The following is a 51,304-nucleotide window of genomic DNA, read 5'->3' on the forward strand; positions in this document are numbered from 1 at the left end:
ACCAGGTACAAGATCGATAGTGAAATTAATCTCGCCTTGAGGAGGCAATCCGGGTTTAGACTCAAACACACCTTGAACTCACTTACTAACGGTGTCTCGGACAATGCCAGCTTAACCTAACTTAACTTTCTTTTTTACTAGCAAAGAACAATATACGACACCCATAACTGACCTTTACAGGAAATGTCAAGGGAGGATTTTCTTCATCTTATACCTTGACAGTTTTGGCGTCACAATCTATCTTTGCTTTCATCGGTGTCAGTCAATCCATGGCAATAATAACGTTGTAGTGATATATATTTCTACTGTCAGATGGATATGTATCACTTCACCACCCAACACAATGGAATATTCAAGCCAAAACTTATTGGACTCAGAAATTGTTCCTATGGCTGATATTATCGATCTACCAAGCGTAGGTATTGTGTGCAACTTCAGTCATTTCACAATGCCATTAGAAATGAAGTAAGATGTAGCTTCAGCTTCAACCAATAGACATATGGGTGTACCATTAATATACGCAATACCTTCAAAAGCTTCTAGGATGAAAGCAACTTCAGAAGGTGTCTCAGTTGTCAGTGTATAAACTCGAGCCTGTTGTGCTTGATTAACTATGGCGTAGTGGGCTTCTATAGAGGACGACCATCACAAATAGGAGGAGCTGCAATCACCTGATGTGGAGTACGATTCAACTAAAGAGGAGGCAAAATGCCTTCATCTCTCATCTTCTTATGACATTCATGAGTAAAGTGGCCTGACTTCCCATAATAACTGCAAACATGATTTGGTACATAGTCTGGCCTCTATGCTAGTGCTAACTGCGAGGTTAGTTGATGTTGTTTGTCGATAGGGTAAAGAGGACTCATGCTGATTCTTTTATTCATCTGAACATAGGCCTTCAAAATACATTTCCTATCTTGTTTTAACCTTAATGCCATGTCTCCCATGTCAACATACGAAATGATGCGCGGGCAACACATCTTAGTAAGAATATCGGGCCTTAACCTATCTTTAAATCATTTCATCTTTGATATGTCATCGGCTACAATGATCAATACATACTGAGATAGCTGAAAAATCAATTCTCATATTTGACTACAGACATACTTTCCTACTGCAGTCGATTAAACTAACTTTCCTTCTCCCTGTAGGTGAGGGGAAAATATTTTTCAAAAAACTTTGCTTCAAAGTCATCCCAAGTTCATTTGTATGTAGTTAGAGCATATCGCAACACATTATCACACAACAAGTCTGCCGCTTTCTCAAAGGCATAAGTTATGAGTTCCACCTGCTCAGCCTCTGAACATCGAAAGGGCTTAATCATCTTAGATTTTCTATGGAGCCAATGCTTAACATTTGTTGGGTCACATGTGCCAATAAATGTAGGTGGTTGCAATCACTGCAATTGATTGAATATATGATAATTTTTAGGCTTGAGACCAAAATAAGACAGATCTATTTATCATGTGGACCACCCTCTTCATCCAAACTGTCCAACCATTGAAATCCTTGGGACCTTATGATCAGGTTGAATGGGAAATAAATGTTATGGTGAGCCTTGAGAATTTTAATAGTGGTAATTATTATCACCACTTATATTGGGTGTGGCCCGGTTGTTATACATGGGGCCCATTGACATAGCCCATTTGATATACAAAAGGCCCATTGTTGAGGCCCACCTTAATTTGTATAAGGCCCATTGTTGAGGCCCACCTATATATATATATATATATATATATATATATATATATATGAGGCCCATGTTGTGAGGCCATTGTGATGTATGCAAGGCCCATTGGTGTGGCCCATTAATACAGCCCACTTGATGAATATAAGGCCCATATGATACGGCCCAATTGATGTACCTAAGGCCCAATGGGATGCAATTAGGTTCATTGCAATGTGCGATTCCTCCATGGTGTATATATAATGATGTTTATAACGGGTCGTGCCTTGGGAACAATGATGGTTTGACGTCCACATTGTAAGGATAATGTTGGTTAAATGTCTGCATTGTCACTCTCCTTAAGGCCCATTGATAGGCTCATACTTGTAGTGTGTAGGCCGTTTAGGCCCATCTTCGTTATGAACAGAGCCCATCACCATATAACATGTTTAGTATAGATCCATGATTCATGATCATACGCATCATATGTATGTCTGATATGAGGAGTGACTGATCATAGCATATGCCTACGGGCAGATTGTTTATGGGCTCCCTAATAGGCAGAGTTGCCCTACATGAGCGAGCGGTATGCGCATGATTATTGCATGTTTGGTTAGGGTAATTCATGCACTTGCATCGTGTGATTGTGATTATTATATTCCCTAGTGATATGAGAGCCACAGCCTCCATAGACACATCGTGGATGGCCGGATTGGATACCAAAAATACTGTTTTTAGCATCAGGGCGTCATAGATGTCCCTGGGTGAAAATTCTTAAATCCGATGGTACCAGAGGATGACTCCAACGTCGAGACCGAGTGGATATACGAGCGCGTGAGGGCCACATAGTAGTAGGCCGCGTCTCTCGCTGTGTCATGGTCGGTTAGAAAGGGGTGTGACCTTACCCGCCTAAGTGAGGGGGCAATTTCTAGGTTGAGTTTGACCAGCTTGAGAAATCGGTCCGTTATCGACGAGCTAGGCCCGATATTGGCAGGCGAATAGTGAGGTCTTTTCCACTCTCCCAGTTATGCGTTCGAATAGGGGCGGCAAGCTGGCGTAGAGTGTACTAGACCCCGGTGATTATCCAGACTGAAAACCGTACTGATTTGATGCTCTAATGAGGAGCTGCATTGATATGTGGATGTGGATTAGCATACTTGACTTGCATTGTGCATCGCATGGCCTTGATATGGTCGATAGCATTTATATTCTGCACCGCATAGCCTCGGTGCGGCTGATTGCATTCATATACCCATCAGCACGATTCCGCATTTCTCTGACCTTGCATTCTAAGCACACTTATATTGCGCACACACTTACACCACCCTCTAAGCTTTCTATAAGCTTATGCACGATTGATGCGTATAGGTGACGCTAAGATGCAGCCGTAGCCTTGTCGCAGTTGGAGTGTGCAGTCGAGCTTTTGGAGTTTCTGTTTTCAAGTTTAAGGCGTAATAGTTTTTTCCCGCAAGGGTTTTTCACGTTAAATCTTTGTGTTCTCTTGTGATTGCTTATTGCTCTTAGATTGCTATCCTAGATCTAAATCTGTGTGATTCTGCAGCACAAATCCTCAACACTTATCTACTGTTTTAAGTGGAAAAAGTAACTTATTTGGTGGTATCCAAATGGGACCTAAATGAGATTTCTAATAAATGTTAAAGGTATCTAGGGAATTTCAAAAATTCACTTGCTTATCCTCTTTCAATTTGGATTTTACCTTTATTGGTATGAAACAGTACTAATAGTTGATTTTACCTACTAAACATTATTATTATTATTATTATTATTATTATTATTTTTGTGAGTAGTCTGTTAAGACCTCTTCTCTTTTTGTGTAACCCTCACTAGGCATATTCCTAAGGAGCCCGTACAAGAAAGGCTCTATGAGCCCGCAGTACCGACTATGTTTGATATTCATTCTATACTTCTTTTTTAGCTCATTTAGGTTTACCATCCCAAAATGAGGCTGAGCTCAAACTTGAGTTGGCCACTGTACACAAAAAATGTAGGATGGTTGGCCAATTGGTAAAACCATGAGCAGGCAACCCTTTCCTATAATTTCTCCTTTTTTTTTACCCTCTTCAATTTCTTTCCCCCTTTTCTCTCTCTTATACTCGTGTGTTGCAGGTGTTACTTCCCTATGTAAGAGTAATGCTATGAAAATTTGATGGAGTGATTCTCTTATACAACAAAAATCTCCATGAGGCGACATTATATGTGCGACATCCATTCTATCCTATGGTTGCGTCGGCTCACTTTAGGATATGAGCATAAAACTCGATAATAATAAAAATTCTAGGGGCCATTTGAAAAAAAAAAGAAAAAAGAAAAAAAAAAGAAAGAAATAAAGAAAAGAAGAAGAAGAAGAAGAAGAAGAAGAAATGAAGAATAGAAATGAGGACATCAACAATGATACCTTTATGGGGCCATCATAATGTTTATATGCATCTTCATATAATGAGTGCAACCACAATGAAGGGAAGAACAAAATGTCAACATAACCCAAACTTTATTGGCTTAGGCCCATGGTGGGTGTTTGTCCTTAGTTTTCCTTGTTTTTAGGGACCATCATAATATTTATGGGACCAATTGTAATGTTTATATACCATCCAACTATATCGTATTACGAGTACAACTACTACGAAGGGAAGAACAAAATACCAACCTAATACAAACTTTAATGGGTCCATGAAGTTTTCAAGGGAGGGTTTCTCCATCCTTACCATTCCTTGTTGTGTATCCTACTTAAGTTTCGCATCTGATTTTTAGACTCACATACTCTTAGCACCTGACCTGCCACAACTTGATCCAACAAATGGGATGTCACCATGTGTCAGAACCCTTATACAGAATATTAGAAAAGGCACTCACAGAGCAACATATAGAGGTCACAAGGTTCATAATGACACTTTTGCCAGAGACACGAGTCATGCTAGAGGTCCTATATATAATGCCTGGAGACATACGCACGACCGAAACTCTAGACGCAGTCATTCTTCCCACAATACGTGGTTGAAAGATACATGCCACATATATGTTGAGCTTCTAAAAAGCACACATAAACTAGTGTAAAACAAAGGCAATGATACACATTGGTACATGGCCAAATATGATTATTTACTTGTTAGCGGTGCAGTGAGAAGGAAAAGCCATCATGAATTAGAAATATAAATAAATATGACATCATACGTGTTAGTTGGCCTCATCCTTACTTAGAATTGTAGTAGGCTAAGACCACTAACTAATTGACCGATCAAGCTCGTAAGCCAAGGAGAGCATACATAAGACCACCGCTTATCAAAGTTTATAAAAGCGACAGAGAATGAAGAACTCAGTGCCCTCGCCATCAAAACAAACAAATCTCTTAGTCATCTTAACATTGCAAATTTTATCTTTTTCATTCCACATGGATGCCTATCTTAGCTTAATTTAACATCTATACCTCTATTTATGTCACGCCCCGACATTCGGGTACTCGAATAGAGTATTCGAGGCCCGAATTTCAAGTTCGTGAGTTTTAATATATCGATATTTACTACAATCCACATGATTCCATCAAATTTAATAAATATTTAAAGTCATTTAAAAGTAAAATACTATTGAAATAACATAATGTCTACTAAATTCAACTCTCTTGATAGTTTTTTTATTTACATCGAAATTTGAAATTTAAACTAAACCTAAATAACAAAAATTGAATTGAAATTCAAACTAAACCAAATTTTCTATAAAAAGAAAAACTAATAGTAGAGGCCCGCCTGCTCATAGTATTTCAGCTCTGCACTTGTGCATTTTTTTATATCAGGGTGAGCATAACAGCATAGTAGGGTCATTTCTTATCCAAAATTTAAAATGTTCACATTATATCAAATTTTTATAAACAATAGAGAAAAATATAATACAAATAATAAAAGAACATGAATTTAAGTAATAAAATTGTAAAAATGTTATGCATGTGATACTTTCCATGAATATCAAAAACAATATATGTCATATGTTACAACGCGGTAGCCAAGTGGATGGCCACGTTGCATTAATGCTCATGCACCAGTACCTTGTGGTGAGGGACCCATTTATAAATTAGCTGATCAGACTACTACTCCAGTTGTACCTCTAACGTATGTTTGCGCACATAATTGTACTCATACATCGTACACAAATGAGACTCAAAAGGATTCAGCAGGTTCTAGGGTTTTTCACCCAAGGGACACAATCGTCCTACTTGCCGGCTTTATGGTATGTAACGCCCCGAAAATTGACTCCTGAATACATAGACTCCGATCTCAAGTTTTCAGGTGTTAACTTAACAAAATGCACATGCATCTTCATTCTAATTCACATTAAGTCTACACACGAATAATCAGAGTTATGCAATTCAACTTAGCGGAACCAAAGCGAGGCAGGTATAACAAAAATTAATAAATATAGAGAAAACAGTCAACATACAATTAAAAAGTTGTGTCCGCCCTAATGAGGATTATACAAGCTACAATATATATACTTAACATGGTTAAAGTGTAAAGTTTTCAGTTTATTTCAAATCTTCCAAAACATAATGATGGTAGTGCAAAACGATCTAAGCCTACCTGTTGGAGACCTCGATAGAACCTCCATCAATAATATGTCTGGTTAGTATTTTAAAACACCATCCCAGTTGGGAGTGAGTAGCTAACTCAATGGTTCCATTAGTTCTAAATTACACATGCTATCGACACAATCAGCGCAGTTAATGATAAACAAGAAATCAAACAACTCCTAAATACTCTTGTTAAATGTGGATATGAAGATATGACATGATGCATGCCCTTTCCAAACAACACTCCCTCACACGTGACTCCAACTACCTAGTTTACAAATGACAACACTTCCTCAACATGCGACTTCAACGCCTGTTTCGCCACATTCTAAACTAATGCGAGGTGAAGAATGATCATGTTAGCCAAGTAATTATTAAGTTCCATTCAACTAGTATATTGGCGAAAGTAGGATACTGGCATTTTATCACGAGTCCTTATTTGGATCACATGGCTCGTTGCTGCACATAGCGACTCCTTACCAGTGTCCCTTGATCCAACTTTAGGTCTTACCCGTTTATCTCACAAATCAACAACTCCAAATGTATGGTATAATACCTAAATATATGAGGATTAACCCAATATGAATCGTACCCAATACTGGGTATGATCACTCTGTTCTGCTGCTGGGGACCTCTCTGCTGCTGTTGCTGGGGGTGAGGACACTCTCACATATGGTGTCCTGCCGCACCGCACCTAAAACAAGTGCCGGTGAACTGCCTCGGAGGTGGTGCTGGAGGTGCTGCTGGCGCTCGGAAGGCTGGGCGACCTGTGCGCCTCTGCTGTGGTCGACCCTGCTGGGTATCACTGGAAGAAGCCTGCCTCTTCCAGTCTCTCCTCTGACCGCGATCAGACTGAGAACCGTCCCACTCAGCCTCAAAAATCTGGGCCTTCCGCACCACTTCCTCAAAGGTAGGGAGCTCATGCCCAATAACACGGTCTCGAAGACCGTAACGCAAGCCGCCCTCAAATCGACGGGCTCTCCGCTCCTCATCATCCACTAAATAAGGTGCAAATTGGGACATTGCTACAAAACTAGCAGCATACTGAGCCACTGTCATATCACCCTGCACTAAGGCCTCAAACTCCAACGCTCGCTGCCGTCGGATGTGATCAGGAAAATACTGTCGGTCAAACCGATCCACAAAATCCTCCCAAGTCCATACAAAATCAGCACCCGCTGCTCGGGAGACTGACGCCCACCAGTGCTCAGCCTCACCATGGAGAAGAAATACGGCTAATCGGACTCGCCGCTCAGTCGCGCATCCCATCGTCTCAAATATCTTCTCTACGTCGGCGCGCCATCTCTCAACCACGGTCGGGTCTGGCTCACCCTGGAAGTGAGGGGAATCGAGGCGTCGGAACTCTCGAAGGAGGGCACTCGAGCGCTCCTGCTCTGCCTGTGCTAGAGAAACGACTGGGGGTCTGCCCTGCCCCTGAAGTGCCGTCGTCACAGCCTGCAGCATCGTCCGCACCGGTCTCTGGTGGAGGAGCTGCACCCATAGGCTGGGCAGCATGAATCCCTGGTAGAGGAGCGGCATCCTCAGGCTGGGCAGCAGGAATCTCGGGTGGTGGAGCAGGAATCGTAGGTGGTAGTGCGGGAGCCGCAGGTGGTGGAGCCGGAGTCTCAGGTGGTGGTGCGGGAGTCGATCGGGTCACTCTCCTGCGTGCCATGTCCTACAGGAAAGAGCGAAGGTGCCTAATCAACTTGAAACTCTCGGAGGCACGCTCGTTAAGGGTCGGTAATAAAAGATCGCTAGGCTATCCGAACTTAGGACTTAAATCATTCATAGCAGACATGTAATGTTGTTCTTGGTTATTCCCGAGTTATGCTCTGATACCAACTTCTGTCACGCCCCAAACTCGGAAACCGGGCTCACAAAATTCTCGATCGCCGAATCCGGCGCCGACAGCCTCCATAGAATCCCATTCTCGGCTCCCAGCGCCCATTTGCCAGGTTTCGATCCTGGGATGCTACAAGGAGAATTTTCAACATCAGTTTGATTCGTAACAAGCATAACCAAAGGCATAACCCACAAACAACAACCAAAAACTCCATCACATTTCCACTATAATCAAAAACTTTACAAGTACAATGAGCATAAGGGAAATACAATGATGATAGACCAAAAGCTCCAAAAAGATCAGCTACGCGCCCAAGCCTCAGCGCTGCTGCGATCCAACGTCACCTGCACGCAACGGTCGTGCATAAGCTTATAGAAAGCTTAGAGGGTGGTGAAAGTGTATGCTCAAGGTAGTAATGCAGCTATGCAGTATCAGAGTAATGCGGAACATGCTGATGAATGCCAAGAATACCATTAGCCGCACCAAGGCCATGCGGTGCAAAGAATGATGTCGGCCATACCAAGGCCATGCAATGCGAAATGCAACTCAAGCATGCAAATCCTCATCTAAGTCCACATCTCAATACAGCTAAAAATCTGGAATATCACCGGGGTCTAGTACACTCCAAGCCAGATTGCCGCCCCATCGGGCGCAATAAGGTGAGTGGAAAAGACCTCACTATCCGCCTGCCAATATCGGGCTCTGCTCGTCAATAGCGGACCCATTCCTCGAGCTGGTCAGACTCAGCCTAGCATTGCCCCCTACTCTCGGGCGGGTAAGGCCGCACCCCCTTCCAACCGACCACGACACAGTGGAAAGCGCAACCGTCTGGTAATCGGCACTCAGCGCTCATGCATCCACTCGGTCTAGACGTTGGAGCAACCTCCTGGTACCATAAGGGTTTAGGGACTTTCATCCAGGGATATCTATCGCACCCCATGTGGAACAGTATTTCCGGTATCCAATCATGCCAACCACGATACGTCTGTGGAGGCTACGGCCCTGATGTCGCTAAGGCGTACAGTAACCATATCACACAATGCGAGTGCATGAATCACACTATCCAGTCATACAGCAATCATGCGCGTATCGTGCGCTCATGTAGGGCAACACCCTCTGCACGGGAGCCCCTAAACAATCTGCCCAAAGGCATATGCTATGATCAGTCATTTCTCATATCAAGCATACGTATGATGCATATGATCATGAATCATGGAATTAAACATGTTATATAGGATGGATGATGTGCATAACGAAGATGGGCCTAGACGGCCTACACATAACACGTACGAGCCTAACAATGGGCCCCAGGGAAAGTCATAATGAGGACATTTAACCATACTAGACTTGCAATGTGGACGTCAAACCGCCATTGCTCCTAAGGCATAGCCCAACGTAAACATCATTACATAACCCATGCTGGGATTGTACATTGCAATGGACCTTAGGTACATCCCATTGGGCCTAAAATACATCAAATGGCTATATCATATGCGTCTTATATTCATCAAGTAGGCCACATCAATGGCCGCACCAATGGGCCTTATGTGCATTGCAATGGACCATGACCTGTGGGCCTTAGAATGTATCAAATGGGCCTACTCGCATGGGCCTTATATGTATCAAATGGGCCTTGCCAATTGGGCCCCATACGTGCATCAAATGGGCCTCAACCCATAGGTCCCAATGCACCTTAATGGGCCTTAACCCATGGGCCCCTAATATATCAAATGGGCCTCGACCCATGGACCTTACATATAAGTCGAAGTGGGCCTCAACAATGGGTTAGAAGTAGGCTGAGATGGGCCTCCCATCATCATTAGATTATTTATAATATAATATATAATATATATATATAATACATATAATATTATATATAATATAATATTATATATATATATACACACACACACACACAACACACGCACGCACGCACACCACTCGCCCACCGTCCCTGGACGGTGGGGAAAACACAAACATCATAGCTGGCCCCACCGCCCGCCTGGAGGGTGACCAAAAACACATGCATCACTGTGGGCTCCATGTGGGGCCCACCATAATATTTATATGTCATCCAACCCCTTGACAAGGCCACGTGGGCCTAGATGAAGGGTAGAAACAAATTTCATTTTGATCCTAAACTTCTGTGGGCCTAAAAGAGGTTTCAATGGTAGAGGTTCAATCCCACTGTTTCATACGGTGTGAGCCACCTGAACCTTAGATCAGAATCATTTTTGGAGTGGGCCCACTTCAGTGGGTGGCCCACCCGATGAATGGGTCATATGGCAGATAAACTTCACGGTGGGGCCCACGGCTACAGCCGTGGGTGGCTGTACGCCAGCCCGTCCGCTGGACTCTGGGCGCAGGCAGCGCCTGCTGCCGTCCCTGACACAGCAGCATTGCTGCTGTGTTGGTTTAATATTTTTTTTTTGATTTTCTGTTTTCTTGAGGATTTTACTGGTGGGGTCCACATCCAAGCAATCCACTCCATCCAATGGCCCTCCATGGCTCTAAACAAACAAAACAAGCCCAATATTGGGCCTGTTTCGGCGTATAAAAGCAATAGGGGAGGTTTTAATGGTGAAGACCACCATTTGCTACGGTATGGCCCGCCCGAAGGTCTGATTGGTCCCATATTTCGGCTCAACGCCTAAAAGATGGTTGGGAAGGGAATGGATGGTATGGATTGAAAACATGCATCAAGGTGGGGCCTACATGAGTGGTCACCCCAAGGCTTATGATGAAGTTGATATTTGCATTTTCCTTTTTGTCCAGCGTCCAGAGACGCTGGACGGTTCGGGGCTAGCACAAATAGTGAGGTGGGCCCTGTTCAGGTGGGCCACCACATGCTTGAGTGGTGTGGGTACCATTCATAAAAGGTGGGCTCCACTTGAACATGGTTGGGATGGAACACATACCTTGTGATGGGGTCCATTCAAGTGGGCCACACAACTTCATTATCATCACCAAAAAATAAAAATAAAATAAAAGGGAGAGAGATAGAGAGTGAGACCGTGTGATGGAGGGACCCCAGCACTATGGGCCCTCCCTTGCACTAAATCATACATCAAGTGGGTCCCATTACATGTGGGTCCATTAAAATTAAATCCAACGGTGGAGATCCCTTCTCCACTAAATTAAACGGTCTAGATGACCCTAAATATGCAAGAAAATAAACATCATGATGGGGTCCATGGAGAATGGCCCTATCATGGAATGATCATGATAATCCAAGTGGGCCATCGGCCACATCTTAAGGTCCAAAGTGAGATCTAACCATTGATCGGTTGGTCTCACTTGGCCCATCTTTAAAATATGAAAATCTACCTTATCAAGGCACCCACCACTTGATCTTCTTGCTCCCTTGGCTTCCTTAGCTCCTTGTGCTCCTCTTTGATGGAGGAAGATAAAAAATGGATGGTTGAGATGAGAGATGAAGGGGTAGGAAATGGGCCACACTTGAAACTTGGGAGAAATGGGAGAGGGGCTCATACGTATGGAATTGCTTAAGGGAGAGTTGAAATGAGAGAGAGACTTGTAAGGGAGAGAGAGAGAGAGAATGATGGGTGATGGAGTGATGGATGGGAGAGAGGGATGGGAGTGTAAGAACTTTTTTGACTTTTTTGGCTAAATGTGTAAGAAAAGCATGGGTTGTGTAAGAGCTTTTTGACTTTGGGGGTTGCTTGGAAAAGGGTGAAAGTTGATGTGTACTTGACATGATGGGATTGATGGGATTGATTGATTGATGTGACACCTTGTAGAGATTTCCTCGAAATTCGCACGCGCGGCGTTTCCTCGCACCGAACGCTGGCCCACAACTCCCAACCAGGGTACGCCTCGGCGCGCAAGTCGCGGCATCGGAACCGCGGCGACGACGCGGTCGCTAAGGTACAAGCCCTGGGTTGAGTCGACTCGGGTTGTCGGCACGAGAATCCAGGTCGCGCGCAAATACCGGTTAAGGGTCGAAGGTTGCCGGAATTCGACCGGGAAGACCGCGGAAGCCTATGAAACGGTACGGTCTAGGATACGGGGCTTACATGTGAGCATCAATAGAAGCAACACACCTACTTAAGCATTTTATCAAACATGTCGGCATCAACAAAATAACACATTCAGTTGGGCATTCAATCAAGCATATGAGCATCCATAAAATAACATATTCAATCACCTAAACCTTTTATCAAACACGTAAGCATCCATATGCAACCAATAACATATATTATAGAAGAAATCAAAATGTCAATATATTAGCATGCACAAATTCATCTACAAGTATTTAATCATTAACTAAGACCCTCAAGGGTCGATAAATGATAACCTAGCGATAATGGTCTGCACCTAAAAAAGGAATATTCGATTTTGAGCTCGTAGGGTTAAGGATTTGGGGAAAATCACAAATTGTTATATAAACACCAAGAACTATATGAGATTTATGCAATTCATTTTAAAAATATATAGGTTAGGAAGTAGGAATTGTTTCTTACCTCCCAATCACAAGTAGGGTGGATTTGGTAGAGGAAAATGATTTAAGTTAGTGCCTTGGTTGGAGGAGACCGATGAAAGGTAGCACCAAAACCTCAAACTCCTATTCTCACTCTTCTTCTTCTTCTTCTTTCTCTCTCTTTCTCTCTTTCTCTCCTTTCAAAAATGTAAATTCGTATGGAGAGATGGGGTGCCCAAATGAAGCCCTTATATAGTGCCAGATTTGGTGTAAATGGCCCAAAGGGCTGGCTTTTTACTATACTAGCCCTATGGGAGGATTTTTCTAACCTCTAGGGCCCACTATGGGGTGTACATATTGATATACACTGTACGATAGTTAGCCCTAATGATGATCTACGTATGAATATGATCGGCCTGCCATTTGGATGCGCCAATCGACAGATATAATTAGAAGTCTGTTCAACGGTCACCGATAGTCGATCGGGCCCATGACTATACGAATATGTTTGGGAAAATATCTTTAGTCGGTACCCCGACTTTGGTCATAAATTGACAGTCTGAAAGCTACAACTTTGTGAAAGAACAAATGGACTTATTTCACTTAAGTTTCAGGCTTCAGCCTAGGGTATTTGCGCATTTCAAGTACTCAGCCTCTGGCCGAAGTTGTGCAGTTCTAGGTACTATCTTGATTCTCCACCCGCGATGGATGTCAAGCCCAGCAAGATGGACATTATTCTATTATTTTAGAACTAATGGCCCACTAACGAGCGGTCTAGGGCTTGTTCGAAAAATCGGGGCATTTCTTGAATGAACTAGTTATCAAGATTTCTTGTACGCAATTATTAGGTTTTGGATTATCTAAGTTCATAGTGTGGCCTATTCGTAACCAGTGGAAATATCGATTCAATTATAATCACTGTAAACCATCAGTTCTTAGGCTAAAAGGATACTGGCTCAGTTTGGTTTGTTAATTAAGATTCAACCCTAGTTATCTCGACTTTAGGTGGGTCTTCATTTAGTTGTAGTTGCCTTGATTAGTCAGTGATAGGTCAGCTAGATTTGGGCCCCATGTAAACAAATCATATGGCTAAACTCGGTGTTTAAGTGATCGGCAGGATTCGTTGGCTTCCTACGATTGATTAATCGGATTTGTGCGGTTCTTTAATGGTAACACCCATGTATAAACTAACATTGAGTGTTAATGGTCAGTAAGTAATAATATAAGTTAATTATATAAAAAAATTCAAGAGTTTTTTTAAAAATCCAAAACAGTGAAAATCCAGGACGTTACAATCTACCCCCTTTAAAAATAATTTCATCCCCAAAATTTTCTAATGTTATTAAGTAAAGATATTCTAATTTGTACAACTAAATTTTACTAATTTCGTGTACATATATGTGCTAAGGTGTAGGTTAAATATACTAGCGTAACTTATTGTAGTCTACCCCCCTTAAAAGTTTTCACCCTTAGTTCACTTCAATTTTTCAAAAGAATTGTATTCGTGACGACTGTTCCCCTCTATCTAGAGTAAAGTTTTCAGTTTTTGGTGTTCGCCCAACACGGAGAGACGGTTGTAGTGAGCTTGAAACCGATATGTAGATCATCTACCTGACCAGGGTAGAAAGCTCGTTATATCCCTTCTTAGTCCTGGTGGATCCTGGTCTTCTGCTCGGTCAAACCAGTGAGTCCGTTGGTAGTCACCTAGGATTGAGAATTGGGTAAAGCCGCGAATACTTCGTAAGTGTATGGTCCTATGATTCTGCAGTCCGATCAACCTAAATATTTAGGGAATATCACACATCATTAAAAATTTCAAATCTTCTATTTATAACATTGTTACTCGAGTCTTGGTTAAAGAGAGTTCTCATCTTAATTAATGTCCAAATTAGTGATTAATAAATCTTTCCCTATGCCTATGGTCAAATGATTATCCTAAAAATTTTCAATGGCCTAAGATTGTATGTATATGTTATCGTCTCGATCTTATGGCTGGTGGGTTATTAGCAAACCATTCTTCGATTTCGTTAATTTCAAGAGGAAATGAAGAATCGAGAGTTCTAAGGTATTTCAAAGGTTTGGAGGACTAATGACGCTAAGAAGGGCACGGAAAATGAAAGAGAAAGAATATCGTCTCCTCAATTTGGTATGAACCTTGAATTCACAAATGAATAAGGAAATCATATTATTTTAGTGAAGTTCGCCCCAAATACGAACTTACAGAGTATTAAACAATCAAACTCAATTATACTTTAGAGCCATAGTTTTATCGTACTATAAACTACTTGAAGTATAAAAATATACTAAAAATAATCTAATTTAATTATACAGGATGATCCCTGGCATGATTAGAAGTAATTTTGAAAAAGACACAAATTTCTAAAACTCAAATATAAAAAAGATATGTCCGGCCTATCGGTAACTCGAAGTTGTAGAAATTTTTAGTTTCAACCCATATATTGTTCATAACATCTTTGTGACGTTTAGTTAGTAAATTATTTTTATAATTTTTTTAATAATCTATAATTAAGTTAACATTTATCTCATAAAATTTTATTTCATTTTAAGCTCCAGAAAAATTATAAAAATTTCTAGAAGTAATGGTTGTCTAAAACCAATGAATTTTGTATGATTTCAAAATGTCTCTATTTCTTGTAACGTTTCTTATATATTTAGTAATTTAATTTTATAGTAGTTTATAATTGAGTTTAAACTCACTCTAAATTTTTTTTTATTTCATTTGGAGTTGTAGAAAAAATATTAAAATTCTAGAAGTGACATTTTTCTGAAACTAACAATTTTTTGTATGATTGAAAAATATGTTTATTTCTTGTAAGGTTTCTTATACTTTTGGTAACTTAATTATTTTTACAAATTTTATAATATTTCACCATTAATTTTAAAGTCATCTCATTTGGATTTGTAAATAAATTATTAAAATTCTAGGAGTAATAGCTATCCAAAATTAATAATTTTTAAACAGTTGGAAAAACATCCTAAAATTTTCTATATTAATATTTTTATTTTATTTTCATATAAATTACACTCATCAAGCTTCAATCTAGCTTTTGAATCACTTAAATCGGAGTTGTAGCGAAGGAGATATGAATTTTTGAAATCGACTAAAAAATGTAGAAACTTCTGGCAGTGGGGCCGCCGGAATTTCATCCGGAATCAGCGGCGGACCGCAGATCCGGTGGTGGCACCGCAGCCTGCTGGCCAAAATCGGTGGTGGTGCACCAATTTGGTGTGGTCCCGCCACTCATTTTTTGGAATTGATGTATCTCGCAATCTGGGATGAGTTAGTCGACGTGCCATGTATGAATTTGGGGTAAGAGGAGCTACTTTAGCCAAAAAAATAGTTATTTGGTAAGATTCCATCAGATCAATGGTCTAAAATCCATTTTATTTACATTTTTACTATTTATAGTAAGTTTTAGTTCAATTATAGCTCTTTATCCTTTAAGCTTTAGGAGTTGTGTCTAACATGAAAAGTACTTAGAAAAAATATACATGATATATTTAAAAGGGTTTGAATTTAATTACTAAATAAACTTTAATATCTCTAATTAGTGAACGTATGTAATGTTTGATGTAATAGTTGTAATAATCCCACTGAAATATATACTTTGCTCGAAAATGATGAAATTCTAAGTATTGGAGGGGCCACAGGCACAAGATCATGTCCGTGTGACTAATGAACAACTTTTAACCGTTTATTTACATGGACAATGTTTGGATGACACTAATCATTATATTAAAGTTATTATAGTGATGCAATTGATAATCCAGTTGTTTTAGGATATCATTAGTAGGTCATGTGCCCAATGGTTTAATAGTCTAGTGGCAAACATATTATTCACGCAACTCTTAGAAGCATTTTAGATGTAATCCAAGCTCTCACCAAGGATTTCGAATCCTTTCTTTAAATAGATTTGAAACTTCCACTTACTTTATGGTGCCAAACAACGAAGGGAATTGAAATCCCCTCAAATCCCTCCAAATCCATGGTACAAAACGACCCTTAACCATTACTTCGAGAAACAGAGACCCACTGTCCATATTTCATAAACTTTAACTTTATACTTGTTGGTCGAGTTTTTACTAAGCATGGATCACTCATCCTAACAAGTCTTTGAACCTTTACGTTAAATCTTACTGCCTAGAGGGGTTTACCGTATTTATTCATTTCAAGTCGGAATCATACATACATAAACACTTCATACACGACAAAATTAACTAGGGTGGTCCTAAGTTTATGATTTATAAGTTAAAGTTTGAAAGCATCATAAAATCGGGAATTTGATCCTATAGTTCATCATTTCTAAGTTCAAATTCAAAACCATCAACACAATAGGAAGTTAAATCCTAGACTCCAATTTTTGAGTTCTAAGTTTCAAACCATAGCAAATCGGAGAGTTTGGTCTTAGGGTTCATAATCTCTAATTTATTAAATTTTCTACATTAATGGATACTCGTAAAATCAGGAAGATCCCCTATAAGACCAAACTCTAATTATAAGTGTCTCAACCCTAGTTATTGTGGTTTGTATAGTCCGCATTCCCAAGGTCCTAGTTATCTCAATAATCCGCTCTGATACCAACTTGTAATGCCCTAAAAATCAGCTCCCGAGTACATAGCCTTCGATCCCGAGTTCCTAGGTGTTAACTTAACAAAATGCACATGCGTCTTCATTTTAATACACATTAAGTCCGCACATGAATAATCAGAGTTGCGCAATTCAACTTAACGGAACTAAAGCGAAGCAGAGATAATAAAAATTAATAAATATAGGGCAAACAGTCAATGTACAATTGAAAAGTGGTGTCCGCCCTAATGAGGATTATACAAGCCACAATATACATACCCAAAATGGTTAAAGTGTAAAGTTTTCAGTTTATTCCAAATCTTCCAGAACATAACGGTGGTTCTGCAAATCGATCTAAGCCTACCCACCGGAGGCCTCGATAGAACCTGCATCAATATTATATTTGGTTAGTGTTTTAAAACACTGTCCCAGGTGGGAGTGAGTAGCTAACTCAGTGGTTCCATTAGTTCTAAGTTACACATGCTATCGACACAATCAGTGCAATTAATGATAAACAAGAAATCAAACAACTCCTAAATACTCTTGTTAAATGTGGATATAAAGATATGACATAGTGCATGCCCTTTCCAAACAACCCTCCCTCATACGTGACTCCGACCACCTGCTTCGGAAATGACAATACTTCTTCAACATGCAACTTTAACGCCTGTTTTGCCACATTCTAAACTACTGTGATGCGATGAATGATCATATTAGCCAAGTAATTATTAAGTTTCATTCATCCAGTATATTGGTGAAGATAGGATAAGAGCGTTATATCACGAGTCCTTATCCATGGATCATTGCTACACGTAGTGACTCCTTACTGGTGTCCTTTAATCCAACTTTAGGTAGCACCCATTTATCTTATAAATCAATAATTTCAAAGGTATAGTATAATACCTAAATGCATGAGGATCAGCCCGGTATGAATCGTCACCTAATATAGGGTATGATCACTCAGTTCCGAGGTATAAGTTTATCACATAAAACCAAAACACATAAAGAAAAAGGGTTCGTCACCCAATTCCATTCACGCCTGAGTTGTTCGAACTATACTCTAGCACAGAACCATTGGTCGGGTAATTTGACGGGGGTCATTCGAACAATAATTTATCACCTCTATCAGTACTCACTGGTCACTATGGAGAGGCTCGTCACCCCAACATAGGCTGAAAGCTTGGACACGGTGTCCCATACCACCATGCCCGGCCAATTAGTGTTAGTTGCTCACTAGTCACTATGGGGAGGCTCGTCACCCCAGTGTAGGCCGACAGTTTGAACACGGTATCTCATACCACCATGCCTGGCTCATGAGTCTTAGTGGGATCATATCGCACTAACGGTTATGAATGGACATATCTATTGGGAACGGGGTATCCTAGATTCCATTTAGTCGTGTCATACATTGTGAACATACATGATCAGTCGACTAGTAGGCCAATTTGATTGACCTAGGAGAACCATGACACAACCGGCATTGGGTGCAAGCAGCTCATGTGGTCTAGCTACTATATGTCATCAATGTTTAACCCGGGTCGATCAAACAAGCCTAGGGTGGCCGCCTTAACTTGGGTCACTCCTTTAGTTCGGGCGATTAACCAACTGACCCAACATCATAGAAATCCTAAGTATCACTACGGGATAAACATTATATCATATAATTATAGCATGGATTCTACTACACAATCACTTGAGTGTTTCATCGAATATGTGAACATCAATAGAAGCACACACCTACTTAGGCATTTTATTAAACATGTGGGCATCAACAAAATAACACATTTAGTTGGGCATTCAATCAAGCACATGAGCATCCATAAAACAACACATTCAATCACCTAGACCTTTTATCAAACACATAAGCATCCATATGCAACCAATAACATATCTTATAGAAGAAATCAAAATGTCAACATATTATCATGCACAAATTCATTTACAAGCATTTAATCATTAACTAAGACCCTTAAGGGTCGATAAACAATAACATAGAGATAATGGTTCTCACCTTAAGAAGGAATATCCGATTTTGACCTCCTAGGGTTAGGGATTTGGGAAAAATAACAAATTCCTATATAAACACCAAGAACTATATGAGATTCATGCAATTCATTTTAAAAAAACCTAGGTTAGGAAGTAGGAATTGTTTCTTACCTCCTAATCGCAAGTAGGGTGGATTCGGTGGAGAAAAATGATCGCAGCCAAGGCCTTAGTTGGAGGAGACTGTTGAAAGGAAGCACCAAAACCTCCAACTCCTAGCCTTACTCTTCTTCTTCTTCTTCTTTCTCTTTCTCTCTTTCTCTCCTTTAGAAAATGCAAATTCGTATAGAGAGACGGGGTGCCCAAATGAAGCCCTTCTATAGTGCCAGATTTGGTGTAAATGGCCCAAAGGGCTGGATTTTTACTATACTAGCCCTATGGGAGGGTTTTTCTAACCTGTAGAGCCCAGTATAGGGTATACTTACTATTTGTAGACAGTCGTGACGTCTACTAGTGCGCAAGGTTTTCAGCCAAAAATAGTAAGTGTCCTATTTGGCTTCACCAAGCTGTCCTCTTAATTATTTTAAGCTCTTTTCATGTTGGACGCAACTCCTAAAGGCCAACAGATGAAGAGTTATAATCAAACTAAAACTTATTATTTATAGTAAAAATGGAATTAAAATAGGGAAACAACCATCTATCCGGGGGTATTTTGTAAATCTGGCTTGCGCAACCTGGCGTAGCAGGGTTGGGTAGCTAAAGTAGCTCGTTCTACTCTAAAATCATATATTTTACGCCCGATGACTCATTCCAGATTATGAGATACGCCCGATCTAAGATCTGATGGTCTGGATGACTTTTGTCGTCGACCAGGCCTTTTCTAATCCATCTTGGCCATAAAACTGTACGTGACCCGTTCTACATCAATAGCCTTAATGCCCACAAGGAATGGGCCTTAACTTGGACCCATATAAGATTTAATTGTTAATCTATAATCTAGTATTATGAGACCTAACAATATGTATAAGATACACATTTCATGTCATATCCATCACATATTAGCTGCATAACACATGTCCTAATCATTGTGTGTGAGCTACACATCACACATCATTATCCTTCACCACATATCACAATACACCATACTCAATTATGCATTATATGCCATTATGCCTTCACCATATATCACATCACATGCTATCACACATCTATCATACATCTCATGCCCTCATGGGCTTTACTTAACAATAGTGCCAATTGGCCAAGTAGATCAACAAACTAATAATAATCAAATACCCTTCCCATGACCATGGAAGTGGGCTCACTTGGCCTCTCATCCATCGGTTATTTATAATCAGTTTGCGTCCCAAGTTTCATGGGCAGGTGGGTTTTCACAAGGAAGGTTTGGGTTTAGTCGGGTAGTGAATAATAGTCCTGCACCAAGGAAGGCATTCATAGGATACATACATCTAAGGTGAATCTCATAACACAACTAGGCCCCACAAATCCAACATTAACTAGAGATAAATTACAATACCAAACATAAGATTCACATGCCAACATTATACATATTGCACATCACGTTGGGCCCACCAACCTCATGCACAAGCAGAATAAGAAAGCTCATGTATTACTAACTTATATAATCCAATTGTGCCCCATTAAGTGTGGCCTTAGTGACTAGTGGTAGTGTACAAGGCACGCTACCCACTAGACAATTGGCCTGCCTAACGGGCCTAAGAATGTTCCCAAAGTTACTCTTGCCACTCCCAACCATTTCCCTTAGTATTGGGCCCACTTGGGCCTTAAGTTTGCTTAATTTGGCTGGCTCAAGGCCATATATGGCCTAAGAGAGAAGGATGAGCAACAAGGGTTGTCTACCACTCAAATCACAAGGTTTAGCAACAATCATTTTATGACATACAGAAGGTGAGCCTAACTTGATGACGATACAATCAACAAGTAAATTGGCCCACTTAAGATTTTGGGTCCATCACCACTTGTGGATTCATTTTCAGGGTTTAGATACTCTATTAAATTTTAGGGAAGGTGGTGGACTCCATAGATCTGGCCTCGCATGAAATTTCTATTAAACAAATTTTTGGTCCAAGGTTAGTTTTAGCCATTTTCTTATCAAATTTAAGACCATGTGGGGCCCACTTCTGATAAAGGAAAAAGTTTATATGATAGTTCTAAGTGTGTGCATTAAAACCCACAAGTCAGGAGTTGAGTGTGAAATATAGCATATTTCTCTCTATTTATACCTTGGTTTTATAAAGATGATAGTGCTTAATCGATTTAATTATACATGTTTTCATGTGTGACGTGATTTCGAGAGCTTAAGGTGAAATTGATGTCAAAAGGAAGATTTATGCTGAAAAGATTACTAAATGAAGATTTGGATATTTGGAAGTCATTAATCAAATGCCAAAGATCTAAGAAAACCAAGTGAGGAATGAAGAGACTTAAAGATTTGAAGTGAAGAAAAGGAATCCTGAAATTGTCCTGAAAACAAACATATTCCTGAAATTGTCTTGAAAAAGCATATTCTGAAACTCCAAATCTATTTTGGGAAACTGCACAGAGTGCGTAAATTTGAGGCGATTTCTAGATTTTTCTAACTCAGTGCGAAAGTTGGAGTTCCACAACTATAAATAGGACTCCCTAGGATACTCTAAAGCATCTTCTAGGGTTTGGAAAGGTTTCAAGAAGCATACACAAGGGTGGACCAGCCGTCAAAGAGTTTTTCTTCTTTGCTAGTTTATTTTTCACGCTTTATTTAAGAGATTTGGTTTCAATCACGTCTATGGTTGGCTAACCTCTTAGCTAGGTTTAAGAGGTGAAGCTTGTACATGTTTAGATGTTTATTTTGTTTTGATTCTTATTCTTATTAAACTTTATTGATTTCTAGTTTGATATTAAGAGAATATTTTCAATTTTCTATGATTTATTATGACTCAAATTACAATAGATGTTGTGATGGCTTTGGATATCTTCTTTTTCTGTTTTGAGATAGTGAGATTGGTAAATCCCGTTGTTCAACATTGTCTCCTACGCATGGCAGGGTGATGGAATCCATTCCAATCATCACGATTCTCCTCCATTTAGAATTAGGTTAATGAAAAGTTTAGATTTGATTTAAATTGTTTTATCTTCCAATTGGATAGGATATGACTCCAATTCCAATTGTGTTCCTTGAATCAAGTAAGGTAGCATCTTGATAGCTACAAGTGGATCCTTGGCACCCTAGTTCCCACCTTTAAATTCATAAGTTTAATCAACATTATTCACCATTACTCTCAATTATTCAGATTTCAATTTAGATCCTTTTCTAGTTCTAGTTCTAGTTATTTTCAGAATACGTACAAGTTTAGTCCCTATGGATTCGACCTCGGTCTTACCGAGTTATTACTACATCGCGACCCTATACTTGGGGTTGTGAATAAGTTTTTGGCACTGTTGTCAGGGACTACAAGTGCATTTTTATGAGATTAATTAGTTTTGGAATTAGGTTAACATTAGAGTTAATTTCTACTTTGTTTTTAGGTTAGGATTTTTTTCTGAAATTATTTTTAGAAACTAACATTATTTTCTGTTTTGTAGGATCCTAAAATACCTACTCTAATCCGGTTTTCCAATTCTCTCTTTCTTTTCTAGATTTCTTATTTTTTGTAGGTTTTATTTTTATTTTTCTTAGGTTTAGTTTGTTTAGTTACTTGAGGGTTGCGAGTGTTTCATGCCCAAGTGGGTTCATGACAACACTCGACGTTTCTTAAGTGAATAAGGATTAGTCAAAGGATTGCCTATCCATCACAAGATTAGACACCACTTGAAACCCTCTGAGTCAATAGAAGTGATGGCCACAAATCAACATCAACCTCCAGTTGAGGAAGTTCAAGATGAAAATAAGGTGCAGAATGCACTCTCACCTTGTACTTTATGAGATTATTTACAAACAACAGGGGTGAGTACACCTTCCTGCATGATATTTCCATTGAATGCAGGAACTGTGGAGATTAAACTAGGGATAATTTAACTCCTCAGGATTAGACACCACTTGAGACCCTCTGAGTCAATAGAAGTGATGGCTACAAATCAACCTCAACTTCCAATTGAGGAAGTTCAAGATGAAAACGAGGTGCAGAATGCACCCCTACCTCGTACTCTACGAGATTATTTACAAATAGCAGGGGTGAGTACACCTTCATGCATGATATTTCCATTAAATGTAGGAACTGTGGATATTAAACTAGGGGTAATTTAACTCCTCCCTAAGTTTCATGGACTAGAATCTAAAAGTCCATACTTGCATATGAAAGAGTTTGATGAAATCATATCTATATTACACTTCCCTAACATGTTTGAGGACACAGTTAGACTAAAATTGTTTCCTTTCTCTTTAAAAGAAAAGGCTAAGTCGTGGTTACATTCCTCAAGACCAAGGTCCATTGGCACGTGGGCTGAGATGACAAGGAAATTCCTTTAAAAGTTCTTCCCCTATCATAAAACAAATACCTTAAGGAAAGCAATAATGAATTTTGCACAAAAAGAGGATGAGACCTTCTTCCAATGTTAGGAGCTATTTAAGGATCTCGTAAATTCATGTCCACAACATGGCTACAAAACATGGTGTATAACAAGCTTTTTCTATGAGGGATTAACCTCACCCGTGCGTCAATTTGTGTAGATGATGTGTAATGGAGAATTCGTAAATAAGGAAGCCGATGATGCTTGGGATTATTTTGATAAATTTGTTGAAAACGCGCAATCACGGAATACATCTTCAAAAATTACCCCTTTTAAGCCTACTCAATCAAAGGAAATGGGAAGAATTTATGTTCTAAAATAAGAAGATGATATAAATGCAAAAGTGGCCAAACTCACAAAAAAAAGTCGAGACCATGGAACTTAAGAAGGTAGAATCTAAAAAGACTGCGGAATTTGTTTGTGGCATTTGTGCTTGTAACATACATACAACTGAGAATTGCACAACAATTCCTGCTTTTCAAGAGATATTAAATGAGCAATCAAATGCCATAAATAACTACCAAAAACCTTTTAGTGGACCCACCTCAAATACATATAACTCAAGCTGGAGGATCCATCCAAACTCCAGTTGAAGGAACGAACAAACGGCAACTCCTCAAGGGATCCTTAACAAATTTCTGAATCAAAGGAAACCTCAAGAGGATCCGGTCTTAAAACATATACAAAACCAAGAGCTTTTTAATCAGGGTATGCTGCAAGCCTTTCAAGACCTTACAAAGGCCATACAAGGGCATGAAACAAAAAATTCGATTGGGGAGAAAGGGATCATTCCGGCATAGCCTCTCTCTAACCCAAAACAGTAATATGAAATCAGTGACACAAGCTCTTCAAAACAGATGGAGCAGGCTAAGTCTATCACCACTCTTAGAAGAGGGAAGACAATTGACAAATCTATTCCGGTAAGGGCTGAAAAGCCCAAGGACCTGAAAATAGATGAGAATGATAGACATAGCAATACTTCACATGGGTTAGAACAGGAACCTCAAAGTAAGCCGATTGCGTGTTGATTGCACCAAAATCTCTCTCTAACTTTTAGGATATTTTAGATGTGCTTAAGCAAGTAAAGGTCAACATCCCTCTACTAGATGCCGTTAAACAAATCCCTTCATATGCCAAATTTTTGAAAGATATATGTACGACCAAAAGACGGTAAAACATACAAAAGAAAATCTTTTTAACAGAAAAAGTGAGTGTCATTCTCAAGCAAGATGTGCCACAAAAATACAAAGATTCTGGTAGCCCAACCATCACTTGTGTAATTGGGAACCACCAGATTGAATACGCACTTCTTGACTTGGGGGTGAGTGTAAATTTGATCCCTTACTCGATTTATGAACAATTGGGTCTAGGTGAATTAAATCCCACTCGGACCATATTACAACTTACTGATCGCTCAGTTCATGTGTCGAGAGGGATGATTGAGGATGTGTTCGTCCAAGTTGATAAATTCTATTATCCAGTAGATTTTATTGTCCTGGATACTCAACCCATTATAGATGTGAGCACTCAAATACCCTTCATTCTTGGTCGCCCATTCCGTGTTACATCAAATGCTATCATTAATTGTAGGAATGGAATTATGAATTTATCTTTTGAAAAGATGACATTAGAGCTCAACATCCTTTTTAACATGAACAAACAGCCAGAGGATGATGACGACACCTATGACATTAACATGATCTATTCTTTATGGAAGATAGAGCACTGCTGACTCTATAATTTGACACTCTAGAGACGTGCTTGGCCCACTCTCCTGATTTAGATGACGACATAATTAGGGAGATAGATGTCTTGCTTGATGCTACACCAGTACTTGAAGTTAACCGGTGAAGGCCACAATTTAAAAAATTTCCCCAAACCAATGTAATGCCTCTACCGTTTAACCTCAAAGCACCAAAGCTTGACCTAAAATATTTGCCTGCCGATCTTAAATATGTCTACTTAGGTCAAGATGAGACATACCCGGTGGTGATCTCTTCCCACCTTGAGAAAGAACAAGAGAGTGTGATCATTTCTACTCTCATTGAGCATAAAGGAGTTCTTAGATGGTCGATTGCAGACCTCAAGGGAATTGACCATTTGATTTGTACTCACTGCATCCATCTTGAGAATAATACGAAAACCTCTCAATAACCACAATATCGACTCAATCTAAATACGAAAGAAGTAGTTAAGGCTAAGGTAATTAAGTTGTTGGATGTGGGTATCATATACCCTATATCCAATAGTCAATGAGTGAGTCTAACTCAGGTGGTTCCTAAGAAGTCCGGAATCACCATCGTAGCCAATGCCAACAATGAACTCATGCCAACTAGACTTCTACTGGTTGGAGAATGTGCATTGACTACAGAAAGTTGAATACTGTCATAAGGAATGACCACTTCCCTTTGCCCATCATTGATCAAATTTTAGAAAGGCTAGCCGGTCACTCTTACTATTGCTTCTTTGACAGATATTTGAGCTATAATCAAATAAAGATATACCTTAAAGATCAAGAGAAGACAACATTCACATGTCCCTTTGGCACCTTTGCTTACCGAAGGATGCCATTCAGACTATGTAATACCCCCACCACTTTTCAGCGATGCATGTTGAGTATTTTTTCTAACATTATGGGACAATATTTAGAGGTCATCATGGATGACCTCTCTATCTTTGGTTCATCCTTCAACGAGTATTTGGAAAATCTTAAATGTGTGCTAAAGCGATGCGAGGAAAAGAATTTGGTTTTGAATTGCGAGAAATGTCATTTCATGGTTCCCAAGGGAATTGTGCTTGGACACATAATTTCATCAAAGGGAATTGAGGTAGATAAGACAAAAATTGATCTTATCTCTAACCTACCTCTGCCAAAGAGCGTATGTGACATGCGATCCTTCCTAGGATACGCCGAATTCTATAGATGATTCATAAAGGACTTTAGTCATCTCTCTCATCCTTTATGCAATCTACTTCAAAAGGATGCACCATACAAGTGGACTGAACAATGCCAAGAAGCTTTCACTAAGTTCAAAGGCATGTTAACTACCGCACCTATCATGCAGTGAAAAAGGCGAGCTAATAGTCCTAGAGGGGGGTGAATAGGACTATCCCAAATAAGCTCAAGGGCATGTTAACTACCGCACCTATCATGTAGTGAAAAAGGCAAACAAATCACTTATCTTAATAGCAGTAGTATTGAGAAATTGTTTCAAACTTAGTTCGTAGGACAAACTTACACCAAAAAAAAGTTTTAGGTAGGAAACCTGATTTCACAAATGTTTATAAGGATAAAGATCACAAACTAAGCAAGTGATAAGAGAGCTATCTATTATAAGCATTCACCACATATGCATAAAAAAATTATAATCATTTACCACAGATAAAAAAACTTAACTCATTCACCACAAACACCAGGGGTTATAGTGGTTCGGTGTGTACAGCAACTTCTCAAACAGCCACACCTACTCCACTCCTAATAATCACAACCCATGTGATATTCGCATTCACTAATAAATAAGGTTTTCACAGGTTCACCTTAAAACCTATAACAGTTGTGATTTTAGAAGGGCTATCACAAACAAAACCCCACGGTGAGATTTTTTGACTATCTTAGTCAAAACCAATACAAGAGATTTTCTGGATATCTCAAAGAAACCAATATATATATATATATATGTAGAATGATACTTATCTTCTCTTTGAAGATGTTCTTGATGTAGCCAGTAGAACCGCTTCACTTGATGTAGAATGTTCAATGTCCAGTAACATAATCAAGGGTTCTACGTTCTAGATTAATTTTAAATTAATTCAAACCTCAGACTAGTTATTTGAATCCCTTAGATCTCAAAAGAAGAGTGATTACTCTCTTTAAAACATATGATTCATGAAAAGAGATCAAGGAATTAAAAACAAAAGCTATATAAACAAAATGTAAAAATACCGTGCAATAGCTTGATGATAGTGGAGACTTCTCTCTTTCTAAATGAAGGCTTTTCTTAGCTTGGATGAGTAATTTTGGATTGAAGAAGGCCTCTATTTATAGGATAAAATGTTGTTGCTTCGACTCATCTAAGTTCTAACCAAATTTCAAATTTTGGGCGCGATCGGATAAAACAGACTTTCGATTGGTCGAAGGCCCTACTCGACTAGTCGAGGGTGCCAAAAATTAGTTGCTGGACTTCGAGTCAAGCACCCCTCGACTGGTCGAAGGTGTCTCTTCGACTGGTCGAAAAACCACCAGAAATATCCATTTTTTGAGTTTAAAACTTAGACTGGTTGAAGATAATATTAAACTAGTCAAGCCACAACTTAGACTAGTCAAACCAAGGCTTAGACTAGTCGACCTAAATCCTAACCAAAGTATAAAAGCCCGTATAAGATTATCATTTGAAAGCACCTAAGTCTAAGGTCTTTCTAGGGTCAATTATACCTGAGCAAACTGGACATTGAAGTATAAAGCTTGAATCTTCAATAGTGTATAGTTGATCTTGTACTTGAAGTGCACTTGAAGGTGGAGCTTGTGCTTCTACTAAAAATGTAGTAGAACTTGAATATACTTTAGCTTGAACTATCCATCTTCATGACTTGTGCTTATGCTTATGCTTGCACTATCCAACTTCATGGTTTGTTCTTGAAGGTGAACTTTCCATCACATTGTGTGAACCACATCATAACTTTTCATCATATTGTGTGAACCACATCATAAGCTGTTTTGTCCCATCGAAATTTGATAAATAAGAGTGTTTATACATGAAACACTTACATGCAGCTACCTGATTGGAGCATCCCTTTTGAGATTATGTGTGATACATCTGACTATGTTACGGGGCGGTGATAGGCTAGAGAAAAAAAGAAAAGAAAAGGAAGCCCTACGTTATTCACTATGCAAGTAGAACTCTAAATTCTGCCTAAGTGAACTACTCATCTATGGAGAATGAACTTTTAGCCGTCGTGTTTGCTTTAGACAAATTTAGGTCCTACCTGATCAGATTTAAGATCATCATTTACACGGACCACGCAGCACTAAAGTATCTTCTTTCTAAGATGGATGCTAAGCCCCGCCTGATAAGATAAATCCTCTTACTCCAAGAATTTGATATTGAAATATGAGACAAAAAAGGAGTAGAAAACATAGTGGCTGACCACCTTTCTCGACTTGACCTCCTTGATTCCCTTGAGCCGACATTAATAAATGATATGTTCCCTAACAAACAATTGTTTAAAATCTTCTAACTACCTTGGTTTGCTGACATTGTAAATTATCTTGCTACAAGTTTCACTCCAACATATTGGACAACGTAAGTGTGAATACAGAAAATTGGCACCCACGCTGATTTAAATATTTTTGGTTTGAAAGGTGGGGGTTAGTAGGCCGATTTGTGAATGTTGGAGTCGCCACTAGCTAATTAATCTCAAAATCCCGCACCGACTAGAAACCGTAGAATACGTATGGTTGGAGAAATCCAAAGACTCTCCGACCTTAGATTGACTCTTGGTCTACAATCCGGTATTCTGAGTAAGGGACCTCGGTTACAAAGAGGGGAGGTGTTAGGCACCCTCTCTGCCCATATGAATGTACAGTCTCTACTTGTTGTGGTAAGAAAATCTCAAGATATGGATGCTATGGTCGGGATAGGACTAGCCACACACGGATTTCTGATGCAACAAGATCCAAAATTTCGACAAGCTACAGAGCATACGTCCGGGAATGTGTCTAGAAAGCGGATGTAATGATGCTTATGCCAAAAGGTGTAGAAAATGAACTAGATTACTAGGAATTTCTGATGTGACAGGATCCGATGTACAGCAAGTCACAGAGCATACGTTCACTAGAGATCTAGAGAAGCAGGGGGTTGAGAAGGGAATAGATGTCATGATGAATGCTTGTATGTAAAATAAATGAATCTTTGGCTTGATCTTGAGTAAGCTAAGACATGGACTGAGTCATGATCAATCCGACCTAGACTTAAGGATTAGGATGGTTGGGAAGGTAAGGAGTAGGCTAAGGGGATAGGTGAAAATCTGAACTAAGAGGCTTGGGAGTTCCTCCTTGCCCTCACTCTCTTCCTCCCTCTCTCCCTCTCTCTCTCTCTCACTTAGCTTTGAAAATGAGAAGTTGTTTCAAATGTGAAGAGGAGAGGGTTATTTATAGCCTTCTCCAATGGCAATATGTTTATTGTTGGGTTTGAGAGGGGTAAATGCTGACATGGTAGCTTGTGAGTGGTTGAGGAGAGAGAAAAGCCACGTGGTACACTCCCATTGGCTCTTGGAGTTGGTAGAACTGTAAATAAGGTAGGCTAGAGGGGTAGTTCTGAAAGAAATTTGACTTTCGGGCATTGTGACAGCTGTTGCTCGAAGGACATACGCGTCCGGCGAGCAGAGGTACAGATTATCGTCGGCGGTAGTCCAACTACCGCCTGGGCTAGGTTTGGTCCGAAACTCGTGTGGCTGGCTCCGCGCATGTTTTTTGAGAAGAAGCGGTAATTTGACTACCGTCGGAGGTAGTCAAACTACCACTCGGGTACAGTTTCTCCCGAAATTTGGCCAGTGGGCCTATTTCGGGCCCGGATAGTGGCCCAAAACTTGCTTTTGGATATTTTAGCTCAAAATGGCTCGAAAATGGCTCTATTGTGACCTAAAAAATGGCCCGAGAAATGGATTGGTTTTGGGCATGGTCTGGCTTGAATGATGGCTCGTAATGGCTCAAGTTTAGTTAAGGTTCGGATCAGGTTTGGGAAATGGCTACGGTTTTAGGTAGGGTGTGGAATTCAAGGGTAGGTTAGGGTTAGGATTTAGGGAATGAGTTTGGTTCGGATTAGGGTTTAGTTGGGATTTGGATATGATCATGGTTCTCGGATTATCTTTGGCCTTTTCAAGATATTAGCTTGGGTGAGGTGTCTACAGATGCCCCTCTTTGGCCGAGGTTGCAAGCAATTCAGCGTCAAAACGAGTGGACACCCCACCCTTTTGGTCAGAAAGGGTAGTGATTCGAATCTGTTGCCTACCATTGTATCATTATCAGTTGATTGTTTGGAAAAGAGATGACTTACACATATCATATGAGTTAAGAAAAACGTTATGATTGTCCCTACGCATTTGTACGGTATTATGGGTCACCAATCACAACCCTTTCACATCAGATTGTTAATAGCATTAGAGGATAAGTCTGAAAATTAGGGTCTCTGTGCATTGGTGCGGCTTTACGAGGATTTCCGTACTGTTTGGTCTATCGTTTCCTTTGTTACATAATCACCTTAGGAGTATTCGTTCCATTTGATCGTCAAAGTGGTTAGCTGTCATATGCGTTGGTGCGGCCTTACGAGGAACTCACTACGTCGACTTGGACTTGATCAAATTTTCTAAACATCCCGGACTAGGTATGTGTAGGTAATCTTTTGCCATGTAGTCTGCTGATTCTGATACTTTGGTCATAATGGATTGTCATCACTTTGAGTTTGATTATTCTGTCCAGAGATAGATCCAATCATTTCTTTACTTGATTCACTTCATACGACTGTCCAGATATAGTGATCGGGCTAATCATACTTATATCATGTACGGATTTGGTCATCCCCCGGAGAAACTGGAAGGAATTGAATCTTATTTTGTTGTTTGCACTGACCGCAACTGGAGAATATGAAAGATTCCTCAGTGTACTGCACGTCAAGTGTGATTTTTGAAAACTTTGTTTGAAAGCTAGTCCCTTTGAAACTAGACTCCTTGGGGATTTTATTTTAAAATATTTTTAGATTTTTTGAAAAATATCCGTTCAATCTCGCGAATAGGCGTCATCGTTCAGTTTTTATTTGCACAAGTTAAGTAAACAGTCGCGTTGCCTCCACTGATGAATTGGCGGGGCTAACGGTTTTTATTTGAGATATTTTTGGAATTTTTGAAAAATATCTATTCGATCTCGTGGGAGGGCGTCGTCATTTGGCTTTTATTGTATGGTCTAGATCGAAGAACTAAATGGCCTCCACTAATGAATTAATGAGGCAATTGGGAACATGGGCCTAATTTAGACATGTGGGCCTAGGACCATGGACCTTGAAATAAGGCTTGTAAAGCGGGCCTTACTTTGGATATGTGGGCCTAGGAAATGGGTTTGAAAATATGGGCTTTGAACCATCGGCCTTTGAACAATGAGCTTGGTGGCCTTTTGACATGTGGGCCTTGTGGACCTTGTGAGTTTTGAAATGTGGGCCTCTGGAGAGTTGAACTTGTGGACCTTGTGATCTTTGAGATGTGAGCCTCTGGGGCTTTGAACTTGTAGGCATTGTGAATCCCTGACTTTGTTTGCTGCTTGTCCTGTATATGCATATATGTTTTTATTTTTGTTCTTGTAAAGGAAGGAAAATAATGTATAGAAAGACTTTTTAAAAGGAATAAAAAATTTTGTTTGTGCCAAATTTGTCGGTGTTTGCTTGTGTTTGGATTTGGGCTTGGATGGTGGAATCATAACATTAAACTTAGCTCATGTCGAATCTGGTATTCTAAGTTGTTTACCAGGGATCTCGGTTCCCTGAGAGTAGCGCATACTAGGATCATGCCCGTTAGATTTGAGTAGAGTTTGACAGAATTCTGATCCAAGACTTATCTTTTTCTTGTGCTTATTTGCTTTGCTCGTTGCCTTGGCTTCTTCTGTACTTGCACGTTTTGTTTTCTTTTTCTTTTCTAGCCATTTTTGCCCATAGCGCCTTTTCAGGTTTTCACCACGACTGGCTTTCTCATCATTTTTGCCTATGGCGTCCTTTCGAATTTTCACCATGTCCTGAGTTTTTGCTCTTGCCTGCCCCTTGGCAACTGTGATCTTTTTACCTTTAGTGCCTTTTCAGGTTTTCACCAAGTCCGCTACATGCCCGCTGTTTTTACTCGAGGCGCCCTTTCAGGTTTTCACCTCGCCCGTTTCGCTTAAACATGTTATTTTTCTTTTGATTTTTCTTTTTCTTTTAAAGTAACAGAGGTGGGAGGCTAGACTCCATTTATTGCCGGCCGATTGGTGAGCTACCTGACTTTGTCTTCAATCACGACCATAAAGCTGTTGACATTGGGTTAAACTATCCTTAGGGAAAACGGGTTGGTAACTTGTGTTCTCACTTATTGGATTCGACTCTTCTTTTCTATTTTTTTTGGACTGCGCACTTTATTCATCCTTTTTTTATTTCTTTATCCTTTTTTTTCTTCTTTTTTTCAAACCCTTTATTTTTTGGAACACTTATTGGAGAGAATGAATGATGATGAAATGTACCTCAGGATGCTAATAATTTATCGTTTGACTTTAGCTTTACGTTTGTAGTTGTTGACATAGTCAGGTAGGATTACCCATATTGTCGGTGTTGATGGGCTCTAGAAGATCTTTGCCCCTAATGATGGTGAGACGAAGGGCACCTCCCGGAAGAACCTCGCGGATGATCAACGGACCATCTCAGGATGGCCTGGAGTTGCCCCCTGGATCTAATAGGCGCAATGATAAATGTGCATGATTACCATATTGTTAACCTTTCTTTCAGACTTGTTGTCATTGGTCCTAACGATCATTGTGTACTTTAAGTCTGCAAGAGGTAGTTGGTTGTATCGAGATTACTACCAATCATTTTCCTTGACTTCTCTTTTTCATTCATATCAATGATGTAGGATGGTGTCGGCGCTCGCTTTTGTCTTTCACGAGAATGTACTCATGACCATTGGATGCCTTTGGGCTCATTCTTTCGATGATGTCCACACCCCATAATGAAGAAGGGCTAGAGTGCTGTCAAGTTATAAAGACTTGAAGCATGCGCATGGATCCGTTATGCAAGCTTTGAATATTTGAAGCACCTCCTGACATGCTGCAATAGCTTATCTCCATCGTTCATCACAAGTTCTTCTTGGACATTGCATGTTCCTTTACACGCAAGTTGTGGACTCCATTGTAGACTTCAGACATGATCTTGACAGCTTTGCTTGATGGGCTTGACTTCAAGCTTCATAATAGATGGTGTATGATTAGTTCTTCATTTGATTTGAGTAAGGCTCCATAGGAGAACCCAAAGTTCGATAGCCCCAGGCCTCAGGAATTCTGTCATTGTCTGCTTGTATTCAGGAGGCGAGGATCTCTTGATGCATACTGTTCTAGCGAGCTCAAGGGATCCCAAGTTTACAATTTCAAAATCATCCATAACGATATTGGCTTTTCTTTCGAACTTTCTGAGAGAATTCTCTAGCTCGAGAGTTAGATCATCATTTTCTACATCCTGGGCTTCGTCCAAATCCATGAGTTTGAAGTCTTAACTCTAGATCAAAATCATGTGAGACGACTTTAAACTTGGGTGTTGTAACAGACGCATTTGGCACATTATTGCTTGTGAGTTTTGAAAGATTTTCTATTGTTTTTGTTTTTTGAGAAATTTCTGATTTTTTTTTGACAAGTATTTGAATTTTTTGGTATTTCAAAAATATCTAGTGTTTTTGGCTTTTAGGAATTTTTTGATTTTTTTTTTTGGATTTTGATAAGTATATGATTTTTTTAGTGTTTCGAAAATATCCAGTGATTTTGGCTTTTTTAGAATTTTCTGATTTTTTTTTGAAAAAGACAGCAATATGAACCAAGGATTGCCTGATTCGGCTCGGGGAGCGAAACACTATTTACCTGATCAGTAGGTGGGCCCTCATTGTCATGCCCAAATGTCGTAAAGAGTTTGGGATTGGGCTCTGAGTTGGTGTTGGATGTCACTTTCCTCAGCTCATCCCTGACACATTGTGACTCTTTGGATTCTTTCAGCTCAGGTGGGATCCACACTGTGGTCCAGTCAATCAGGGGCAATTCTTGCCCCTTGCCTGAGTCATTTTCAAATGGCTCAGTTAGGCTCGTTTCGCTTATTTGATCCTCCATAGTGGATCTCGGCCCACCTACCAGATAGATGATCCCTTCTTTGATGGATTTGATTGAAGTGTGGATGAAGGGATCATCATCCTCTTACCAACCTTCCTCTCCCTCAATACATCTGTGCTTTGCTATCTTACCCATAGGAGGCAGATATTCCAGTCCTCTCATGCCTACATTCTCTTGATATTCGATCTGATAATAAAAATGTCGGTGCTCGACTGGAGGGAAGACATAGTTTAATCCAATGGGACATGCAAGAGGCATGCAATTCATAGTCTCGAACTCGAGACTATGGTATGGGATATCCTCATTGGAGCATTATATGTCTATGATCAGGATATCTAGCTCTTGACGGTTGACTGCTTCTATTGGAAAGATTTGTTCAGGATCATCCAGAACGGTCAGCGCCTTGTCTCCGAAAATGTACTTGGCCTTTTGGTGAAGAATTGAAGAGAGAGCCTTAACTCTATGGATCTAAGACCGATCAGGGAGGAGATGAAATGAAGCTATGATGTCAAAGACCTGAAAAGTGATGGTTGATGCTTTGGCACTAATCGAGATCTTGACTTTAATCTCTTCCTCGATCTTTCTCCTAGAGGCGGGAACCACTCGTCCTAGACTCTTCTCTTGAAGGATTGTAGATTAAGTAGAGGTGGGTAAATCCTTTTGAGTGCCAAAATGTCCTTCCTGAAAATTTACTGCATGATTGAGGCTGGGCCCTGATTTTGCTAGGGCATGTGGTATGTTGATCGGGGAAAGAGGTTTTTCTTGGATCATGAGGGTTGGAGTAGGGGCCGGATAGGCAGGTGGTGCCCCTTGTGAGATAAAGGATGTATGGACTAGATTGATCGGTGGTGGCTCATATAGACTTTGGGGCATGGAGATTGGACTGGATGGAGATGCCCCTTGCATATTTAAGGGCGAAGAGATTGGACAGGCAGGGTGTACCCCTTGTAAACTTGGTGGTATTGTTGTTGGGCTGGCAGTGATTGAATGGATGCATTAGACTGGATTGACCGGGGGTGACTTTCCTAGACTGATATTGTTAGTAGGGGTTTCTGATGAGCTGGGGCATACTTAATAGGGTGGCAGAGAATTCTGGAGGATGTTGGCCTGAGCTGCATTGTTAGCCTGCGGGGCGATTGCAATCTTCTAACTTTCGATCAAATCTTGGACCGCGTGTTTCAAAGCGAAACAACGGTCATTAAGATGGCCAGGAGACTGATGAAATGTGCAGTACTGGTTTTCATTGTAGCTTGGGGGCAGGGGATTTGGTGAAGGTCAGGGTTGGAGAGGTGTTAGAAGTTGCTTTTGTACCAACATAGCCATGACCTTACTGCACGTTTGTGATAAAGGAGTGAACTTCCTGCCCAGTATTACCTACTTGTACGGGTTTTGTGCATTTCCCCTAAGTTGTTGCTATTGTTGTTGCCATTGTCCTTCTTGAGGGTCGAATTGAGTGACTTGGGTAGAGGCAATGAGATTGTCTTCTTCTGTTGGATGAGGGTCAGGAACATTCTTGTTACAGTTCTTGTATACAGTAGACCTTCCTTCCACTATCTGTTGTACTGGGGAGGCCTGATGAGGCCACCATGGGGAGATCATTCTAGCCCTTATTTCGGCTTCGACTTGTTCCCCAGCACGGATGAGTTGGGTAAAGTTGGCATATGGATAGGAGACGAGGTATCCAGAGATACTCGGGTTTGCCGAGTGGATTATCATGTAGATTTGCTCCTTGTCATCAATGGGTGTTTTCATTCTAGTGGCCATTGCCCGCCACCGTCCAACGTAAGCTGACAATGACTCATTATTCATCTGCCTTAAGGCAGCAAGATCCGCCCTTTTGGGTGCTACATTAAGATTGTACACAAAACGATCAATGAAAGCTTGGAAAATTTATTCCCAAGTTTTAATTCGATGGTAGTTTAATGATGTGTACCAATCTAATGCATCACCTTTCAAGGATTTTTGAAACAAACAGATCAATGCTCCGTCATTACCTGCCATAGTATTAAGCTCTCCACAGAATGCTCTTAAATGGTCCATAAGACACCCCATACCATCATACCTTTTGAATTTTGGTACCTCATTGCATCAGGGAAGGGACAAAGATACCTGAACTTGGTGGATGGGAGATCCACCCCCTGCTGCTTTCGTAGCTTCCTTTGCATATCTTGCAATTGCTCTCATAGCTCTTCAATTTCCAAGGGACTGGTTGAGAGGGATTTTGCCCCTTGGAATTGATTGGATCTCCTATTAAGAGGAAGATGTGCAGGAGGGTTGCTCCTGTTTGTATGTTGGGCTGATTCTACAGGAAGTGGGAGAATAGGATTTACTGGAGGAGGAAGAGAGGAAGCAAAGGGAGGTTGTGGGATTGAACTGTTTTTAGCACTAGGCTGTGCCGCCTGCATGCTCGGTATGGCGCTTGGCACTAGGCGAAGCAATAGCTCCTGCAATGCTGAGAAGATTTAGGCAATCTCATTCATGGCTACATTAACTGGTGGGTCTGTTGGAGCTGCCGGAGTTCTCAGCGCTGGCGCCAATGCTGATGCAGATGCTTCAGGAGCTGGCAGAGCTGCCGTCTCTTCCTCATGGGTGGCCATAGTTGCATGTGATTAAGTAGTCATGGCTAGGATTGATGCCCAAACAAGTGTAGCCAAAGATGTTTTTAAGTTTGTTTTATATGAATGCAATGACGGTTGTCCCTAGAGATTAGAATACCACACGCTTTCGAGTCGGGTCACAGCTAGGGCAGTCTATCAATTCCCCAATGGAGTCATCATTCTGTGAACACTGAACAATGACGCCCATGCTGATTTAAATGTTTTTGGTTTGAAAGGTGGGGGTTAGTAGGCTGATTTGTTAATGTTGGAGTCGCCACTAGCCAATTAATCTCAGAATCCCGCAGCTGGTTAGAAACCGCTAAATATGCAAAGTTGGAGAAATCTAATACTCTCCTACCTTAGATTGACTCCTGGTCTGCGATCCGGGATTCTGAGTAAGAGACCTCAGTTACAAAGAGGGAAGGTGTTAGGCACCCTCTTTACCCGTACGAATGTACAGTCTCTACTTGATGTGGTAAGGAAATCTCAAGAGATGTATGCTATGGTCGGGATAGGACTAGCCACACACGGATTTCTGATGCAGCAAGGTCTGAAATTTCGACAAGCTACAGAGCATACATCCGAGAATGTGTTTAGAAAGTAGATATAATGATGCTTATGTCAAAAGGTGAAGAAAAATGGACTAGATTGCTAGGAATTTTTGATGTGATAGGATCCGATGTATGGCAAGTCACAAATCATACGTTCACTAGAGATCTAGGGAAGCGGGGGGGTTGAGAAGGAAATAGATGTCATGATGAATGCTTGTATGTAAAATGAATAGATCTTTAGCTTAATCTTGAGTAGGCTAAGACATGGACTGAGCCATGATCAATCCAAGCTAGACTTGGAGATTATGATGGTTGGGAAGATAGGGAGTAGGCTAAGAGGATAGCTGAAAAATCTGAACTTGGAGGCTTGGGAGTTCCTCCTTACCCTCACTCTCTTCCTCCCTCTCTCCCTCTCTCTCTATCACTTAGCTTTGGAAATGAGAAGTTGTTTCAAATGTGAAGAGGAGAGGGCTATTTATAGCCTTCTCCAATGGCAATGTGGTTATTGTTGGGTTTGAGAGGGGTAAATGCTGATATGGCAGCTTGTGAGTAGTTAAGGAGAGATAAACGCCACGTGATGTGCTCCCATTGGCTCTTGGGATTGGTAGAACTGTAAATAAGGTAGGCCAGAGGGGTAGTTTTGAAAGAAAGTTGACTTTCGGGCGTTGTGACAGCTGTTGCTCGGAGGACACACGCGTCCGGCGAGAGGAGGTAATCGGATTACCGCCTGTGGTATTCCAACTACCGCCTAGGCTAGGTTTGGTCCAAAACTTATGTGGTTGGCTCCACGCATGTTTTTTTGAGAGGAAAAGGTAGTTTGACTACCGCCGGGTACAGGTTCTCTCGAAATTTGGCTGGTGGGCCTATTTTGGGCCCAGATAATGACTCAAAACCCACTTTTGGATATTTGGCTCAAAATGGCTCAAAAATGACTCGATTATGACCCGAAAATGGCCTGAAAAATAGATCAGTTTTGGGCATGGTCTAGCTTGAATGATTGCTCGTAATGGCTCAAGTTTAGTTAAGGTTCGGATCAAGTTTGGGAAATGGTTGCGGTTTTGGGTAGGGTGTGGAGTTCAGGGGTAGGTTAGGGTTAGGATTTAGGGAATGGGTTTGGTTCGGATTAGGGTTTAGTTGAGATTAGGATATGATCATGGTTCTTAGATTGTCTTTGCCATTTTCAAGATATTAGCTTGGGTGGGGTGTCTACAGCAAGATAAGAAAAAATTCTTCGCCGAGGACGTAAGTTTTTTTGGGATGATACTTATTTGTTTAAATAATTCCCAGACCAAATTCTAAGGAGATATGTGCCAAACAATGAATATTAGAGTATCATCTCCTTTTGTCATTCTCAGGCCTGTGATGGTCACTTTTCTGCTAAAAAGACCATGACCAAAATTCTGCAGTGCAGCTTTTACTGGCCCATGATGTTCAGAGATACTTATGATTTTTGCAAAGCTTGTGAGTATTGTCATAAATTGGGAGGCTTGTCCAGTCGAAATATGATACCTTTGAACCGCATTCTTATCATTAAAGCATTTGATTGGTGGGGCATCGATTTCATGGGACCATTCCCCCTATCCTTTGGGAATATTTACAATTTGTTAGTTATAAACTATGTCACTAAGTGGGTCGGAGCAATCCCGTGCCGGAATAATGATCATAAAACGGTCATTCAATTCTTAAAAGAAAATATCATTTCCCGGTTTGGAACGCCTCGGGCCATCATTAGTGATGGAGGTTCACACTTTTGTAATAGGCTATTTGAGAACTTAATGAAGAAATATAGCATCTCTCATAAAGTGAGCCGTCCATACCACCCATAGACAAGCGGGCAAGCCAAGATTTGGGAGGCTTGTCCAGTCGAAATATGATGCCTTTGAACCGCATTCTTATCATTAAAGCATTTGATTGGTGGGGCATCGATTTCATGAGACCATTCCCACAATCCTTTGGGAATATTTACATTTTGTTAGCAGTAGACTATATCACTAAGTGGGTCGAAGCAATCCCGTGCTAGAATAATGATCATAAAACGGCAATTCAATTCTTAAAAGAAAATATCATTTCCCGGTTTGGAATGCCTCAGGCCATCATTAGTGATGAAGGTTCACACTTTTGTAATAGGCCATTTAAGAACTTAATGAAGAAATATAGCATCTCTCATAAAGTGAGCCATCTATACCACCCATAGACAAGCGGGCAAGCCGAGATTTTCAACAGGAAAATTAAACAAATTTTTTTAAAAAATGGTTAATCATGACCATAAGGATTGGTCAATCCGTTTGACCAATGCTTTATGGGCTTATCATATAGCTTTTAAGACCCCTATTGGAATGTCTCTCTTTAGACTTGTCTATGGAAAAGCCTGCCACTTGCCCGTGGAGCTGGAGCATAAAGCCTACTGGGCTATCAAAAATCTGAACTTTAACTTGGACAATGTTGGCTCATTGCGCAAGCTCCAACTAAATGAACTTGAGGAAATCTGGCATGACGCTTATGAGAACTTAAGAATTTACAAGGACAGGATGAATGTGTTCCATGACAAGAACATCCTTATGAAAATCATTCATAACCGGTCAAAAAGTCCTTCTGTACAATTCTCGGTTACATCTTTTTCTGGGAAAACTTCGATTTTGTTGGACCGGCCCTTTCACTGTTACTATTGTCTATCCTCGTGGGGCCGTCGAGATAAAGAATCTAACAAATGGCAATGTTTTTAAAGTGAATGTACATCATCTCAAGCCATTTGTTGAGAAGTTTGATTCAGAGGACATGTCTATGCCTCTGACTGATCCTATATACCAGGATTGACCTCCTAGTCTGATGGAGGTGTAGTTAGGTTTATTACTTTCATAGGATTCAGAATTAAGATAGTTTGATTTCAGTTTGTTTAGTCTTCGTGCTAAGTCATTTACATGTGAAGAACTTTAGAAAAGCTTTAATTCTCCCTCTTCAGGTATTATCTTCCTATCACTTCCCATTTCTTTTCGTTGTCTCATGTGCATTGCATGCTCACATCTTTTACATTGAGGACAATGTAGGTTTTAGGTTAGGGGTGTGGATTAGGTAAAGTAATCAGTGTTTTCATAGTTTTGACCAAAAATTGTGCAATTTTCAAATTTTCAAGTTAAAAATATGTTTGGGAAATGATAATTTGTGAAATTAAGAATGTTTTGAGTATGATGATAAGATAGAGATTAAACTTTGAATTGTTGGAGTTTGATTAACCGAGTAGACTATCTTCTAAATTCTTACATTTAATTGATTTAGAGGATGTTTGAATATCATGTTAATCTAAGTCACAAGCCACATTCAACTTGCTTTCTGTGAATTGTACTAGAATTTCTCATTATTAGTATGTGTATCATTGATAGATATTGAGAATTAAGTGTGGAGAATTTTATCCACCTTAATAGGATGAAAAGAACCAGCTAAAAAACAGAGAGATCGACAAAAAGGTCATGTATGATGAAAAGACTAGAAAGAAATGAAAAGTTTGAAAAGAATGAATAAATAAAATGGACCATCGATATAAAATCGAAAACTGGAAAAAGAAAGAAAATGTGATAAGTTTGGAATCAATATATGATTATTCAATAAAACTTGAGGTGACGAGCATGGCTAACATTATGAAATAATAGTATGTTATGGATAGTAAATAGAATTCACTAAGCACATTGGAAATTTTTGATATATGAACTTATGATCCTAAATAAATGATAAAGAAACTTTTTGATTGATTGTTCGTGTGATTCGGCTCTAGGTTTCTAAAATTGCACTCTTGCTTCATTAGATTGTACTCATTCATACTTTATTGCACAAAAGATTGTTCTCTGAAAGTGATTTAAATATTGAAGATTGAAGATCACTTCACTTGTGTTTTGCTCGAGACGAGCAAAATGCTGGTTGGGGGGTGTGTTGAGTGTGAAATATTGCATATTTTTTCCTATTTATACCTCAGTTTTATAAACATGATACTGCGTAATAGATTTAATTATGCATGTTTTCATGTGCGATGTGATTTTGAGAGCTTAAGGTGAAATTGATGTCAAAATGAAGATTTATTATCAGAAGATTATTAAATAAAGATTTGGAGAATTGGAAGTCATTAATGAAGAATTCACATACCAAAGATCCAAGAAAACCAAGTGAAGAATAAAGAGAATCAAAGATTTGAAGTAAAGAAAATGAATCCTGAAATTGTCTTAAACACAAACATATTCCTGAGATTGTCCTAAAAAAGCATATTCTGAAACTCCGAGTATATTTTGGGAAACTACGCAGAGTACGTAAATTTGAGGCGATTTCTAGATTTTTCCAACTCAGTGTGAAAGTTGGAGTTCCACAACTATAAATAGGACTACCTAGGATGCTCCAAAGTATCTTATAGGGTTTGAAAAGGTCTCAAGGAGCATACACAAAGGTGGAGCAACCACCAAAGAGTTTTTCTTCTTCCCTAGTTTATTTTTTATGTTTTGTTTAAGAGATTTGGTTTCAATCATGTCTATGGTTGGCTAAACCTCTTAGCTAAGGCTAAGAGGTGAAGCTTGTAGTGTGTTAAGATGTTCATTTTAATTTGATTCTTGTTCTTATTAAACTTCATTGATTTCTAGTTTTGATATTAAGGGAATATTTTTAGTTTTCTATGATTTATTGTGACTCAAATTACAATAGATGTTGTAATAGCTCTGGATATCTTCTTTTCCGGTTTCGAGATAGTGAGATTGGTAAATCCCGTTGTTCAGCATCATCTCCTAGGCATAGTAGGATGATGGAATCCCTTCCAATCATCAAAATTCTCCTCCATTGAGAATTAGGTCAATGAAAAGTTTAAATTTAATTTAAATTGCTTTATCTTCTAATTGGATAGGATAGGGCTCCAATTCCAATTATGTTCCATGAATCAAGTAAGGTAGCATCTTGATAGCTATAAGTGGTTCCTTGGCACCCTAGTTCCCACCTTTAAATTCATCAGTTTTAATCAACATTATTCACCATTACTCTCAATTATTTAGATTTCAATTTAGATCTTTTTCTAACTCTAATTCTGGTTATTTTCAGAATACGTACAAGTTTAGTCCCTGTAGATTCGACCATGGTCTTGCCGAGTTATTAGTACATCGTGACCATACACTTGGGGTTGTGAACATCAGGCCTCGATCATGTATACACAACTTTTTGTGAAGGCCCAAACATGGGTGCTTGGGAGAGATGTGCAGAAAAAATATGCAAAAATGATTTTTGGCCATTTTCAGGCGTGTCCCATGATCAGGTGGGGCCACCTTTCGACATTCCCTCAGGTTGCCTTATTAGCCCTATGTGTGGCCTTCAAAACCCAAAATGTATGAAAAATTGTATGCGCACATACGATTTTTGGCACAAGGACAAACATGGGCATTTCAATTTTCTACGTAGAATTTTTTGTACAATTGTCTGGCCGCATTTTGAGATCCACTCCCAATTTGTATGGGGTCGGATTTGGACCAATTAAAATACTATATCTCCAATCATTAGTATATGTTAAAAGTTCCAGGTGGTGGCCCCCGCATATCTTGTACCTGGGGCCCACTAAGGAGGCCTAAAGAAGGCCAAAAAACTTGAAATTTAGACTTGTAGTTTTACAAAAATGGGTCCGATTCAAGTTGGTATCCCTTGATGGTTAACCAAATCACATCATTTAAGATAGTTCTCTACTTCAGCAGGCCCCACATAAGTCCACACCTCTTATGCACAAGTAAAGGAGTCCAAACACAAGAGTCGTTATATAGCTAGCCCACTATTTAGACATTTTTAGCATACGCATAAGAATAATGTAAATCATGGAAATCAATTGTGGAAGAGGCATACATCAAAGTAGATCCCATCCAGTTGGGCCATACAGGACCACTAGCTACCCCTCTTCGGGCACCCAAAAGCTCTGACATCCAAGCTCTTATGGTTGTCCAAAAGGATGACCTAATCAACACACACATCATGAGTGGGTTCCACATTGCTGGGCTGCACAAGAGAGGCCAAGGGGTCAAGAATCACCTAAATCAAGGGTTTCCATGCAATTAGTCCTGCCCTATTTGGGTACAAACTACACACAAATTGGGCGGGCTACAAATAAGGTAGACCCCACTATCCAGATGTGTCAGGACCTGATTTTCGAAACCCGAGTATAGTACTTCTTTTCGAAAACATGGGTGTTTACCTGGAGAGAAACTGTATGTATGATGCAAACCTAAAGAAAATCAGAGTGCGAGGAAGGGAAAACTACGCATGGTATAACATCACATATCAAATATCAACATGTAACGCCCTGAAATTCGGGGGTCGAGCATAACTCAGCTCCCGAGTTTCAAAACATCAAGACACGGCTACAGCGTGCAGTGTGTGACCATAACCCAGGTCCGGTTTAATCCAAATCATGCTCTGATACCAACTTGTAACTCCTTGAAATTCGGGGGTCGAGCATAACTCAGCTCCCGAGTTTCAAAACATCACTTATGCAACATATGTAATGATGGATTTATGTTGTCTGTATGAGTGCATAAAATATGGAATAAATTAAGTCAAACTGCAAACATAATCCAGGGATAAGTAAAAAACGCAAGCAGAAGACTTAAAGAAATATATGTGTACATGTGTAAGTCTCTGTGATATATATGCTCGCTAGGTCATAATTACAAGTGTTTATCTACAAAATACAAGTATCAAAATGAAATTCATCTATTCCTAAAAGAAAACCCATAATCCCCGTCGATCAGGACACGGCTCACATGAACCCGCCTGAAAACTGCATAGTGGAAAAGAGGCCTCATCATCCTCAAACTCCTGCTCTGCCTCAGGGGTCGCGTCATCATCTGTATCTAAGACAGAGTCTGGTTGGTGTTGAAACACCGTCCCAGAATGTGGGAGTGAGTGATCAACTCAGTGGAACTATACAGTAAAAGTTAACATGATATCAATTCAATCAAGCAGTAATGATAAGGCAATACAATTAAACACGTCTAAAGTACTCTTGTTAATGCAAGGATGTATGTAGTAATGATGCATGCCCTCGCCTGCACTCCCTCAGCGTCTTCATCTTACGGTACGCATGGCAACCTCCCGCAGTGCCAACGACTCCTACGCACATGCAATGCAGTGCATGAACATGATTACTAAGTTGATATTAGTCCTTTTCATACAGCAAGATTGGGAAGCTGAGGTACCTTCCTCAAATCAACTTCCACACAGGGATCCATTTTAGGGTCGTCAGTCCTAGGCTATCTCATACGATCATATGGTTCTAGGTCGCTACAAAGGGCTCATCACAAATTAATGCACACCTATCATACCTTAGTTACTACTCTAAGGCTCGTCACCTTAATGCAGTATCAAGGTATGCTCAAGGTCACTACAAAGTGCTCGTCACCAATCAATGTACACCGACAGCGCGAATATAGTGTCCCATACCACCATAATCGGCTCACGAGTCTGGTGTGCTCACTGGTCACTATGGGGAGGCTCGTCACCCCAGCGTCGGCCGACAGCTCGACCACGGTGTCCCATACCACCATGTCCGGCTCATGAGTCTTAGCAGATCAAGGTATAACGGTTAACGGGATTTCATCGGTAAGTTTGGTACCCTAGATTCAAACAATAGCGTCCATACATGATGAACATACATCGGGACAATCGGGTTACTTGATGGACTCGACTAGCACGAGTGCACGTTGAGTTGAACGACATAGAGTACGCAAACACTCTGTGTGGCCAAACCACTGCCGAAAACCCTAATATGACTCGGGTTCGTCAAGCATGTCCCTCGTGGCGAAAGCAACCTCGGCCACGAGCTCAAAGTCTGTTACCGATTTCCTGGACTATTCCATAGTCTCAAACATATTCCACTACAACAGATATTCATATCAACACTTTAGAACAGTAATGGAACAACAATTCAAATCATACAGTATGTGAGCATTTGAAGAATATCAACTTAACATGGATTTCTACATAAGTAGTGCTTGAACTTAAAGAACAAAGAATGTAAATTGAATGTAGGAAATCATACACACCAATAGGAGAGTTGAGAATCTCTTCTCAACGCCCGTAAATAGGAGAATATATCACACATTAGACCATTCAAACATTTCTACAAACTCTTAGACTACATATTCCAACATATATGACATATGTTGGTGATAACACACATTTCGACAATTCCTTTTGCCAAGGAGTTGACACACATACTACTAGCACAAGTATATGATAATTAATTATGGCAAACATATATTCGTATTTTATACGTATACGATACTTTTTACATACACATAGAATACACAACTCTCAACATAACTCATATATATCAGGAACGCAATATAAACATCGCAGTTGGCATGTGAAATTACACCCACAATAATAATAAATCATTATCTGACATTGAAAGCTTGAAAACCATAACCTATATGAATATAGTCCGCACCTTAAACCAGAAGGAACGCACAGAACTGATTCAGACGATATGTCTTCGTCAACGGCGACTAGATAACCTAAGGCAAGAATAGAAATGAGCTACATCAACACATAGACTATTCTAAGCTCTAAAACAGATTACAGTTTGATTAACTTACCCAAGAATGAACTTAGAATCACCGGAATCATGATGCAGAAGTGATGGTTTAAGGATACAGGGAAACAAGAAAGAATCTCAAGCTGATGCACCAACTTCTCTCTCACTTTCTCTCTCTTTTCCTTCTCTCACTTAGCTAGGGTTTAGGAAATTCGTATGGAATAGAGAGTGAGGGTTTTAAGGTCTTTATATAGGCCTAACATTGATGAAAATAGCCCCAGGGCCAAGGTATACTTAGGTTATAACCAAATCAGGCCTCTCTCGATCCAACGGAGCGCTTCCGGTGGTCCTCTTTTCACGTGTGGTCGGACTTAAGCTCATTGACCATGGATCTAGGTCAGACAGAGTTTTTGTACCGATCGAATTTATAGATCAGCCATGGCGGACCAATCTCACTTCAACGGTCACCGAAACTCGATCAAGTCCACAAGCACTCTGACATACCGGGGCCATCTTCCCTGATTCGAGGGTGAAATTGGGTCAAAATTCAATGGTCAGATTACTTTAAATCATCGCGCAAGCAACACAACTCAGATTTCATAAAATCATATTAAATTTCTCACCGTTCTCACACTCTTTACTCCGGACTCAAATAAATCGACCCAGAACATCATCTGGACTTGATTTCTGAGGTGATGGTCAAGCCCAACAAGGTGACCATAACTACCTAAAATCATCGCTATCGGACTTTCGACGCCCGGTCCAGGTCCGATCCAAAGATTTCAAATATTCCTGAGAGCAACTGGATTTAGCGTTGAATCTCAGATTTCAGAGTAACATAGCGCTAACGATTTTATAGGTTTTGAGTCCTGCAGATCAAATTTAAAGTGATTGAAGCTAATTTCACAAGCAATCGAGTTTAGCGTTAATTAACCCATAATAAAACTTCTCAAAAATCTGAGGTACTACTCGGGTCTTTGCACGAAATTTTTTGGGTCATTACACAACAAAATCTAGTCCACTCAGCTAGGAACTTAATACAAAATCTAAGTTCATAAAATGTTTAAACAAATAGCTACTGGTTGAGCCCATAGAGTTCAGCCACATCTTTATGAGGCTCCTCCTTAAAGAGTTCCTCTCCCAATCCAATAGGGGCAGCATCGGGGTTCGCTTCATAAGTGTGAGGCCCGTATCCTAGCCCATACCATTCCGTAGATTCCTGCGGTCCTCACGGTTGAATTTCGACGACCCGCGATCTGTTATCGACATTTGCACGTGATCCTGAGTCATGTCTCATATATCAGAGTCGGCTCGACTCAAAACTTGTACCCTTGCAACCGCATCATCTCCGCGGTTCCAACGCCATGTCTCGTGCGCCGAGGTGATACCCGGGCCAAGAGATGTGGGCCCGCGTTCAGTTTGAGAAAAAATGTCACGCGTTTTAATCCCTAGAGAACATCACATCAATCAAGTACACATCACTCACACCCATCCCCAAGTACAACCACCCTCCTCAAAGTTAACTTTCTCTTACAACAAAGTACACCCATCCAACACTCACCATCCCTCTCTCCCATCACTTCCCTCCGATCATCTCTCTCTCTCTCATTCTCTCTCTCCATTTTTTCAATCAACCCCATGAGAGGTGGACATCCAAGCTTCCATGAGAGAAGCTAGTGTGGCTCACCTTCCTACCTCCCATCTCCACCATCCAAAGTCCATCTCGACCGTTAAATCGCACTCCTTGGAGCTCTAGATCACATTGGCGGAAGAAGGAAGAGGAGATCAAAGGTGGGTGATTTTATTTATTGATTTTTATGATTTAAGGGCCCACATATGGTGGGACCCATCTTGATGTATGCATTGTATAGGGAGGGCCCATAGTGGCGGGGTCCCTCCCCTTCTCTCTCTCTCTCTCTCTCTCTCTCTCTCTCTCTCTCTGATTATGATGATGTGTGGCCCACCTGATGTGCAGTACATCCAGACCATCCAGGGTCAATAGGCCCACCGTGTCGCATTTTATCCATGTTGTTTGTCCAATAGGGGCCATCTTGCTGCCCATTTTTGGACAAGCTTGGATGGTGGGGAACACACCTATTTAGGCTAGATTTCCAGCCATGTGGACCTCCCATTTGTGGACCACACCTTGATGTATGTGTTCTATATCCTAGCTGTCTAAACCCATCAGTCCAGATCCAAATATCTGGTGGGCTGCACGTCAGCGGCAGCAGCAGGATCGTCCCCATCGGTCCAGATCTAAATCTCGGGTGGGCTACACGTGGTTGGCTGGTGCAAACCAACTATTTAGCTGTTGTAGTTGCATGTGGGGTCCACCTGATGTGTGGATCTTATTCACACCAACCGTCCAGCTTCCAGGGCCTGGACGCTGGAATTCTTTCAAAAAAATATAATATTAATAGTAATAAATAAATATATAATATAAATTATTATATAATACAATATATTATAATATGGTGGGCCCTACGTGGGACCCACTTAAGGAAACTGATTGGCTGGTGTTCCTTACAGCAGCAATATAGCTGCTGTATTGATGTTAACAAGGGTCATGGGAACCACCTTAATGTTTGTATTTTGTATCTCCATCGTCCAGAGATCTCTGGACGGTGCTATGGGGACCCATTATGATATATGTGGTTATATCCACGCCGTCCATTGTTTTTTTGAGATATGGGACCCACCCACACGTGTGGGGTGGGCCCTACCGTAATGATGATGTTGCCTTTGTGGTTTGACTATACTTGTAATTATGCTTCTTATGAGATAAATGTACATTGAAAAATCCTCCTTGTAGGACCCCAGGATCGGAACCTGGTGTATGGGCATTGGGAGCCAAGAATGGGGTACTACGGATGTTGTCGGCACCAGATTCGGCGATCAGGAATTTTGTGAGGCCGGTTTCTAAGTTTGGGGCATGACAGAAGATGGTATCAGAGCATAACTTGGGAATACTTGAGGATAACATCACATATCTGCTGATAGCTACCCTACACTTTATGATTGTTGAGAACTTAGAATGTTTAGATTCCCGAGTTCGAATAACTTAGAAACTTTCTGATATAGCTCTCTACCATTGAGATTGTGAGGCTGCTTAGCATCCCAGTCTTGATCGTTTCAAACTGGGATCCGAGGATCAATGGAGTCACCATAGTGTTGATGATGCATCTTGGGAAGGCGAGGTTGAGATTAGAGAGTACTGTCTTCATCCTTTTGTGCCTTAACATATATACTTGATGATGTTTCTTCTTCCCTTATCAGTTCTGTAAATTTCGAAGACGTCGAAGATGAAATTTTTATTAGGAGAGGAGAGCTATGAGGCTCGTACCCTAGCCCGTACCGTTCCGTACATTCCCACGGTCCTCACGATCGAATTTCGGTGTCTCGCGGTCTGTTATCGGCGTTTGCACGTGATCCTGAGTCGTGTCCTGTATATCAGAGTCAGCTCGACTCGAAACTTGTACTCATGCGACTGTGCCGTCGCCGCAGTTCTGACGCTGTATCTCGTGCGCCAAGGCGATACTTGGCTAGGAGATGTGGGCCCATGTTGAATTCGAGGGAAAACACCGCGCATTGTAATCCTTAGAGAACATCACATCAATCAAGTACACATCACTCTCATCACTCACACTCATCCCCAAGTACAACTACCCTCCTTAAAGTCAACTTTCTCTTACAACAAAGTACACCCATCCATCACTCACCATCCCTCTCTCCCATCACTTCTCTCCTATCATCTCTCTCTCATTCTCTCTCCATTTTTTTAAGCAACCCCATGAGAGGTGGACGTCCAAGCTTCCATGAGAGAAGCTAGTGTGGCCCACCTTCCTACCTCCCATGTCCACCATCCAAAGTCCATCTCGACCGTTGAATCACACCCCTTGGAGCTCTAGATCGCATTGGCGAAAGAAAGAAGAGGAGATCAAAGGTGGATGATTTTTCTAGGATTAGAAATATTTCTTTTGCTTAGATTTGATGATCTGAGGGCCCACATATGGTGAGACTCATCTTGATGTACGTTTTGTATCATCTAGAGGGGCCCATAGTGGCGGGGCTTCTCTCTCTCTCTCTCTCTCTCTCTCTCTCTCTGATTATGATGATGTGTGGCCCACCTGAGGTGCAGCACATCTATACCATCCAGGGTCAATAGGCCCACCGTGATGCATTTTATCCATATTGTCTATCCAACAGGGGCCATCTTGTTGCCCATTTTTGGACAGGCTTGGATGGTGGGGAACACACCTATTTAGGCTAGATTTCTAGCCATGTGGACCTCCCATTTGTGGACCACACCTTGATGTATGTGTTCTATATCCTAGTTGTCCAAACCCATCAGTCCAGATCCAAATCTCTAGTGGGCTGCACGTCAACGGCAGCAGCAGGATCGTCCCCATCGGTCTAGATCCAAATCTCTAGTGGGCTGCATGTGGTTGGCTGGTGCAAACTAGCTATTTAGTTGTTGTGGTTGCATGTGGGGTCCACCTAATGTGTGGATCTTATTCACACCAACCGTCAAGCGTCCAGGGCCTGGACATTGGAATTCTTTCAAAAAAATATAATATTAATAGTAATAAATAAATATATAATATAAATTATTATATAATATAATATATTATAATATGGTGGGCCCTACATAGGACCCACCTAAGGAAGCTGATTGGCTGGCGTTCCGTACAGCAACAATATAGTTGTTGTATTGACGTCAGCAAGGGCCATGTGAACCATCTTAATGTCTGTATTTTGTATCTCCACCATCCAGAGATCTCTGGACAGTGCTGTGGGGACCCATCATAATATATGTGGTTATATCCACACCGTCCATTGTTTTTTTTTTTTTGGAGATATGGAACCCACCCACATGTGTTGCACGTGTGGGGTGGGCCCTACCTTGATGATGATGTTGCCTTTGTGGTTTGGGTATACTTGTGGTTATGCTTCTTACGAGATAAATGTACATTGGAAAATCCTCCTTGTAGGACCTCAGGATTGGAACCTGGTGTATGGGCGCTGGGAGCCGAGAATGAGGTACTACGGAGGCTGTCGACACCGGATTCGGTGATCGGGAATTTTGTGAGCCCGGTTTTCGAGTTTGGGGCGTGACAATA

At 40.5% G+C, this 51,304-nt stretch overlaps 1 non-coding gene across 1 annotated transcript; it reads right to left on the reverse strand.

Annotated features, from left to right (window-relative positions):
- Window positions 1-23,609: 23,609 nt before the first annotated feature.
- On the reverse strand, window positions 23,610-23,717 carry LOC131252383 (small nucleolar RNA R71). The gene has a single exon (XR_009174406.1). It is a non-coding gene; the product is annotated as a small nucleolar RNA R71 (small nucleolar RNA).
- Between the last annotated feature and the right edge of the window lie 27,587 nt (window positions 23,718-51,304).

This window comes from Magnolia sinica, chromosome 7 (genome assembly GCF_029962835.1).
Source record: "Magnolia sinica isolate HGM2019 chromosome 7, MsV1, whole genome shotgun sequence".
NCBI classification, from domain to species: domain Eukaryota; kingdom Viridiplantae; phylum Streptophyta; class Magnoliopsida; order Magnoliales; family Magnoliaceae; genus Magnolia; species Magnolia sinica.